Here is a 72089-nt window from a genome sequence, read left to right as displayed (position 1 = left end):
AGAGTTGAGTTAGGTGGTGGTGGTAGTGGTGGCATGAAATCTACGCTGGCGAAGTGACATGTATCCATGGGCGTGCCAAATTTTACAATTGTTTTTTGTGGACAAAGTTTCTCAACAATATTTTGGGCCAAAAAAAAGAAATGCTATCTTCAATTTGTTTTTGGTTGACTTGACAAAGGAAACAGAAACAAAAACAAAAAAAGAAAAGAAAGCACACAAGACTGGAAGAAGGAACCAGTCTGATTCTGCTCTAATGATCACATCAAGTTCCTCTCTTAGAGATAACCATTCAGTATAATCAAACGTCCTTCGAGCTCCTCGCTTAGCCATCCAATTCGCAATGCTATTAGCTTCACGATGTACCGGATCAAAGTAGACTTCCCAATTGTTAGAGATAAGTTCTTGAATTTTTATCACAAGGTCTCTCTCTCCTGTTTGAGCAGGATATTGATCGATTTGAAGGAGGTACACCTCTAAATAATCAATTTCACACACCACCTGCTTAATGCCATAATTTCATACCCTTCCAAAGAGCCAAAAGCTCACACGAGAATACTCCACTCCGGCACAGTCCTAAGGCAACCTTTAACCCAGTTTTCTTTAGAATCTCTAAAAACACAACCAAACCTTGCTATAGTCCAGCATGACCAACACTGGCGTCACTATTCAACTTGAAAAAAGTTTGACGGAGGAAGTGTCCAAATTCCAAATCTTCTTTTGCATCTCAGGAACAAAAAGCATTTTCTTTGTCACAATGCTTTAAAACTCACGCCGTTTTCTTATTCTTAGCAAGAAAAATCACCTTGTTAACCGCCCAAGCCTCATCTGGAACAAAAATATCATTGCATTGATCCCGTCAAATCTACCACAAACCAGAAACGTCAAGATAACAGTTCTCACTCATAGCCTTTCGAATCCAACCTCTAAGAAAACTTAATTAGCATTTCGCAGTAAGGAAGGATCAAGATTATTTCCACACCGCCTTAGCTTTGCCATAATATCTAATGCAATGAGCAACTAATTCCGCCCCTTCGTGACACCTGGGACAAATCTCATTAATTGCCAAGCCGCACTTATGACGAAAGCTTTGAGTCGGAAGAGCATCATGGAGACACAGCCAAATGAGGAATTTGGTCTTTTCTGAAATCTTAGATTTCCACACCAAATCCCAATTTAGATAATCTCTCCATTAAAAGTGCTACTTAGCTAGCCAAGAATAACCATCCTGAATACTATACACCCCGTTAATTGGAAAAAAAAAAATTGAGAAGATCTATTCCCATACATTATAGGGTAACTGCAGAAGGTAAGTTTGTTTAAGACAGCTAAATACTGAAAGGGTGCAAATTTGAGCTACCAGCGTCTCTATCTAACTCTATATAAGGAAGCAATTGCATTCTTTACAAATCAGAAAAGAGAACGCCTCTCCTGAGCTGCTTTAGTGTAGATTTAAGAATTTGCAAATATCTCCTTCCAATGATTCAAAATCTCCTTTCATTACTCTTAAACAAATGGACAAAACTTTTGCACTTTCAACACGCAGAAACAGTGTGGATTCCATACCTGAAATCTACGTAAAAGGAGTACTGTGTAACAAAATTCTTTTCTTTTCTTTTTTTTTTAACTGTTTACACCGGTATAATAGATTAGTGGCCAAGCACATTTATGATGGACTCTAAAATCAGATCATAGACCCAGAAAATGAGAGCTCGTCCATCGTTGGTGGTATACAGCTCTTACAGCATCTTCAATCGAGTCGCTCCATCTACATAAATATTCAAATCAGTGCAAATATACAATATCAAGCACTTAGTAGAGGATTCAAAATTTGGGCAAAAGAAGAAATGCATGGAAATTTGATTGGCTTTTCAATGTAACACCAAAAAGTTCTATTTGTTCAAATCAACATAAGAAAGAGAAATAAGAAAAGCGTTGTTTTTTATTGCGATGTCAAAGAACAAAGATATGAGAACTACATGAATTACTATGGAATATGACAGGAGGAAAACATGTATCATTCAATACCTTCCAAAGACCGTCATTGAGATAATGCAGGTTGTCAACCCCAATTCCCTTGTTGATTGCTTTTCTGAAACCATGAAAGTAATTTAACTTCGTGAGTGGAACAATAACCAGGGAAGGCTTGCAACTCCAATTCCCTGATTTTATACCAGACACGTCATAACATCACTTTGTTTCTGCATTGACTTCCTTTAGTAAGTTTTATTCCTTGATCAGAAGCAAAAATGCTGAGACATAGATGCAAGCAACATTGATATTATAAGCAATGAAGGTATAAACATAGTCTTCAGGTGAGCTAGTTCCAGTAACACACCATATACCAAGATCTAGGTTTTTCTTTCACGTCAATTTTTTCCCTGAATCATTTATGGCAGAGTTATTGACAACTAGAAATTCTAACAGATACCATGTTTATCAATTAAGTGGTGATTCATTCAGTCCATTCTTCACTAGTTAACATGCTAATGGTGTTTTCACCAACTTACATGAAGACATTATTAGCTAATACGAACAGGCTGAATACATAACTTTATATTAACTTAAAAGAAGGAACCTCTGGCAGAGTTTGAATAGTTGGGCCAAAAGAATAATTTATTTCAGTCAGCATGTCCCATGTAATAAGAGATAAGGCAAGCTTCTTACATGTCTTTTGCTGACATTTTTGTAAAGCCAATAGCAAGAGCATGCTGTTTCCCTTCAGCCATAACAGCCTGAGACCAGATAAATGCATGATATACCAATAGTATAAATACACCACGACCAAATGCAAACTTTGTGTATAACAATTAGTTAAGAAAAAGTTGTCAGTACCACAGGACTTTCTGCCTCCACTTCCTCATCCAAAGCACCACCAGGAGACGTAAGGCCAGGGCACATTATGTTTGCACCCGACAACACAAATCTTATTGCACCACGGTCAACTTGTAGTTTCTTCATTATATTTGGATCTGTAAAATCAAAAGCAATAATACAATTCATATGAAATATAAGTGATGAACACTTGCAAAACTTTATAGCAATTCAGAATTTCCGTTCATTACTCCTCTAACATTATATGCATAGAAGAAGCCAATAAACCATGTCATTGAATGTTTTCCTTTATTCTGCTGCTGTAATACAAATCAATCCCAACCACCAAATTTCCACTGCCATGCTTAAGAAACTGATGCAAAAGTTAAATCCGACTAATGTCTAATCACCATTTTTATTTGAGCTCTGTACCAATTTCTATACAAAGTTAAATCTATGTCACACAATCATTGGTAAGCTTCATAACTGTTTTGATTGGATACACACGCAATATATAACCATGGAAGATAACCAGTCAAATCACTCACTGGAATGCAATGAAAATTATTCATCAACTTGCACGTTTATTCAAGAAGAAAGAGTATAGACAAGTTAAAATTAGAGGAAACACATATATGAACTTACATTGATGGAGAAGTCGCAATGTGGGCATGTATGGTCCATCCCGGACACTGAAAAACAAAGGCACATTGTTCACTAGCACCAGATTCAGATGGTTCTGACTAGAGCAGGAGCAAGAAAAATCAAGCAGTTAGCACTTAACAACCATAAAATTTGTGAAACAACGAAACGCACAATCAAAAATAAATAAATAACAAACCATTTAGCAACTATAAGAGGGGACTTCTTAGGAAGTATATCATCCAATACTGGTTCCAAACCAGGATACTACAAAGGGGTAACTGAAGTCAGTGCCATAAATAACATAAGAGTGCAACGACAAGATAAATTCATACTTTGTTGGATTTGTTATGTCAAGGTTAAAATTTACAACAAAAAACTAAACCCAAAAAAGGAATTTCACCTCCTCTGCGATACTTTGTCGAATTTTTCGTTGAACAGAGGCCTTCACTTGATTCTGAGCAGACACATCCTCAAACGAAAATCTGAAAATGAACACAAAAAAAAAAGAGGTTCTTTATGATTTTTTTTTAAGCAGTTAAATCTGAATGTATATAGGCAGAGACACATAACAGCTTGAATTCAGGGAACGAAAAAGTGAGAATCTGATTCAGAGGGTTTCGTGTGGTTCCGATTAAGGCACCATGCAATTATTATTAACAAAACCCGAACAAATAATAGGAAAGGAAATTAGAAATTGAAAACCGAAATTAAAAAGAAAAAAAAAGGAGGAGGAGGAGGAACGGCATGAGAATCTAGATAGTAATATTGAGTAGATATCGGTGTAGGCAAGCATGTGTTTGGAGCGTACTTTTTGAACATCTTTGTTGAGGTTTTCAAGTGTGATGTGAAGAATGAAGCGAGTTTGATCGATGAGAATGCCACTCAGAAAGCTACACACTGACCACTGCAGACACTCGGGAAGAAGAGATGCAAACGCAACTCAATTGTCGATGGGCCTAACCCTACTTTTTACTCATATTTTGGGCCTCATCTGGCTCAAAAAAAAAATTGGATGCCTATTTTTTAAGAAGAAGAATGCTAGCCCAGTAAGTTTTGTAATTTATAACCATTCATTAGTTTTTATTGGTGTTTTTAATAATATGAGATTTCATCTAATTGTGTGAGATTATTCACTTTTCTTTTACTAATTAAGTGCTGGTTAGATTTTAATAAAAATGCTGACTCACTGAACTTTCTCTTTTAAGATATTGCATATTTACAACCATTTAAGTTTTTCCATAATTTTCATTCATGCATAAAGAGTATAGTATTACATAGGATGAAATGTTGCATAAATATTCAAGTATGAAAAGAATATGAATGATTAAGAAGGGTTCCCTAAAAATAAGAAGATTGTTTATCAAGTAGACCTAATTGAGCAAGGCCTTTAGCTGCAAGACTTTTCAAACGGCTGTCTTTGCTCTGAGTTATGTCCACCAAGGGCATTGTGGCCATAGCCTTATACTTATTTCTCACTTCATCAAGTTGAAAGATTTGGCCTAATGCTGTTAGAGTTTTTTCCTGCAACCTTGAAGCTGGAACACTCAAGAGCTTTATCATTGGTGCAACAGCGTTTGCATCCACCAGCACCTTACTTCCACTATGTTGTGTTTGGCCGTCAAGCAAAGTCATTAGAGCATCTAAAGATGCTTCGCATGTTCCAACGTCTTGTTCCGAGAGCATCCGCACAAGGGGCTCCAAGGCCTTGCCTTGTAACATGCAGAATGAAGACTCTATCGTACATGTACCTAGATGTGCTGGGCACCCTATTTCCTGTGCTGTGAAGCACCGTTTCAAAACGCTCGCCTTCTTTATCGGCTTGCTCAAGCAGTATGAACTTTCAGAAAGCTGCTTCATCGAAATAGCTGCCTTCTGTTTTGAAAGAGGTGTTCCAGAAGCCAGCAATTGCACCAACACCGGGATCATGCCTGCTTCAGCTACTCTCTTCTGCCACTCTGGATTTGCCGACACAGTAAATCGACCAAGGGCTTGGACAGAATTCTCTGTCACTTGCTTTCTGTGTGAGGCATGTTTATGCTGATCTTTGAGGCATGCTGAAATTGTTTGAAGTGCCCCAGAATCCAGAAGCCACTCGGTTATGTGTGTCTCCTGTGGTAGTCTAGAGATGATGCCGATAGCAGCAACCATCTCTTCAGCGTCATCAGAAGCTTGGATGATGTTCATCAAAACCTTAATGAACCTTTCAGTTATGTGTGATGAGATATTCCTGTGGTCACCATCTTCTGTCAAGCAATAACAAAGCTTCAAGGCATTCACCCGAACTGCGTGGGTGTTAAGCTCTACCAACTGGACCAATACTTTAGCAGCCGAGATCTGCATTGATTGGAACAATGCAACTCGTTATTAAACAATTAATGAATGAAAATTGTTTGACATATCAAAGTAGAGACCTGTCTCAACCACATTCTGATGGTGAAGCCGGAGAGAGACTGGCATAGTGCCTGAAAGGCTTTGAGAATCATGTTTTGTACATCAAGTTCTGTCAAAGAAACCAGAGAGAAGAATTTATATACTTGTTCCTCTGAATCAAGCAACAATACACGTTCCTCTTCAGCTTGTTGGTGGGTGGTTGATATGGCAAGATGCATTATTGTTGCAACGATCAGTTCCTGCAGAGCAGGTGACTGTAAACTATGAGAGTATAGCAACTCTAATAGCTGTTGAGTAACACCTTGCTTAATCATCACCATGCCATTCTCCAGCAAACTTGACAGCTTAAGTAAACACTTTACAACCACTTTCTTGATTTCCACATCATTTTCCAAGAGCAGTCCAAGAAGAGGTCTCACTGCCCCATCTTTAACTAAGGACAATTTATTCTGCTCAGTCAATTCGATTTCGGACACGGTTTCGGCCATGAGTATTCTCACATTCTTTGCTCCTACAAGTGATGGAGATTAGGAAAGCAAGACAAACAATAAACATAACAGAAATTCATGGAATACCTGTGGAAAGATTCAGTAGCAAAGGCTTAAGATAATTTGCCTTTGCCATCTCTATAACATTTTGGTCAAGGAAAGACAGGTTCTCCAGAAGCTCATGTGCAATTTTGGCTGCTTCGACGTCATCACTATTTAACATTGTCACTATTAGAAGTATGCCTCCTTGAACGTTTCCTATGAGTTGAAGCAAGGTGTTAGTTTTGGATAACTCCAAAAGCAACTTCAATGCTAGTTTGCTTTCCTCAATTTGACGCGCAAGCGAGTGAACAATCGATCGAAGTGCACCATCCACTTTTGCAATGCCTTGCTGCCATAAACAAGTGTTTGTTAGTTACTAGTTAGTCTCTTATACGCAAAACTCAAGATTGTGCTCTTTAGAGTTAACACTTAACACACCTTGTTGTCTGTGTCATCCTTTGCAAGCAAAGACAGTATGAGCAGAACACGCTTCCTTATTTCACGATTTCTAGAACCAAGAAGTCCAATAAGAAGAGCCATGTAATTCTCCATTTTCAACCACTCTAGGTGTATCTGTCTCTCTAAGCATAAATCCTGCAGCTTGTCTAAGGATTCAAGCACTTGCTCTTGTTCATTTGTTTCAAGCAGGGACTTGATGGTAGAAATGGTGATGATTGTATTCCTGTCCTTCCACTCTTGAATAGAGTGGCGAAGAGTCTTATTGGGCCTTAAGATTCGAGTGTCGAGGGGCAACATGGTCAATGGACAGAGAGTGTTCCCTTGGGAGAACCACCTTTGTATTGCACTTCTCTCGAATGTCTTGCGAGAGGAAGTTTCAACAGGGTCCAGCATAATATCTCCAGAGATTGGGCAGTAAAATGAATGCAGAGGCTCTAAAGGGGTCCTGCCCAAAGAATTTCGCTTTTCAAAGTACCTAATTTCTTTCTCTTGCACTGAGGTTATCAAATCAGCCCTTTCAAGCACTGCAATAAGCTTCTCCATGCGAAGAGCTTCTGCCACATCTTTCCTGGACCGTGCACTTTCCATTTCGCGTTTCAACTCTTGGAATTCTCTCTTCAACGCATCACTCTCCTTCGGGACACCCATGGCATCTGCAATACAACACAACAACTCATTCGCATACGTTCCATCCAAATTCCTCTCTTGTATCGCACCCTCAACTTTTTCCAAAACTTGTTCATCTTCATCTTCATACTCCACATCTAACATCTCGCTTATATCTTTGCTTGCAAGAGGAATCAGCCTCAGGGCTCGCCTTATTTCTTCTCCGCAACATTTCAAACGTGCAACCATCCTTCTCGAATTCATCAAAACATAAATCTTACTTCTACCGTGCCCATCAAAAACCAGCTGCTTAGCAACCGTAATAGCTTGGTTGAGAACATCCAAGGCATTTTTCAAGCTCTCAGGATTCTCTATATCCTCTATTGGTAAAGACTTCAAAATAGAAGAGATCTTCTCCAACTGACTCGAGAACTTGTTGAAATTTTCCTTCTGAATCACAACCTCATTCGCTACTTTGACAGTATCAAATATATTTAAGACCACCTGGGAAATCAATTCAGCCGCTATTGCATCACTCATTTTACTTCGGATAAAGATAAACTTCAGTTTTGATCAAAATTCAAAACTCATTTTCTTCCAATCAATCTAGCATGAAGAGATGTAGAAACCTGACAAAAATGTGAATACTTGATTAATTCTTTTTATCTGTAATTCTGTACCTCAGACAGTATATATAGGTTTTCATCCGATCAAAAGATTTAAGATATAAAGTTGAAGTTCAGTTATGACATATCTTCATTGACACAAATGAACGGAAAATCAAATAATATTGAACATAAACACACGAAACGAATTCAGGCTTCACTTCCAATTCCCATATGTAGTGCTTAGAATGAAGCTTGGATTCTCAGAAATTGTAAGGTAAGGAACATTAGTTAAAAAAAAAAAAAAATACACAGACACACACAAATGCACACCAAAAAGGTCATTCCCTAACTCTGTGGCATTGAAAACAAAATCAAAGATTGAAGACAATTGGAATATAGATACTATAATATATCCTCAGCCATCAAATCCAGCAACTTTAATCTATGTGATTATTATGCTACATGCTACAAAGTATAGCTTCAGAAACCAGAGAGATGCAGGAACATACCTGAGTCTTCCCAGAACTTTCCCGGAAAACAAAAAAGAGGTAAAATAAACAAAATCAAAGAAAAATGAAATTGTGATAGAAAAATCATCTGTCCCTACTTAGACCGAGAACTGAGGGGAAAAAATTGAAGACAGTTGATTATGGAGAAAACTAAGCCCTGAATTGAAGAAACCATCCTCTCCATGACTGTTGACTCAGTCGGTTTAGTTGACTCAGACTCCTAGTCGTTACTTCCAAGTTGCAACGACCAAAACTAATTACTTTTCTAATTAAAATTACAATTCAATTTTGATAAATGACAAATAAAATAGTTCTACACATTACTATATTAAAAAAAAAAAAAAACTATTTTTTACGTCTATCAGGTTAATATTTTTTTTAGACGTCGAAGTCCAAGGCTGCAGTGTGGAACACGCAAAAGTGGCGCCAAATGCAATAACGGTGATTGTGAAACCCAAAACCCCCTCCATTTCCTAATTACTACCTAGAATCATATGTTATCATGCATGCATTAATTTGGCGTTTCATGTTGTCCTCTTTCGTAAAAAGGAAATGGAAACGGTTAAGTTTAGCTTGATTTTGGATTTTATAAATGATGACAAATATTTTTTGGGTTAAAACTCAAATATGTTTAATGTGTACTAAGTAATGCAAGCCCAATCAAATGTTGCTTTAAGCCATTTTAGTAATGCTTGAGTAACTTAAAGTATGACAAGGTCCAACACTTAAGCTCATTATTTTCTATCACAGCTAAAAGAATGCAGTTCATTTGTTTCTTGGTGTTTCAAGAAAATAAACGAGCCCAAAGCTCCTTTTCATAGCACCGCTCAGCATATAAGAGGTAATGTATTTGCTAAATAAAATGTGAGGACAGCTAGACAAAGCAAGGACAAGTATTGCTCAAATAAAGTAAGAAGGACACAAGGACACTCCACTAACCCAAGGGCATCAGCAAAGTACTATTTGGATCATGGTTGAGCAAAACACAAATCTGCAAAGAATAGTAGCATCAAGAGAAATGGAGCAAAATGAAAAAGGAGTGCATGCCAAAGAAGAAAGCAAAAAAAAGACAACAGAGGTGGTGGACGGGCTCCTCAACCAGCAAAGTTAGTGGAGCATGATGAAGAAGGACCGCATGCCAGCTGAGACAGCTCCAACGGGCAGCTGGGACAAGGAAATAGAAGAGACAAAATTGAAGGCAAGTTGAAGATATATATAACCAACCTCATTCCAACATTTGGAGACAAGAAAAAGAGAGCAAAAACTCAGAGCATCATCTCAACTATTGAGCTGAAATCTTTTTCTTCTACTGAAGCTTAATTTCTGATTTTCATTGTTATGGCTGTCTTGTGTCATTTTCTGTATTGAGAAAAAGGCTAATCATGTGAGTTGTAAAGTCAAGAGAGAAAAGGCAAGAGTGATACAAAAAAGAGCCAATGAATTCTTGTGTAATTGGGTTGTAGAACTAGGATTAGTTCTCCTTGCCAAGTTGGGTTAGCACTTGGTGAGTTTGAATCTGTCAAGATTTTCCTTCCGAATTGGGAAAGCGCTTTGGGTGCTAAGCTTTGGTCAAGAAATCTTAGGGATAGATACTAGTTGAATTAGGTTATAATTCAATAGTATTGGTGATTGTAATCAGTGGATTATAGTGAAAATTCCACCATGGTTTGTGGTGGAGACTGGACATAGGATTCATGGCACTTGGAATCCGAACCAAGATATATGCTTGCCTCTTTCTCTTCTTCCCTTCTCTGTTTCTTTTCTGCACGAGACAAAACAAAAAAATCTCCTGCATTTCCAGCTTCAGTGAAAACAGAGTCTGAAACTTTAAGTTTTGAGCTAACTTGATTCAACCCCCCTTCTCAAGTTCAAGCAGAACCATCAATTGGTATCAGGAGCAAGGTCTCAAGGAATCAAGCTTCACAGCTTGGAGTAAAGATCCATTGCCAACAATATGGGTCCTAACATCATGGCCTTCACTCTCACTGAAGGGCAGTCGAATAATAGACCTCCCTACTTCAATGGCAGCAACTATTCCTACTGGAAAGAGAGAATGAGAATCTTTGTGCAGTCAATCGACTACAACATCTGGAAGATTATTCTCAACGGACCAGACGTTCCCACTAAGCAAAATGCTGATGGAAAAGTTGTGGCAAAAGAAGACAGCGAGTGGACAGAGGAAGAAAAAAAGAAGGTTGAACTCAATGCCAAGGCAATCAACCTGATGCACTGCGCAATCAGTCTTGAAGAATACAGAAAAGTGTCAAGGTGCAAGAAGGCTAAAAAAATTTGGGACAAGCTCAGACTCACCCATGAAGGCACTAAACAAGTGAGGGAGACCAAAATTGATATGTTGATGAAGAAGTATGAAATGTTCAGCATGAAGGAGGATGAGAGCATCGATCAAATGTTCGAAAGGTTCTCAATAATCATCAACAACCTAGATGCCATGGGAAGGAGCTATTCCAAAGAAACCTTAGTAAGGAAGATCCTGAGGAGTCTTACTAAGAAATGAGAAGTAAAAAGCACACCCATCTCTGAAAAGAATGATTTGATCGAAATTACCTATGATGAGCTAAGAGGTAAGCTGCTGGCCTACGAAACCATTCACATGTCTCAAGACAAAGATGACAAAAAGAAAAGTGTAGCACTGAAATCAAGAATGACAGCCAAAGAAGAAGAATCTGATGACAGTTTTTCAGAGAAAGAAATGGTGCTCTTTGCAAGAAAAATGAGAAAACTACTGAGATTCAAAAACAAAAGCAAAGGAATTTCTTCATCCAAAGACTTCAAGAAAGATCAAGCCAAGTTCACATGTCACCATTGCAAGGAACCAGGTCACTTCAAGTCAGATTGCCCTCAACTAAAGAAAGGTGAAAAATCGAAGAAGGACAAAAAGAAAGTAATGATGGCAACATGGGAAGACTTGGAGAATGACACCAGCTATGAGGAATCAGATCAAGAGGCTCAGCTATGCCTGATGGCTGATCACGATGATGAAGATGAGGTTTGCCTTATATCCAAGAAGAAATTAGACATGTGGTATCTTGATAGTGGATGTTCAAGGCATATGACCGAAAATGATACTTTCTTCATTAAACTCAACAAGTATGATGGAGGATTTGTCACTTTCGGAGATAATGGTAAAGGTAAAATAATTGCCATTGGTAAGGTTGGCAAAGATTTTTCTACTTGCATTGATAGTGTCTTCTTGGTAGATGGGTTAAAGCATAATCTATTGAGCATAGGTCAATTATGTGACCTTGGATATGCTATAACATTTAGAAAATTAGATTGTAGGGTCATTAATGAGAAAACAGTGGCTATTTTATTTGTTGCAAAAGGAAGGGACAATGTTTATGGTCTCACCCTAGATGATCTTAAAGTTCAAAATGTAACTTGTTTCTCTTCAATGGAATCTGAAAAATGGATGTGGCATAAGAGATTAGGACATGCTAGCATGTTCCAAATCTCCAAACTTGTTAAAAAGGGCTTAGTAAGAGGTCTTTTTAATATTAAATTTGATAAAGACATCACTTGTGATGCTTGTTAAATGGGTAAGCAAACTAAAACTCCTTTTAAACCAAAGGAAGATATCTCAACTAAGAAACCATTAGAGCTATTACATCTTGATTTATTTGGACCAACTAGGACTCAAAGTCTTGGAGAAAAAAGTTATGGAATGGTTATTGTGGATGACTATACTAGGTTTGGTTGGGTGTTCTTCTTAGCTCATAAACATGAAGCATATTTTGTTTTTGAAAAATTCAGCAAGAAGATTCAAAATGAAAAGGGTATAAAAATTGTTTTAATTAGAAGTGACCATGGCAAAGAGTTTGAAAATCAATACTTTGAATATTTTTGTGATGAACAAGGCATATCACACAACTTCTCTTGTCATAGAACACCACAACAAAATGGTGTTGTGAAAAGAAGAAATAGAAGTTTACAAGAAATGGCTAGAGCTATGTTGTGTGAATATGAAGTAGTTCCTAAATTCTTATAGGCTAAAGCTGTGAATACAGCTTGTTATGTTTTAAATCGAACTCTCATAAGAAAGTTTTTGAAGAAAACTCCATATGAACTTTGGAAAGGACATCCACCCAATCTTAGTTACTTTCATGTGTTTGGTTGCAAGTGTTTCATACTGAATATCAAAGAAAATTTAGGAAAAATTGACCCTAAAACACATGAAGGCATCTTTCTTGGTTATTCCACTTATAGCAAAGCATATAGAGTATATAACAAGAACTCCAAAACTGTTGAGGAAACCATGCATGTCACATTCTGTGAATCTAACTCTGTTCCTAGTGTTTGCATTGATGATAGTACAAGTTTTGAAGCTGAATTGCCCAAGAATATTGAGTCAGTGCCTCAAAATTCAAGTTCTCAAGAAACTGCACCTGTTAGTAGCGAAAATCTCAATTATGCAGGAGACAATTTGGAATTATCTCCTGTTGCAGTAGAAAATACTGATGCAGAGGCCATTGTTGATCAAGAGGAACCTGAATCCTCAACTCAAAATAGAAGGCCAAGGGAATGAAAGTTTTTGAAAAACTATCCTAAGAAGTTCGTAATAGGTGGTCCCTCCAAAGGCATGTCTACTCGTTCATCTTTGAAAAGAGCTGAATCCAACAATATTGCTCTTATATCAAAGATTGAACCTCAAAATATCCAAGAAGCTCTTGCTGACCCATCTTGGGTGTTAGCCATGGAGGAGGAATTGCAGCAGTTTGAGAAAAATCAGGTCTGGACCTTAGTGCCTCACTCAAATGGAAAGAAAGTCACTAGCACTAAATGGATTTTCAGAAACAAATTGGGTGAAGATGGAACCATTGTCCAAAACAAAGCAAGATTGGTTGCTCAAGGCTATGATCAAGAGGAAGGGATTGATTTCGATGAATCCTTTGCACCTGTAGCTCGAATGGAAGCCATCAAATTGCTCCTGGCATATGCAGCTCGTTGTGGCTTCAAGCTATTCCAAATGGATGTAAAGTGTGCATTCTTCAATGGTATAATAGATAGAGAGGTCTATGTGGCTCAACCTCCTGGATTTGAAAACAAAACCTTTCCTAATCATGTTTTCAAACTAGCTAAAGCGTTATATGGTTTAAGACAAGCTCCTAGAGCTTGGTATGAGAGACTTAGCTCATTTCTATTGAAAAACAATTTTCAAAGAGGAGCCACTGACACCACTCTATTTATTAAGAATTATAATGATTATTTTATTCTTGTGCAAGTTTATGTTGATGATATTATCTTTGGTTCGGCTAATGAGATTTGTGTGCAGATTTTGCTAAGCTTATGACCAATGAATTTGATATGAACATGACGGGAGAGCTCAATTTTTTTCTAGGCTTACAAATCAAGCAAACTGCAGAAGGCATATTCATTCATCAAGAGAAATTTGCTAAAGAACTTGTCAAGAAATTTGGGCTAGAATGTAGCAAGCCAATAGGAATCCCCATGCATCCTAATATCAAGCTGGATAAAGATGAATATGCTAGAGATGTTGATGAAACACGTTACAGGGGAATGATTGGCTCTTTGATGTATCTAACCTCATCAAGGCCTGACATCATACAAAGTGTTGGTGTGTGCTCAAGATTCCAATCCAAACTTAAGGAATCTCATCTCTCAGCTGTCAAAAGGATCATCTGATATGTGGTTGGTACCACTAATTATGGTTTATGATTTCCCAAAACTGATTCTTTTCAATTAGTGGATTTTTGTGATGCAGATTTCACTGGGACAGAATTGATAGAAGAAGCACAAGTGGTATGTGTTGCTTCTTTGGAAAATCACTCATTGTTTGGTCAAGCAAAAAGCAAGCAACAATGGCACTCTCTACTGCCGAAGCTAAGTACACTGTAGCCTCATCTTGCTGTTCTCAACTACTACTACAGAAAGTTTCTAACATTCCATTTTTTTGTAACAACATGAGTGCTATAAATATTTCCAACTGTTTTGCACTCTAGAACAAAGCACATAGAAGTTAGATTTCATTCTATAAGAGAACATGTGCAAAATAGAAATTTGGATATTCAGTTTGTTAAATTTGAAGATCAGCTGACTGATATTTTCACCAAACCATTGATAAAAGAGAGGTTCTGCAAATTACGGACTGAACTGGGCATTTTTGCTTCATCTATGTTTTCTTAATGATTCTGATATTGAGATTTTTGTGTTTTGTCTCATAGATCGAGCTGAGACATTTCTGGGCAGATGATGAGGGAGCTTCATTAACCCATTGTGAAGCTTACTGGATTCATAACAGGTCACTATGAGTGATGGACCTAAAGTGCTAGATCAGTTTTACGAAATTTGAGCCTCCCTTATTGAAACCATTGGGCCCATTCCATTCTTGCAGTCTCAATTTTTTTAATCATTTGTATTTCATTTTTTATTTTTATTTTGGGCCTCATTTCAATTGAATTTTTTTAATCAATTTTTTTTTATTTTTTTTCGTACGAAGGTTACAGCTGTAACTTTCAAAGTTTTCAAAGTTTTCATTTTTATCTTTTTCCAAGACGCAACATTTACACTCCTTTAAGCCTACATTAACTTCCCACTACATGCATCCTTTCACACTCCACTCTCTCCACTTCTTCATCTTCTGTAAATAACAGTGCTCTATAAATATGGCACGCAAGAAAAAAGCTATCCGCAGAGGCTCTCACAGTGGCACTCATACCTCCCGTTCTGATCATTCACACTCTTCCCCTTCACAATCTCCCACTCACTCTCCTCCTCTCTCTCCTCCCAACACTGTTCCTGACATGGCTCATACTAAGACCACTGCTCGCCGCCCTAGGGTGGCTCCTCGTCCTACTCCCACTCCTCCAAATGTCTCTCAGCCAAGCTCATCCAAACCCAGTTCTTCCCGAGGTAAGAGACCTCTTCATGAAGAAGACAAAGAGATTCTCTCCTCTCAGGCTTGCCATACCCGCGGTACAGTCATTGACTTTCCTCTTCGTCCCGTTTCTGAACCTAAACTGTCCAATCCCATTGCTTATAAGTCCTTTTATGCTGAGTTTCCTAAAGAGTCCTTTGATCGTCGTCATTTTCAATCTCTCATGAACTACCTGTTTTTCTGCAAAGACATATATAAGTGCACTCTCTGTCCCTCTAAGATTTTGAATCTAGACAAACTCCATAGAAAAGGTCTGAACTTTACACCTCTGTTTGCATGTCAAGGATGGATTCCCATTCTGTCCATTAAAGAGAAAATTTATCCTGATCTGGTGAAGCAGTTCTATAGCAACTTGTCCTACAAAGAAGGGAGAATCGCCTCATTTGTTAAAGGTAAGGTGATCATTCTTGACAAGTATCACCTAAACAAAGCCCTAGATTATCAGGACAGGGGGGTCGATGTTTATACATCGGGTAAGTGGGACGAAACTCTCAATGTGTCTTATTTTGAAGCCCTGAGTACTGTGTGCGTCAATATTCCTCTCCTAGAAGGTACCACTCCTACTCATAAGTCTCTTGGTCCAATCTGTGCCCAGTTGCATAAGATTGTAAACCATATCATTTTGCCTCAGTGCGGCTCTTTTTAACGCGTCTCCTTTTGTGACACACTGGTTCTGTTTGCTCTTGTTTCTAAAATTCCAATTTCTTTTGCTTACTTGCTTGTGCGGCATATGTATGCTTGTGTCAGTACAAAAAATGCTTTACCTTATGCCATGCTTCTTACAAAATTTTTTCAATATTATAATGTTGATTTTGGGGCTGAGATTTTAAAAGACTGTAACTCATACATCAAAGGGGGTGGTGCAGTAAAGAAAACAGCACCCAGACGCCGCAACACTGATGACGGCACTGATGTTCCATCCCATGATGAGGATCCTTTGATTTTCCCTTTAACCTCCATCACGGTCAAGGTCATGACATGCATCCTGAAAAATGTGCTTGAGGAGTTCATCAATCTCACAGACCTTTTTCTCACTCATGGAGCCGAGTGCAAGAGAAATCAGGTCATGGAAGAAAATGCGCTCAAGAAAACCAAAGGAAGGATTAGGATTCTGAGGGACTTTATGGAGGACATAGAGGTTGGACTCACCACTACTGACAATGAGGGGGATGATGATGGAACCTCTGATGAATCCAACTCTGATGCCTAGATGTTTTTATCTCATCTGTGACTATGACTCATTTTTTTAACTTGTTTTATTTTTGGATGACTGTACAAACTTTAAACTACTCTGCTACTTATACTTTTTGCATTAGCCGCTAACAAATTTTGTGCAGGTTTTTCCTTTCCTCTCTTGATGATAAAAGGGGGAGAAAAGAAAAGGAATGTTAGCATTGGCTTAGGGGTTAAGGAAGGACAATGATAGTTAAGGATAATGATGCTTGATGCTTATTATTATGTAATTTTAATTTGTCTTGTACTGTGTGTTATGATTAGTGTTAATTGCTCTGTGTTTAGAGTCACTATTACAGTGATATATTGCTAAAAAAAATTGGTTTTGGCTATTTTGTGTAATTTCTATTCACACAAGAAGCTGTAATTAAGGGGGAGCAATGCCAACACTGAGGGGGAGCATCATACAACATAACAACAGCCCAGATGGTCATCAAAGGGAAGTGCCCTGAACTCAATTTAATTAACTCTTTAAATTCAATTGTCCTATTTTATCATGTTTGTCATCAAGGGAGAGATTGTTAAGCTTAGCTTGATTTTGGGTTTTATAAATAATGACAAACATTTTTTGGGTTAAAGCCCAAATATGTTTAATGTGTATGCTAAGTGATGCAGGCCCACTCAAATGTTGCTTCATCCCATTCTAGTAATGCTTCAGCAACTTAAAGTGTGACAAGCTCCAACACTTAAGCCCATATTTCTATTACAGCTAAAAGAATGTAGCTCATTTGTTCCTTGGTGTTTCAAGAAAATAAACGAGCCCAAAGCTCCTCTTCATAGCACCACTCAGCATATAGAAGGTAATGTATTTGCTAAATAAAATGTGAAGACAGCTGGACAAAGTAAGGACAAGTGTTGCTCAAATAAAGCAAGAAAGACACAAGGATACCTCACTAACCCAAGGACATCAGCAAAGTACTGTTTGGATCATGGTTGAGCAAAACACAAACCTGCAAAGAGTAGTAGCAGCAAGGGAAATGGAACAAAATGAAAAAAGAGTGCATGACAAGGAAGAAAGCAAAACAAAGGACAACAGAGGTGGTGGACGGGCTCTTCAACCAGCAGAGTTTGTAAGGTCCCACATCGGTTGGGGAAGGGAACGAAGCATGCCTTATAAGGGTGTGGATACCTCTCCCTAGCATAACGCGTTTTGACGAGTGAGTGTGAGGGGTTTCGGCTATCATCCCTATCATCAAAGGTAAAATCGTGAGGCCTTGTGTGCCAAAGTGGACAATATCGTGTTAGTGGGTGGTTTGGAGTGTTATAGATGGTATCAGAGTTGGAGCTCGGATTGATGTGCCAGCAAGGGCGTTAGACTCCTGATGAGCGGATAATTTATACGCTTTTTGGCATTGTTTTTACATAGTTTTTAGTATGATTTGATTAGTTTTTAAATAAAAATTACATTTCTGGACTTTATTATGAGTTTGTGTGTTTTTCTATGATTTCAGGTAATTTCTAGCTGAAATTGAGGGACTTGAGCAAAAATCTGATTCAGAGGCTGAAGAAGGACTGCAGATGCTGTTGGATTCCGACCTCCCTGCACTAAAAGTGGATTTTCCGGAGCTACAGAAACCCAAATGGTGCGCTCTCAATTGCGTTGGAAAGTAGACATCCAGGCTTTCCAGAAATATATAATAGTCTATACTTTGCCCAAGTTTAGACGATGCAAACTGGCATTTAACGCCAGCTTTCTACCCTATTCTGGTGTTAAATGCCAGAAACAAGTTGCAAAGCAGAGTTAAACGCCAGAAACAAGTTACAAACTGGCGTTCAACTCCAAAAAGAGTCTCTACATATGAAAGCTCAATGCTCAGCCCAAGAACACACCAAGTGGGCCCGGAAGTGGATTTCTACATCATTTACTTATCTTATGTAACCCTAGCTACTAGTTTAGTATAAAAACTACTTTTAGTGATTTATTTTATAATCTTTGGACGTTTAGTCCCTAGACCTTGGAGGCTGGCCATTCGGCCATGTCTGGACCTTGTTCTTATGTATTTTTAACGGTAGAGTTTCTACACACCATAGATTAAGGTGTGGAGCTCTGTTGTTCCTCATGAATTAATGCAAAGTACTATTGTTTTTCTATTCAACTCAAGCCTATTTCTTCTCTAAGATATTCATTCGCACACAAGAACATGATGAATGTGATGATTATGTGACGCTCATCATCATTCTCACTTATGAACGCGTGCCTAACAAACACTTCCGTTCTACATGAAAGCAAGCTTGAATGCATATCTCTCAGCCTCCTGATCTACGATCAGAGTCTTCGTGGTATAGGCTAGAATTATTGGTGGCCATTCTTGAGATCCGGAAAGTCTAAACCTTATCTGTGGTATTCCGAGTAGGATCTGGGAAGGGATGGCTGTGACGAGCTTCAAACTCGCGAGTGATGGGCGTAGTGACAGACGCAAAAGGATTATTGAATCTTATTCTAGCATGATCGAGAACCGACAGATGATTAGCCGTGCGGTGACAATGCATTTGGACCATTTTCACTGAGAGGACGGGAAGTAGCCATTGACAACGGTGATGCCCAACATATAGCTTGCCATGGAAAGGAGTATGAAGGATTGGATGAAGGCAGTAGGAAAGCAGAGATTCAGAAGGAACAAAGCATCTCCATATGCTTATCTGAAATTCTCACCAATGAATTACATAAGTATTTCTATCCTATTTTATATTTTAATTATATTTTAATTATTAAAACTCTATAACCAATTGAATCTGCCTGACTGAGATTTACAAGGTGACCATAGCTTGCTTCAAGCCGACAATCTCCGTGGGATCGACCCTTACTCACGTAAGGTTTATTACTTGGACGACCCAATGCACTTGCTGGTTAGTTGTGCGAAGTTGTGAAAAAGAACTAGAATATGAACGTGCGTATTAAGTTTTTGGCGCCGTTACCAAGGAATGAATAATCACGATTTCGTGCACCAACTCCCTTAGGGGGTGGATTGTAAGGTCCCACATCGGTTGGGAAGGGGAACGAAGCATGCCTTATAAGGGTGTGGATACCTCTCCCTAGCATGACGCGTTTTGACGAGTGAGTGTGGGGGGCTTCGGCTATCATCCCTATCGTCAAAGGCAAAACCGTGAGGCCTTGTGCGCCAAAGCAGACAATATCGTGCTAGCGGGTGGTATGGGCTGTTACAGAGTTAGTGGAGCATAATGAAGAAGGACTGCATGCCAGCTGAGACAGCTCCAATGGGCAGCTGGGATAAGGAAATAGAAGAGGCAAAATTGAAGGCAAGCTGAAGATATATATATAACCAACCTCATTCCAACATTTGGAGACAAGAAAAAGAGAGCAAAAACTCAGAGCATCATCTCAACTATTGAGCTGAAACCTTTTTCTTCTACTGAAGCTTATATCTGATTTTCATTGTTATGGCTGTCTTGTATCATTTTTTGTATTGAGAAAAAAGCTAATCATGTGAGTTGTAAAATCCAAGAAAGAAAAGGCAAGAGTGATGCAAAAAAGAGCCACTAAATTCTTGTGTAATTGGGTTGTAGAACTAGGATTAGTTTCCCTTGCCAAGTTGGGTTAGCACTTGGTGAGTTTGAATCTGTCAAGATTCTCCTTCCAAGTTGGGAAAGCACTTTGGTTGCTAAGCTTTGGTCAAGAAAGCTTAGGGATAGATACTTGTTGAATTAGGTTATAATTCAATAGTATTGGTGATTGTAATCAATGGATTATAGTGAAAATTTCACCATAGTTTGTGGTGAAGACTGGACGTAGGATTCATGGCACTTGGAATCCAAACCAGGATATATGCTGGCCTCTTTCTCTTCTTCCCTTCTCTGTTTCTTTTCTGCACATGAGATAAAACGAAAAAATCTCCTGCATTTCTAGCTTCAGTGAAAATAGAGTCTGAAACTTTAAGTTTTGAGCTAACTTGATTCAACCCCCTTCTCAAATTCAAGCAAAACCATCAGAAACTAAACTTTTTTTCACAAACAACAATTTTATGAGAACTTTTCAATTACAAAAATAAACAATTTTATGAGAACTATAATATTATACCATATTATCTAAGAACACCATGGAATAGTCAGCTGAAAATAAAGTTGATTGATATATATTCTTTTTATGAAAAAAATATGCGTACTATTTTTTTTATATACTTTTTTATGATATGAAACATATATTTATCTTATTTTTATCAATTATTTTTAATATAAAATTATAAAAAAATATGGACACAAAAATAATAAATATAATAGCGCCACATTATTGGCAAGATGGATCTTTAGCCACGGCCGCCATGTAAGCCCTTTTCTTTTTTCTCAATATCTATCTGGTAGTTTGGGGAGTTCATTAGATTCATTTTAATGTACTATTATTCTAAAAATAGGTGACAATGGATTGGATGTAAAATTTTAATTTTATTCGCTAATGAGTGTATAGTTTTTTTAAAATTTTATTTTATTCTATTTATGGGTGTAAAATTTTTCGGCTAATTTTTTTTATTGTAAAATCTTTCACATAATACGAAAATATTATACAAATTTAGTGTAATGCATCGATATGGGATTGGATGGATTTAGAATAAATCATGAGTGACGATTTGAATAAGCGACAAAACAATATATAAAATGAGACTATCGATTTATAGAAAATAATAAAATTTTTCTCTAAAAAAAAATAAGAGCCACGATTTACTTGAAATATCTGACAAATGAAATTGGTGATGCCGATTTTTTTTCACAATTTAAAATATTTTTTAATTTGTAAATAGTAATAACAATTTGTACATTTTCTCTATATATAAAGAGTGTTCGTGAATGTCATCTCTTTCAAGTGTCCATATTTTTACTTATATTGCTTCTACTCTTCTATCTCTCTTCTTGCTTCTCTTTTTTTGGTTCTCTGTGTGTAGTTTCCATCTTCGGTAAGTGTCTATTTTTTCCTTCTATTGCTTCTACTCTTCTATCCGTCTACTTATTTCTCTTTTTTGGTTCTTTGTGTGTGATTATTTTTTTTCTTGTGCTATTCATTTGAGTTGAATATTTTATTTTTTTCTATTATTATAATATTTATGTTTTATTTATTAAAAAATAATTTTAATTTTTTTAATCCAAAAATAAATAGTAATTTTAATTTAAAAATTTATTATAATAGTCAAATTTTATGAGAAATACCTGAAAGGTGTGATATTTATATATAATAATTCATATATATGTGTTCTTTCTTTTATAGTTTTCTTCGAGAAGTTTAAGAGTTATATTTGTCAAAATATAGATCTTCATATGCTAAAAAGAGTGACAAATATTTTATATAGACGACCTATATTAGTATTCGGTAGGTTCAATTCATCCAATTTCAAGTGATGTGCATCATGGATGATGCAAGTTTACAAGAGATATTCTCAATCTACCATGTATTTTGTCAATTTTTAGCAAATCGATAGTGGTTCGATATCTAATGGTTTGGAAGTGAAACCTACTCCTCATAGTGAGTACCAATTTTATTTTGCATCAAAATTCATGCCTTTGACAGTGACAAAGTAGAAGGAACCAAGCTATGCAGAAATTCAAAGTAAACAATAAAATTTAAATGTCTTGAATAAAAGAAAAATAAAATTGAATAAAGGAAAAGTGTTTGAAAAAATAAAGGACAAATTGAAAGGTAAAGACGGAAAAGGATAAAAGTTGCTGAATTTAAAGGAATCGAAATGACATTGCAAAGAAGATAAATTGCATGAAAAGGAAAGTTGCAGGAAATTTAAATGAGAAGTAAAGACATTGAAGGAACTCTTCAAAGAAAAAGACTCTTGACTGACTCAGAAAGTCGCTGGGATGTGAGTGAGTGTGAGTGTTTTCTACGAAAAGATTCCAACCTTTGTTCCTTTGATCTTTCACGTATTTATAGAAGTCTTCAATCAAATTCAGATATAACTTCCACGTGCGTTAATCCTTAAATAACTGTTCCCGCTCTCCTTGAGTGCCGTCTGTAACTGCCACTAACCATCTTCACTTATTAACTTTTTCACTTCTTCGATTGCTTCACTCTTTCTTGATGAGTCTTAGTCGATCAAAATCCTCTCCTTCATCGATTGACCATCCTCGATGAATCCTATGTAGTTAATCTTCACTTCTTTTTTCAACTAACAAATTACTTTAGAGATTGAAACTTTTGCATTTGATTCGATTTTCTGTCTACCATCTTCGATACCAGTAACCTCTTCTTCGATCAGCTGACCTCCATCGAGTCTGCCTCTTCGATTTCCATATTTGCATCAATCGATTAATAGAGAGTACCTAACAGAGTACCTCATTGGCTCCAATCCAAACTTAATTCTAACATATATTTGGAGGTTGATCTAAATATTTTGGCACTTGGCAATGATCGAAGTCTAACTTGTCGAACATTAGCTGTTCAAAAAATTCAATAACATCTTGATCAAAAATATTATTTTTTGATACAACAAATGCCTCCTAATTTCAACTAGAAAGAAGAAAATATAAATACTTACTATTATTCAATATTTTCGATGGCGGTAACAGTCATTTCTTCATCTTCTTCCTCAAAATTTTCCTTGACATAGTTAATCCATTTTTAGGAATGGAGTTTCAACTGCTTTACCTCGATCGGTCAAAGTAGAAGGAACATGATGCAAATGTCGACCACTTTGGTTATCACCAAACTCTTGCCAATTCTTGATCCATCCAACCTCAATAGTCAGGATCGACAAAACTAAGATGAATAATTGTCATGTGGACTTTGAGAGGATGGAGCCTCTGGACGTCTTGCCTCTTTGTCTAACTTGCTCTTCTTTGTCGAAATCGGTTTTCGATGGCTTGATCAATTTGAAACTGACCCCAAATAATTATTTGATCAATTTCATATATTGTACAAATTTTTACAAATATTTTCTCGTAGTGCATGACAAAATATTAGTGAAGCATCATGCTATTTTTGAAGAGCCAAGGATAATAAATTTTTTTTTTCAATTTATCGAAGAAAAATTATCTTCAATATAAGAAATGCCCCCCAAGTATTTGTTTTCAACATCTTGAAGCAGAGTGGCTGTTTGTCGAACTATTGGATTTTCGACATTTTGTTGAATATTTTCAGTCATATTCATTTTCGATACCTCATCGAATTTTTTTATGACAACATATTACCCAAATCATGGTAATTTTTCTTTTCCTTCTCGAATCATTGTGGTCAAAAAGTTGTCATATTTGATGATTCGAAAATATCATAATAATTTTTTTTTTAAAATTTCCAGCTTCACAATTTCCAAAGTGAACAGAGAATCTTTTTTCCATCTGAAATTTGATCAACTTTATAGAGTTTCAAAGTTGAATAAAATTTTTTTTTCTCTTTTCTACAGTTATATCTAACAACTGCGAATAACCGCTTCTCAAAAAGTTCTTTTCACAGACATACTTGTACATACATTAACAGAGTATGCAACTCCTTCCAAAGTATTCCAATATGCACCTGTAACTTGATAAAGTTCGAATTTGTCAAACATTGGCTTGTCGAAGAATTCAACAATATCTTGTCGAAAATATTATTTTTGATGATGATTTTTTTAGATGGACAAAAGCAAAAATACTTATCATCATTGAATATTATTTTCGACAAACTCATATTCAACCATTTCTCTTTCTTTCTTCTTTTCTTCTTTTATTTTTTCAACTTGTCGAACTCTCTCAGCCAAATAGGCTAAATCAGGAATATGCATATTGAGTAATTTTCGACGCATATACAAGCCAAGACCTTTGATGGCTATTTTGACGATCTCGCTTTCAGGGACCGACACATAACATCGATTGCAAGCATTTTTGAATCGAATTATATAGTCATCTATCGATTCTCCAACATCTCGTTCTATTACAAGCAAATCTATCAACAAGACATTCAATTCTGCTCTATAAAATTGAGCAGAAAAGCATTTTTCAATTGTGCCCACGTTAAAATCGAACTAAATCTCAGATTTGAAAACCAAGTGAAAGTATTTTTTGTTAATGAAGCAGGAAAAAACTTCATTCTCAGGTTTTCATAATCTACCAAATTTCCTAATTCGACCATATAGCGAGCTATATGGTCGAAAGTTGACTCTCCAGCCTCTCCTACAAATTTTGTAATTATTTTGGGATTTTTTACACCCATTGGCACTTCTGTCATTTGCACTACAGAAGGAAAACTAGAAACAAAATATGATCGATGATGCATGAGACCCACGTTGATACCCATTCCATTGAGGACATCCTCGACAATCCTTGTCACATGGTAATGATATCCACGCCTTGTGTGAAGTCTATTTAAAACTTCATCAGCATTTTGATCTCGTCAAACGAGATAAGGGATTTCTTTCCCTTTCAGGATTGTTAAATACATTCTCCTCATTATATCCTAAGTTCTCCTGGTCTACTACCAAATCTTGGGGAATAGGCTGCCCCTCATCGTAATCGACAATTCGATCAATTCTCTCGACTTGTTTAACTAGTTGATCATATTTTAACTCATTGTCAGCCAGGATAGGATTCAGAATAGTAGTCATCTGGTGAGTCAACAGGTTGACTAAATCATGATGGCTTTTGTCAATATATTGTCGAAACTCAGCCATCGATACTGAATTATTCGACGAGGAGCCCACCTGGTAATCTTGATTAACGTCGGGATATGAGAAAGAAGGTTGGTTAGAAACTGGCACATTTCCAAATCTAACTGAAAATGTGTAACTTCCCATAGGAGGCGTATAGCCGGGAGGAAGGCCAAATAGAAGCCAACCTGCGGTTACTTGCGGTTGATTCTGCACTGAGGTGATCCTAGGGCGTGAATTTCGCCTACTACTACCAACACTTGCATCAATAACTGCAATATTCTCCCCAGAATTATACTTTGCATGTGGAATCAAATTTGCAGAAATTTGTGTAGCAGTTATTGGGACATTATTACTTGTTTCTACATTGCCATTTGAAACTTCGTCAGACATGGTAACAATTCTATCACTTCTTAATTGCATGCACCAAATATCAACACTGCATGCACAATGCAACAGTTGAAAGCAACAAATTTTGACACAATTAAATTTTAAAACTATCCCACTGGGCGTGTCAATTTGTTTTGTCGATTTTTAACAAATCGATGGTGGTTCGATATCTAATGGTCTGGGAGCGAAACCTACTCCTCTTTGTGAGTGTCAATTTTATTTTGCATCAAAATTCATGCCTTTGACAGTGACGAAGTAGAAGGAACCAAACTTTGCAGAAATTCAAAGTGAACAATAAAATTTAAATGTCTTGAATAAAAGGAAAATCAAATTGAATAAAGGAAAATTGTTTGAAAAAATAAAGGACAAATTGAAAGGTAAAGACGGAAAAGGATAAAAGTTGCTGAATTTAAAAGAATCGAAATGACATTGCAAAGAAGATAAATTGCATGAAAAGGAAAGTTACAGGGAATTTAAATGAGAAGTAAAGACATGGAAGGAACTCTTCAAAGAAAAAGACTCTTGACTGACTTAGAAAGTCGCTGGGATGTGAGTGAGTGTGAGTGTTTTCTCTGAAAAGATTCCAACCTTTGTTCCTTTGATCTTTCACGTATTTATAGAAGTCTTCAATCAAATTCAGATATAATTTCCACGTGCGTTAATCCTTGAATAACTATTTCCGCTCTCCTTGAGTGCCGTCTGTAACTGCCACTAACCATCTTCACTTATTAACTTTTTCACTTCTTCGATTGCTTCACTCTTTCTTGATGAGTCTTAGTCGATCAAAATCCTCTCCTTCATCGATTGACCATCCTCGATGAATCCTATGTAGTTAATCTTCACTTCTTTTTTCAACTAACAAATTGATTTAAAGATTGAAACTTTTGCCTTCGATTCGATTTTCTGTCTACCATCTTCGATACCAGTAACCTCTTCTTCGGTCAGCTGACCTCCATCGAGTCTGCCTCTTCGATTTCCATATTTGCGTCAATCGATTAATAGAGAGTACCTAACGGAGCACCTCATTGGCTCCAATCCAAACTTAATTCTAACATATATTTGGAGGTTGATCCAAATATTTTGGCACTTGGAAAAGATCGAAGCTCATTGCCTTTAATTTAATCTTTCGATCAGCCTGAACATTAGAATTTTTCAGATATTCTGCAATTGGTTTTCTCCAATCATCATCATCCCACTCATTTATGACCAAAACCTACCTTTCTTCGATAGGCATAAGAATTTGTTGGACTTTTGCTAATTTTTCTAAGGTCTCAGGAAGAACCTTGTATTTCGATGCAATTTGAGGCAACTCATTAGCAATTTTATTTCAAATTCTTGGAATATGAACCAATGATACTTTTCAAAATGACATTACTAACTCCCATGCTATTGATAAATACTTTTGTAACTTTTCATTATTACACTTAAATTCTTTCGACAACTATTTTAAAATCAATTGAGAATCCTCAAAAATTTGGACATCTAATACCTCTTTGTCAATCAAAATTTCTAATCCCAAAATTAAAGCTTCATATTCAGCTATATTGTTCGAGCATGTGTATTTTAATTCTAACAAAAATTTCAATGGGATACCTTCGAGAGATACAATCAAAATGGCAACACCAACACCATCCTTGTGTTTCGATCCATCAAAGTATAACTTCCAAAGTTTGGAATTGACCTCAATAATATTTACCCCCTGGTCATTGAGATTATTTGGTCAATCAACTAGAAAATCTGCAATGACCTGACCTTTAATTGGCCGGGACATATTGCAAATTACACTCTGTTAAGGTGAGCATCCATTTGCCTAGTCGACCTCTTAACACTGGATAAGATAACATATATTTATCAAATCCGTCTGAGCAATTACTTTTGTAGTTTTTGCAACCATATAACATTTCAGCTTTGTACAAGCATAATATTGGGATAGACACAATTTCTCAATAGGAGAATATCTTATCTCGATATCAGATAATACACGACTTAAATAATAAATTGCTCTTTCTTGTCCTTCCTCATCATCTTGAGCCAACATACACACAATTGTATTTGTCAAAGTTGCAAAATATAATTTTAAAGTCTGAAAAGTATGCATTGTTGCCATCATTGGTGCTCTTGACAAATAATCCTTAATTGAATCAAATGTTTTTTGATGTTCACATGTCCATACATATTCGAACTCATTTTTAAGTTTGACCGAGGTCGAAAAGACACGTGTTCAACTAGATAAATTAGAAATAAATCGACCGAAGAAAATTCTTTCCTAAAAAATGATTGAACCTCTTTTTTCGATTTAGAAGGTGGCAATTTTAGAATTGCTTTTGCTTTGTTTTGATCAATAAAAATTCCTTTCTTTTGTACCACGAATCCTAAAAATTTTTTTTGCAAATACTCCAAATGCACATTTTAGAGGATTCATCTTTAAACCCTTCAGTCGCATCGTTTTAAGTGCTTGACATAAGTAATCGAGATTTGATCCATCAAATTTGACTTTACCATCACATCATCGATATACACCTCCATAAATTTCCCTATAAATTTATGGAAAATTGTATTCATGGCACGTTGGTACGTTGTCCTAATATTTTTCAAACCAAAAGGCATCATTATCCATTTACAAGTTTCCAAAATCTCAAGACATCGAAAGGCAGTTTTTGATATATCATCCTCATCTATGAAGATTTGATTATAACCAGAATAACCATCCATGAAACTTAGAATTTCATTACCTGCTGCTAAATTGGTTAACATGTCTGCCACAGGCATGAAATACTCGTCTTTGGGAGTAGCATTATTTAGATCCTGAAAACCAATACAAACACATAACTTTCCATTCTTTTTCATAACTAGCACAATATTTGATACCCAGTCAACATAATGAGCAGTTCGAATTAATTTTGCCTTAATCAATCTTTCAATCTCTTCTTTAATCTTAAGATTAATCTCAGGAGCAAAATGTCGAGGCGCTTGTTTAACTGGTCAAGAGAATGGTTTCAACGCCATGTTCTACCAGCAATCGGTCAAGTCCGGGAATCCCATCATAATCACAAGCAAAACAATCTTTGTATTTAGTCAAAACATTGATCAAATTTGCTCGAAATTGCACGTCAGTATTTTTGCAAATATAAGTGGGTCTGATATTGTCATCAAACCCCAAGTTAATTTTCTCAAGAGAGACTTGAGACTCAAAGCCTCTTTCACCATGATCATCATTTACTGTAGATTTTTCAAAATCCAAAGGTTCCAAATCATAAATACAGTCGAAAGAAAGATCTATTGAATTATATGAGAAAAAACAAACTTTATTATCAATCGAATAAGCAATTGATTCTCTTACAAAGCTAGGATTTCAAAATACATTGATGCAAGACTGGTCAATAACAAATCCCTAGGAATTGAAATACACACAGAATCGAAACTATTACTAGATTCGATTTTAGGAATCGAAGCTGCACTAGGAATTAAAAAAACGGAATTGAAATTCCTATTCGACTAAACTTCATTAGAAGAATCATTTCTAGAATATGAAACATTTTTTGCAGAATGAAAACTACTTAGATAATCTCTTAAAGATCCTAAATAGTGCGATACATCTTGTCCATTAGCCATGACAAAATGAAATCAAACTCTCACACTGAACAGAATCACCCCCAGCCAGTAGGAGTATAATCAAGTACTAAGTGTCGAAGCTTACACTAAGTCATTCTAAAGTTAAAAAGCAACATTCACAATTATAATAATTGAGAATCTTATCAACATCAAGAGATTTCAGTTTATCATTATACACCTTGAAATCAACATGCCTTTGCTCAACATAAAGACTTGAATATGCCTTTATTACTTCAGGCTTTTCTTCATCATTCCAAAGAAGGATATTTTGATGCACAGTCGAAGGTACAACTCCAACACCATGAATCCAATATCGACCAAGTAAGGCATTATAACTTGCCTTTGAAGAAACTACTACAAAAACTGTGGTCCAAGATGACGATCCCACCGGTACTTCAAGAGTCACCAGGCCTTTTGCAGGTGTTGATACTCCACTACAACCAGTCACTGAGATATTTGTGAGTATCAGGTCATCGAAATATTTTTTCACTTTGATTAGTATCCTCTCCGGCAACAAGTTAATTGCTGCGCCGCCGTCAATCAATACTTTATTAACATAAATACCACTCATACAAGCGGTAATGTGTAAAGATCGAAGATGTGACATCTGCTTCTCTGTTGGCTTATGGAAGTGTCCCAGTTCTTCATTTTCATGAATAAAAGCAAAAGATTTTTCATCTTCCACATCATAATCGTCATTTGGATTCTCTTCATATTCTCCCAAATATTCTGTAGGGATAATGGAGATGGTACTCACCATTTTCTCATCTCCCTCATCGAAATACTCCTCATCAAGATTAGCATCTTTCTCATTAGTTTTAATCGGATAACTTTGATGGCCATCCCTTTCTCATTTTTAGTGAAAGTAATTCCTTTCAGATGATTTTTTCCATCAATATAGAAAACTATTCGAGAATGAACGGAAGGAATTGCCCCTGTGCCTTTCGAGGTCGATGGCTTTTCTGACACCAATTGACATACAAATCTTCCACCTAGATTACCTCTTGTCGTTCCTCGGGGGTATGGATTTCGATCTCGACTGAAGCTCCTATAACCCCTTTGGAATTGGCGTTGTCGATATTGGGTGTTTCACGATCCCGAAACTCTCGACAATTCTTGATCCATTGGACTCCTAAAGCTTGTGAACAATTAAGTAGAGGAACAAAATTTTCTTGAGAACTTCAAGAACTCTGTCCATTTTGTCGTCGAGTGGGATGCCTCTGACGAATCTGTTCCTGAGCTAACTCCATTTTTATTCTTTCCTTTTCAAATATTTCCGCAACCTCAACATCAAATACAACATTACATCGAGGGCACAAGAAGACATTTCGATCCTTTAATTTTTGCTGCATCAGAAACTCCAACAGTCCCTCACCAACACCAGGATACACTGATCGAACATTAGTTTGAAAGTCTCCCAAAGCAGTGTGAAATTCATAAGTGAAGCCAACCATGTTGATCTCTAAGAGAATAGGCTTAGCAAAATTTACTCCAGCATCAAAAGGATCAGTATCAACTTTCATATCCTTTTTGCTATCTTCGAACTTCAATCTCCCTTCCATAATTACTTCTTGGATCAAGTCCTTAAAACAGACACAATTATTAGTCGAATGGCTAGTTGCTTGATGAAATTTACAATAAGGTTTTTCTTTTAAATCTTTTATCGAAAGTAATGTCTTGCCCTCAGGCATAGTCAATTGTTTATCTCTAAGCAACACATTAAATATTTCATATCATTAGCTTTATCCATACTTGTGATTTTCTGTAGAAAAGAGCAAACATAAGGTGGACCTTTTTTCAACTTAGCCAAATCGACTTTAGGAAATTCAACATCAAATTCCTCACTCGAGGACTCCATTTTAACATACGAAACCTTTTCCTTTCGAGCAAAGATTTTATTTTTTAACTTTTTCTCACTTTTAAACTTTTCTTTTCCTTTTCGAAGAATTTCTACCTTACGAACTATTTTCGCTAAATGAGCTAAATCAGGTATATCCACACAACTTTCGACGCATATAAAAACCTAACCCCATAGTTGCTATTTTCACTACTTCACTTTCAAGAAGTGACACATAACATCGACTTCGAGCATTCTTAAAATGAATCATGAAGTCCTCAATCGACTCTCCATCATCGTGCTTTAAAGCCACTAAATCAATGATTGTTACATTCGATTCCCCTCTATAAAATTGGGAATGAAAAGCACTCTCCAATTGTGCCCAAGTTACAATCGAATTGGGCCTGAGATTTGAAAACCAAGTAAAAGCATTCTTCGTTAAAGAAGAAGGAAAAGTTTTCATTTTTGAATTTTCATCATTGACGAAATTGCCTAATTTGACCATATATCAAGCGATATGCTCAGTAGTCGATTCACCAACCTCTCCTGCAATCTTTGTTATTATCTTAGGATTTTTTACACCCCTAGGGACTTCTGTCATTTGCAGGACAGAAGAAAATGCAGATACAAAATATGGTTGATTCATAAAACTCACATTGAATCTGACCCTGCTAAGAACATCTTCAACAATTCTCGTAACTTGATAATGTTCACCATGTTAATTAACTCACATTCGAGCCAATACTTCATTTGCATTCTAATCACGTCGAGCTACTCGAGGGATATCTCCACCCAAACGTATATCAACATCCCTATTTCTAGGCATGTTCTCCAAATCCTTTAGAATTACTTCAATATTTTGTCGATCCCTTTTGTCATAATAAAAAATTCAAGCAATCTGCTCGACTTGTATGTCTAGCAAGACGTTCAAACTTTGTCTCATGATCAGCTATCATGGGATTCAAAATAGTAGTTATACTTTGACCAAATCATGATGACTTTTATCGACATGTTGTCAAAACGCCGCTATCGAACCAATGCCATTTGATGTTGAACCCATCTGATAATCATGGACAAACCAAGGATGCTGCAAAGGTGCTTGATTATTAACTGCCCTTGATGCATTTCTAAATCAAATTGGAGGCCTATAACCACCCATGGGTGGAGTATAACCCGGAGGAGGGTCGAAAGGAGGCCAACCTGCAGTTACTGGCGGTCATGCTTGTGTTGGAGCGATTCGTGGGCGTGGGTTACTCCCACTATTCCCAATAGGAGGATTGCTAACCGTCGTATTTTCTCCCAACATACTACCTTCCACATACGATGTTAACTCTACAGAAGTTTCTGCAACTATATGAACACTGTCATTTATCAATGACCCACCATTGGTATTAGAAATTTCGTTCGCCATATGTATAATTCTTCCACTTCTAAGTTGCATAAACTAAATCATTACAAAAAATCTTTTGACACGCTTTTTAAAAACGGTCCCATCGGACGTGCCAATTTGTTATACAGATTTTTAGCAAATCTAGGTTGGTTCAATATCTAGTAATCTGGGAGCGAAACCTACTCTTCTTTAAGGATTCCAATTTTTAATTACGCATTAAAGACTCTTTTTAGACTAGTGATGAAAATAAAGAACGTATAAATGAAAGATAAAAGCTACAAAGCCTGAATGGAAAAGGTGTAAGAGAAGCAAAGTAAAAGACTAAATTTAAAGAAAACAATAAATCGCCTTTGATGTGATCAAATGACTTTAAAATTCGAATACATTGAAATCAAAGAAAGAAAAGAAAAGGACTTTTCAGAAAAATAAATTGCTAGAAAAGAAATTTGCAATGAGAATTAAAATGAAAGTAAAGACTATGGAAGGAACCCTACAGAAAATTAAACTCTGAACAAAATCAGAAAGTCTCTGCGGATGTGATCTTGCAAGAGCTTTTTCTAAAAGTCAATTCCAACCCTTATTTCTCTCAATTTATGTCTATTTAAAGTCTTTTTCAATCAATCAAAATTCCTTCACGTGCTCCACATACAAGAAAATCAAATATAAATGTTTCCGCTACAACAATAATGTGATAACCGTCTTCAACTGCCTCAATTACTGGCCTCTCCGTTGCTTTGATCACGGATCCTCATTTTTGATATGCATCTTCGATTAACCTAGTTTGCTCATCGATGATTTCTTTCGATCACCTTAACTCCTTAAGCACCTTCTCAACATAGTCCAGACAAATATTTTCGATTTATTCAACATCAAATTTGTTATTTTTAGCCAACATCATGATTCTCAAAATTCTATGGTTAATATATATTCATCAAGATATCTTATCTAAAATAATTGAATTCATGCATATGCATATATACTTAACAACACTTATGTTTAGTCCTTAAAAAATTGAGAATTTTATTAATAAAAGATTTAATTACTCTATTGGTTCCTATAGTTTTATCAAATTTTTTAATTATGTTTTTAAACTTTTTCTTTAAATTGGGTCCCTATACTGCTTTTAATTTTGTAATTACTTGCTTTTCATGTTAAAAATATTAAAATTAACATAATATTTTTATCAAAGTATATACGGTCAAAGATTTAATTAAATTTTTTATTATAAATACCTTTAATTTACGAAGAAATATTCAGTAAACTCTAACATTTTTTACACTAGGAAAGACTTAATTACAAAATTAAAGTAATGTAGGGACCAATTGAAAGGAAAAAAAAGTATATATAGAGACCTAATTAAAAATTTGGTGAAATTATAGGGACCAACAGAATAATTAAACCTTAATAGAATAATTATATAACAAATATTTATTTTTCAAGTATTTTTATGCTAAGTCTTAATTTAGATTAGATCGCAAGCCAATTTTTAACCATCTCAAGCAAGACTTAGATTGGATATTCAACAAATCTAAAAACTTTAGATGTTTTTTTTTCAAACATTCTCAAGATTAAGCAGTGACTCTGATAGACTCCTTACCAACCTAAGAACTTTAAATATCATTTCCTGAAGCTTTATCAAGTTAAGTCTCGATTAAAATTGGATCGCAACCCAACTTAACAACCACCTTATATATTTTTTGACCTTCTCAAGCAAAATTTTAATTAGATACCTTGTCAATTTAAGAATTTTATATATCATTTCTTTAAGTTTTAAGATTAGAAATCACTGTTAGATCAGTTTATAAGATATTCATGAAGTTTAAAGAATCGGAACTTTTCACAAGTTGTTGAGAAGTTTGAGAACTTAAAAATTTTAGTTCAAAAACTCATATTTCTAATATCTAATTCTAAGATATTTTCTAGTGAAAAGTAAACTATTTTCAGAGTTACAAGAACATAAATTCAAACTAAAATATGAAATGAAATGATCTAGATTACAATTTTTTAAATATCTTTTAAGATATAAGAGTTACAAAAGAGAATGAGAAAGAACGAGAAGAAAACCTGAAAATTTTCCAGTACTTCATTTCTTGCGTAGTTTATTTTCTTTTCTTTTAGAATTTGAGATCTTATATATAGTAAGAGAGTATTAAAAATCTATTGAAAATCTCTCTTTTATCTCTATGTCTTGGTTACTTAGAATGAGTATAAAAAACAAGTGTTTTATATTTGTGTCAGCCTCGTTTCCTTTTAAAGTAGCTTCAAACTATAGGAAGATGTTCATGTATGGCGCTGTGGCAGTGCGGAACGTGATATTCCACGCTATTCAGCCGTGTATAATTAAAAAAAAAGTGGAATGGTGAGGATTGGGGACATGCGGTCTTTCGTGAAGGAGAGTGTGTAGTACGCATGGTAGGGCCTCAACGGATTTGAAAAGTTATGCGTTGAGCAAGAAAGCGGTTCGCATGTTTGCCCATAGTGAATTGATGCTTGGAAGCTGTGGGGGAGAGATTTGACGAAGCCGAACGGAGCCGATTTGGTTTTGGGCCAGTTGCCTTTTTGGTTGCTTCTCTTCTATGATTGGGCCATGTTCCATGGTTTGGGCCAGTTCAGTTCCATGAAACGAAAATGCTATGTTGGACAGTGGTGAATGAGTGTATGTGTTCTAGAAAAAAGTATTGAGTGGGTAAAATGTTAGGTTACCCGATAACCTGTTTTAATTTTATTCTAATGCTATTTCATGAGTTAGAGTTATTTGTGGATTTATTTGTTATGTTTAAAAAATTTAAATAGATAAAATTAGTTTTATGTTTGGGAAAATATGTTTAGAAAATTTAAAATATTAAAAGCATCCGATGTTTTTGTTTTTTTTTTTTAAATAAAGTATGGTTTGCTTGTAGAGAAATTTGTGAAAGTGATTTTGTTTTATGAAAATATTTTTGTAAAAACAAATTCATCAAAGTTAAAAGTTAGGCATTATTTAGTAAAATTTTGACATTTCTAAAATTTTGAGTTAAGTTAATATATGTTGTTACCAATTTAAATGTCTATTTTTTGTTTTAAATATTTAATTTTAATTGTAAAAAATTATTTGATTTGAAATATGTTATTTATTGTGGTATAATCTTTTAATTTAAAGTTATTTTTTTCAAAGTATAATTCTTCTCGTTATTGTTGTCATTATCCTTTGTTTTGTTCTGTGATGTTCGCTATCAATTAATTACAATGACTACTATAAGCACCACAAGTATAATTTTTGATTTTATGTAAAAAAATCATAATAACACCACACAGCGGATGCAGTTTTTAATCTAAGATAAATTTTATCAGGTATATTTGAAATGGAAAAATGTGACTAAATTAAGTCTAAGCAAGTCTTAGTTTTGATTGATTTGTCCGTGCATGAAAATGTTTTAAAAAAAATTATTGATTTTTCCTGAAAGTGAATTATATGGTATTTGCAAAAATAGGACGAGGAAAAAGATGCTTTTGTTGTTGGAATTTTTTTTTAATATTTATGTAAATTTAGAATATTTTTGTTTATTAAAATTTGTAGTTGATAGGTAATGAATATTTTTTTTAAAGAAATTTCAGATAAGTGGTATTCATGAAATACAATTAAAATAAAATTAAAAGAGGTAAAGAAGTAAATTAAAATGTTACTCAGTCATTATTTATTGAATGGGCGATGTGGTGGGAGAATTGGCTCCAGGCAAAATGAGGGAGTGCTTCCAAAAAAGGATTTAGGTAGTTATTTTGTTGTGATTAAATTTTACTATATTGTAATTAGCACTTAAGTAAGGAGGAATCGTTAGAGTATAGAGTGATTAGTACAACCTTAAGGTGTTATTTCGTCGACTTACCACCAAATTTTGAAAGAGATGAATGGTAAGAATGAAATATGATAAAAAGCATAAACCCATGCCAAAACGCATGACAATGAGAAAAGATTGTTACAGCATGATTAGCATTGCATGACAATAAAAGCATTGGTAAAAAGTTGCAGAAGTTTGAAGACAGAAAGTGACATGAGGGAAGTAGTGAAGGTAACCATATGGAAAGGACGATGGGACTGGAAGAACGACATGTGACATAGAAGATAGACGACTTAAGGTATGGGAACTTATAGTTAGAGCCGGGTGGAGATGCAGTTGGAGCAGGATGTGCCCAGAAAGATTAGTCCGATTCGGGTGGGATGGCGGAGCTGGATGCACCCATCCTGCGATTGGTGATGGCATCAAGGTCAAAAACCTTTTCTGGTGGTTCTTCAGTGTCGTCGTCTGAGTGTGCTACGTTCATCTTTCCCTTTCGCCCAATGTTGCGAAAGTGATCGGCGAGGTTGGCATATTTGTCCGTCAAAGCCTGGACAATATCGTAGTTGTAGTCGTCGATGACGACTTCTAGGCTGGCACAGAGTGCACGTAGTGTCAATCTCGCGGCGTCTTCTATGCTGGTATCGACATCGAACGCAATCCGACCAGACTCGGCCAAAGGCGGTTGACAGGGGGAGGGACCAGTGAGTTGAGGTGGCGATAACATGTGCGACCATCACGGAAGGTTTTTGTGATGACTCGGTACAGGGGTTCAGGAATTTCAAGCCTGTCACATGCATCACTAAGCAGTTTTCTGATGCTGAAGGTGAGAAGATGAGTGTTGGCGGCAAGGTCATCGGCTACGAAAACAAAGGAGGAGTATTAGGTGCTGCTAGCAAGGAAATGTGATTAGAGTATGCATGTAAAGCAGTTTAGGTGTGACAGGAACTTACCTCACAGGTAGTGAGGAAGGGGGATCTGGTCCTCGCGGTGAAACCGTTCATGCAGGGCTCACAATGCAACACGCTATTTTTCACGATAATGGTCCAGGGTAACTGGCTCTGGCGCCAAGCCATTGTTAATGCGGCTTAGACCACGATCGTAGTCCCGTCGCCGAAGAAGAGGACCCATGCTTTGTCGGCATTATCAAGAGATGCAAACTTACACCAAAATGGACCATGGAAATCATTGATATGTTCTTGAACCTCTTTAAATGAAGTGTAGATCCCAGGTACCCAACCGGCAAAGACGCAATAATAGTCTGGTGTTGGTTCCATGTGGTCCGTTTGGGTAAATTCTTTTTTGTTTGTGGTTTGTGTGTGGCCTTCATGGCAATGGCGTCAAAGTGGCAGTTATATAGGAGTAACTAGAATGAGTAATAAGAATGTCTAGCGTATGTGAGGGTGCAAGGATAAAATTTTTAGATTTCTAAATGGGTATATGATGTAGATGGCATTGGTAGAGAATCAAAATTTAATCTACTCTTCCTGACAAAGCATGGACAGTTTGACTAAGACCGGACATTGTTTTGGGGGAAATATAGTTGGCGTTTTTGGCAGTAGAAATTGATGTTGAGTAACATGCAAATTTAAGTGCAATGGGGAAGCTTCTAACTTGAGGAAAGTATTTTAAGGTCCTTAATGAACCAGGATAAATATAAAAAATGTAAAAAATATTGGGTCACTTTAAAATATGATAAACAAGTAATTAATCTTCACATGAATACCACACTCGTGTAACCATCACGTGTGTTCAAAGAGAATTCAAAACCCATATTTCTAAAGATCTATACCACTCATCATACGTGTCAACATCACTAATAAAAGAAACACGATAAATTTAAATCACTTGCTCATTGATTAAAACAATTTTATTAAAAGATGTAAAACATTTTTGTTAAAAAATGTGCTAGTCAGAAGAAGTAACAATAGTACAATACAGTAATAATAATTATTATAATATTAGCAATTAATGTACGTCATTAATAGGAATAGTAATAAAGTGTATTATAATTATAACCAAAAATTTTGTCTCCTTAAAATTAAAGTTTAGAAAATTTTTTATTCTCTTAAAATGAATTTTAGGTAAATTTTAGTCTTTTTATAATAAAATTTAAATATTAATTTCTAATACAATTAAGTATCTTGAAATCTAAAAGATATTTTAGTATTTTTTAAAATTAATACAAAAAATTTATTTTTATTTTAGTTTTAAAACGGTACATTAGTCATTTAAAATGAGTATTTTAGTCTTGTTAAAATCAAATTCGAATTTTTCGGTTCAAATACCATCAAACAATATGAATTTAATCTATAATGGTATTTTAATTTTTTTTAGATAAACCTTAAAATGTTATTTTCTTATTTTAAAAATTAATTATATGAATATTTTAATTGTGTCGAATGTTAAATTTACAATTTCTAATACAACTAAGTAAATTTTATTCTGAAATGGTATTTTAGTTTTTAAGGTAAATGCTTAAAACAAGTTGTTTTGGTATTTTAAAATTTAACTATAGAATGTTTTAACCTTTTTTTAAGATATAGATTATGATACTATATAAGAATAAAATCAGACACGCTAGATTCTTGAATACTATTAAGAATAACGTTATTGAAAGTACTAGAATAAGAGTACAACATTAAGAAGAACATTTTTTTAGAATAATCAAATTTTTTCTTGTTGAAAGCTAAAAAAATGACAACTTTTAAATGTTACTGTTATTTTAGTAAACAAATATTAAATATTTCTGGTATGTTATGCTACTGGACGTTAAGCATCGAAAATATATGCACTGGATGTCAACCGGTCTCCGGAGAGTATTGTGCAAAGGGAGTCCAACATGACTAAGATTGTGAGCTATACTTTGTCTACTATTTTTTTCGGTAACCACAGTTTTCATTCCTTTCGGAGGCCATTCATGGGTTCACTTGTTTCTTTCTATTTTGTATAGTGTCATGCTTTGGGAAAAATGTTCGTCCACAGTAGGAACCTCCTAACTTCCGCCACACAAACCCTGACCCCTCCAATTGGGGACACTTCATCTACCCAGAGGGTCTACCAAAAGACCTGGACAGGTTACTCACACTCACTGCCTCAAAAAGGACTTTTTCAATTCTTCCTGGTGTAAACAATTTCATAAACCTTTTAATTCTAACCAAACTTTATGTAGCGCGGAATCCGCAATGTGGTGTTTATCTTGGCTACAACATAATGGGGCTTTTCTACTAAATTATTCCGCCACATGGTACGTCAACCAACCTCTTGACCTTAGTTCTTTTGTTAGCCGTTGCTGGTAGCCAACTGCCTTGTTAACATAATTGCAAAGAGATTTAAGGCAACATGCAAACCCTGCTTTAGTATTAGTAAGCCACCCTTTGGTTGGAATTGTTTCAGGGGAACAGCGAGCACATGCGCATGAGGGTTGCCTTAAACATTGTTCAGTCGGATGTCAACCAGTACTGTGGGTTCATTAACAACAAGACTAAATTTGTTTGGCGAGTTATCACATCCTGCAATGACAAGGATTCCGTGAGCAAGGGCAGCATATAATACATTCAGTTTGCTGCATTCGAATCACTTTAGATGCTCCACTTTTTTGATTCAGTGACTTGTCACTATGTATAATGTTCGAACAAGTTACTGTTGCATTTTAGTAAATATGTAGTACGATGTAAGAATGGCCAACTTGCATTTGGTGTAGTGCATTTTAAGTTGGTCTATAAAACTAAATTAAGGATTTTTTGTTGCAACTAAAACATGGCCATACATGTGTGTAGTGGGTGGCCAAATTTTAGTTGCCTTACTTAGGGAACCCATGTAATTCATCCCAGCTGTGGACGAATTATCAACATTTTGTGTGAGACTACATCTAATTATCGATTCGAGTTATAATAGCGAGACTCTTTTTGGCGCAAACTCCTTTTTTTATTTATTTGGTTTGTTTGGTTACCTGACATCAGAAATTGTGCTAGTTTCAACAACACTACCCAATACACTGTGTATCTTTTGACTTGTTTTATCTAACTAGTGAAATCTTTGATGGATATCAAATTTACATAAGTATTTTATGATTAGCCTTGTCGATGGGTTAATGTTCCCTGGTTAGAAACGGAAATTTATTCTAACTAAATAAAAAGTTAGTGATGTCAATTCTTCCTTTATTTACCTAAAGCTATTCGGAGCTTCAATTTAGTAAGAAAGTTTCATGGTTTCAGTATTCTTTCACCTATATATCAACTCTCTAGTTGTAAACTACACATATCAGCAACAATATAATGCATTAAGCAACTAACAATAAGGACGTAACGCATAATGAGAATGTCAATTTTATATTGCGGGTATTCATGGAAGCTGTTTTGGCAAACAAACAAGTTCTGGTCATTTGTTTTGCTCGATGTTGATAACATCATAGTAAGAATGAATACATACAAAAGTTTTTCATTAGCTATTCTATCGCATTCAAGCACATAACATACCGCAACCACAAACATATGGATCAATACACAAGTGAAATTAGCTAATTACTAGACAAACATTCCACTACGGTGTAGTTGCCAACAACATGAACTCCTCCTTTTGGACTTTAGTTTTTGGTCAACGGGGTTGGAACGACACGCACGATCTTGCTACCTCTCTGGTTTTGGTCTTCATCGCGGCCACCTACGAACCACACGGAAATTAGGATCAAATTCCTCACTTTATGTCAATGTTAGTGCATGCATATGAAATGGATCATTATCATTTACTTAATTAATGGACCCACCAATCAATCCATTAATAAAGAGGGATCTGCCAATTCAAACCAATACTCATACTGCAGATTTGCGTATGCCACACAGTGAGTCCCACAAGGTTATTTAATCATTCAATAAACTCTACTTAGTATATTGAACTGGTTTGGCCAGAAAAATATTTGACCTCCATAAAGCACATCATCAACACAAACTTTTCCAACTAGAAAGATTCGTGACTCGTACGTACCACGGCATGGCTCTGTGATTCACTGTGGGGTACAATATCTTTTGTCGGGTCTTGGCTACATGTTGGCTGACTTGGTGGACCACTCGGGCAACGAGTTCAGCGATGACCAACTACACCATAGGTGCTGCACTTGTGCCTCTTTCTTCCCCGACACCCAAAAGGCTATTGAGCACACCTAGTTCCCTTAGTCCGAACCGCAACGGGATCGCACACTCCTTCCTCGGCACCATCAACGCTGCACCTGCCGGCAGTCCCAACACCATTCTTCATTTCCAAGAAAGCGATTTCTTCAACTATCTTCTCCAAATAACTCTTGAAATCATTCTCTCACATACATACAACTCTTGCCAACCGCTTACAATTCTGCAGGAAAGCACCCACTCGGACCTTGTATACTGCATTCACATTCCCCTCTTCGTTCATGGGGGAAGACCCTCCAACTCAACTTTGGCAGTCTTCGACCAGCGTTCCAACACTATGCTTTCCCAAAGACAACCTATGTCCAACTGCACCAACACCGCAAGTATGTGCACATAAGGTAGTTCGAACGACTCAAACCTCAGGCAACTACAAAAAAAGGAATCCTCTCAAAAATGGTGGGCAACAGTCCACCGGAATTCTGGCCTACGATACTTCTGTGTCACATAAATTGTCCGATCGTCCAAGTTTTTGCACTCTACAATAGTAATCCGCACGCTTCTCTTCAACGCATCTCTTAAACGCATAAATATTTCCTTCGTGTAGTTCAGTGCACCTGACTTCTCTAGCTCTGGAAACTGAGTTTGGAGCACGGGGCTCCCATACAACGACCTAAAGTCAAGCTCCTCCTCATTATCCCTTAGGAAATCAACACACCGTTGGAAGTTCATCACAAACTATAAGATTACGTATCGCCTCTCCACAAACCTCCCTATTTTTTCATGCAGTGACTCACATCGAAATGTTGTCCTCAGCCCAGCATAAAAGCATCCGCGTATGTATGCCGTTGCCCATGACATCTTCTTAGCATATAAATCCTTTACCCACTCTACTTCCCACACCCCACATTCATCCATCATTGCTTCCCATTGCCTCTCAAACTCCTCAACCTCAACATCGGCAAGCATGCAATTTCTAAGCAGAGTTGTGAAGCGAGGCTTACACACATTCACGGTTGCATTTTTCAGTAGGTGCCATGCACAAAACCTGTGATGAGCTTCTGGAAACACTTCCTGAATGGTAAGCCGCATTGCTCTATCCCCATCAGTGATAATTGCCTTAGGCACTTTCTCTCCCATGCACTCCAAAAACCTTCCCAACACCCACACATATGTCATTTGTGTTTCAGAAGACACCATGGCTGCGCCGAAGACACATGTTTGGTTGTGGTGGTTCACTCCGAAAAACACAATCACCAGCAGATTGTACTTGTTTCGCGCACACGTCGCATCAAATGCCAAAACATCACCAAATATTTTGTAATCAATGTTGACTACACCCATCACTCCAAAACAGATCACACATTTGTTGTTCATCCCCAACCTGGTATCACCAATACATGTTCTCATCTGCCCTTGCATAAGAATTGAAATACCGTAAGGCGGCATTCACATCGCCGTAGTGCATTGCACGTTGCCGCCTAACCACATTATACATATCTCTCTTTGTGAACGGTACTAGGTTAACCCCCCCCCCCGGCCGCCTGGGCAGCAATAGACTCATAAATTTTTGGAATTGAGAACCCAACTTGCCTCAAATTTTTTATGTGGGCTATATCAACATCTGATATTTTCCTGTAAGCTGGCAGGTATGACACAAACTTTGCTGGAAGAAGGTCGTGGTTATGCTTATCCACAAAACGACACACATACCAACTAGTGCTATTGGCTTTTCGCTTTATCCTCATCTCATCCTGACACCCGCAGCGGGTTACAACCTTATGCTCCCTCTTCCGATCTTGCATTTGAAGCCATTTTCTATGTCTAAATCCTTCTCTGTTGCACAGGTACGTGTAGTGAACAATTTCACCCTTCCTATTCTTCATTTTCTTCCCTTGTCGCATGGCAAAACCTTTTGCTCGACTGTATTGCTCATGGAAACGACACGCCTCATCCGGGTTAGCGAACTCCATCTCTAATATCTGTGCACGACTAAGCATTACATGTTCAGCACTGCCATTTTGCTCACCATGTCGTTCATTCGGTGATTCTTCCTCCAACTCCTCTACCTCTGCTTCCATCCCTGTATCCACTGGCGTCTCCTGCACAGAGACAAGCTGACTAGTTATGGTTACCACTAGCGATCCTAAATTACAATTACTATACAACCTAGTAAATTATACACCAAAGCCACTCATACCGTTGCATCACAATTTTCGCTATCCTCGGAGACGTTAAAATTCTCTTCATCTTCTGCATCCAATTCGTGGATTGTTCTGCTATAAGAAGACATTAAAAAAATATTTCGCCCTGCCTCTGCTGCCCCAACTTCCTCCGAGACTCTGTATCTCGCAAAACCATTCAACAATACTATAGCAAATCGAGTAAACAGAATGTTAGTTACGTCCGGAAAGAAGAACACGGACAGACCATGAACATGACGCCACCACCAACACTCCAAATTAAAACATTCTATACTTACACTAATAATCATCTTCCTAAAAAATCATATCACAAAGTACCTTACTTAACTAACTCCTAAAATAACTCGGTATTCCATATCAATAAACTCTCCATAATCTAAGCACCCTTAGGCTACACAATAAAATTACTATACAAATTTATATTCTTCCATTATCGGTTAGACACATCTACACCATCAAACCCACACCATCATCTACGTTTCTAAGCAAAAACTTAATGCATCGACATACACTGTTCCAAACCGATGCGCCCCTCCCCCCATAATACCCACTGAGCATATGCAAAATCTTACCAAAATCTAAATCACATTAAACATCATGTAGGCAAGAGTTTACTGACCTTATCCTTCATCGGCATCCCACTTTGATCTTCACTGAAATACGTCATTTCTCCTTCAACACAAAATGAACGCACTCCTTCAAAGCTGAAAAATCCAACACTGGACCGCCGCATCCACTCTCTCACTCCATTTTACCTTCGATCTGACTTCACTCTTGCAAAACAATTTCTTACAACAATCATATGGGTTTTCTCTAAACCGGCTCTGGCCCAAAGCTTCGAGGCTCATGTTAGCTATGTTGTTTAACAAGCTCCACTCCATCTTTACTTTTACAGTCGGTTCTTAATGTAACTTTAATAGAATGCTTGAGGTTATTTTGGACTATTTACCCTTCATTAATGAACAAATTTAAAACAATCTAATTGGTGGTACAATAAATATTATATTCCGCACATTTACGTCGGTATACGGGATAACTTTCCCATACTATATTTGTAGCTAATAAATGATAAGACAGCTGCTTTGAAAATATTTAACTTGTTGAATGCACTTATTTTCAAATGTCGGTATCAAAATACATGTACTTTGACGTATTAATTTCTGAGGTGAACACTTCATGTCTTTTTTCCGCACAAGAGATGGTAACATTACTTCCGAGATATGCTGTCGTTTAAAAACTACTTTATGACGATGTGATCTGTTTGCTAATTTACTCATATTCACCTTCGAAAGTTATATTTCATTTTCTCAAGTTCAAACACCACTTAATTTGCTTATATTACTTAAAAGAAAAATCTTTAGCTTTCCATATTACGCACACTAAATAAATGTTAGATGTAATAACTAATGAAATTAATTTAAATTTATTAATTATAAAAATTCAATTTAAGATATACGTACAGAGCTAATATATATTAAATTTAATTAATTTAGAGATTCTTATATTTTTGTTAAATTTATAAGCGGTATATTTTAAAAGTATATAATTGATGAGCCCTTATATTTTATAAAAGTTTGCACTTCAGTTATTGCCGTTATAAAATGTTAAAAGAAATGAAACATTCCTAAATATATTTTTGTAGGGATTTAATTGTAAAAATTAGAAATAATAAGGATTTAAATATAAATAAATATAAGCTAGATTTTACATAAAAATATTTTCTTTTATCTCTTTCATATTATTAAATGAATAACATAATCTTATAAAATACTTTAAATTGAATACATCAATTTTATTTAGTTCATTGATATATTTAAAACAAAATTAAAATTTTTAAACTATCTTACTAATTTTTAAATAAAAAGTTTTAAATTTTTATTTTTATATTTTCAATATATATATATAAGAATTATAAGCATAATTAGAACAATGCATTAGGATGTTTAATCAGTATTTTATATTTAAATTCATATAAATAATTATAAAACTTTAATTTCAAACATTTTGTTTAAAAAAAATAATTGTCTTCCATTACGCTTTGTATACAATCGGAGTCTTCTTTAATTAAACAAATAAAAAGAAACTTTGATATATGACAATATATTTTCATTTTCAATTAAGTTTTTTATCATTTACAAAGTTTAAAAAAAATAGAACATTCTTAGATATATACTTGTAAAGACTTTTGAAAACTTTTTCATAATGACAAAGACCTAATTAAAATTTTTTATAGAATATGACGATTTAATTATAAATTTTTAAAATGTAAGATCTTATTTATAAATTTGATAAAATTTTACATAAATTTTTTAGTTCTGTTACATATACAAGTAATTTTGACATACAAATTTATACAAGTTAATTATAACCCAACAAAATTCACTTATATAATGTGCGCGTAAAATTATGCCATTTTTTCTCCAATATTTGTATCCTATGTTCTTTCTCCTCCTCCTCCTCTTTCTTCTTCCTCTCCTTCTTCTTTGCGTTTATCCTCATTTTTCTTTGCGTTTATCCTCCTTTTTCTTTGCATGTTTCATCCTCGTCGTTGTTCTTTTTATTATTGTTGTTGTTGCTGCAATTTTTTTCTTTCTCCTGTAACACCCTAACTTTTAGCACGTCATGATCGTACTAAAGATAAGGTATTACTAATCTACTTTCTTTGTTTACTATTTAATATTGAGCCTTTAGTTCAATATCGTGTTTCAATTTTTAGGAAAAAGCCGAAAAGTTTTGTTTCTATTAATTAAAATCATATATCAAAGATCTCCAAGCAATACTAGTCACGTAGTTATTAATAATAATAAACATAATTCAAAGAATTCAAATGTAACTCAGATACAACTCCTGTTCCTCTGTATAAAATGAAATCTTAACTAACAAAGGCGAGGGAATTCTAGAAAAGTGACTCAACACATAAACTTAACTCAAATAAGGCTAATAATCGCCCGCAACTTCAAACTGAGTCCTCGAACCTGTGTCACTGAAAGGGTGAAAGATTTTGAGGTGAGAACAAACCATGCGTTCTTAGTAGGGAATGGGAATGCCGTAAGAGTAATGAAATAAAATGCAAATAATTAACTTTATTCAATAAAACTATATTTTTATCAAACCTTTTGAAAATGTTTTTTACTATTACTTTATATAATTAATCACCTTCTTCAAGTTTTCCAAACTTAAAGACAAATCTCAATCACAACCTCAGTTCTCAGTCACCTTAATACACAAACTAATAGTACAGGAAACAGATAAACACTCAAACAAATAGCAATAAGACAAACAACACAATCATAGAGAGGCAAGAGAAGCAAACACAATCAAGTGCAAATATGCAAACAATGATGATGCATGTCTAGTCCTAATGTCCTATCGCAGGTAATGAGCTCATTTGTCGATTTCGACCCGCACCCAACGCAATCCGACTCGCAAGTCAGATAAGGCATTCTAGCGGCATAACCTCTGCAAGTTTCTACTTCTTGCAGGCGATGATTCTCCAGCTGAAGTATGTCAAACATGACCTCTGCAAGTACTTGCAGACGCTGATTCTCCAGCTGAAACATGTGCCACTTTCTCCTGGAAGCCATTCCATACATACGGGCATTTCCGCACAATCATTCACACATAAAGCCCATGACTTAACATTCTCACATCGGCACCCTAATTAGTTACTTTCCGTCACCCTCTCGTGACCTTTTATTCATTTCATAATCACACGTGCCATGTTTTCTTTCCTCTTTCCTTCTTTCTCTTAACAAATCGAACTCAAATAATAACTTGAAACAAAATCTATTCTCAAAGAACTGAATGTAAAACCTTATACTTTCTTAATAAATCAAGCTGAAAATAAAACTTTCTGTAATAAATCAAAATCAAATAGTTTTCAGTAATTAAAACGTTTTCTTTGAAGTTGAGCCACTTTCTATTTTAATAAAATTCAGACCTTTCAAATCTTATGTTATTGAGTCAAACCAATAATTATTAATAAATCAAATCAATAATTTCTCAAAATAAGCTTATAAATCAGATTTTAAAAATCAAATTACTTTTTGTATATTTTTACAAAAATTGGACAGTATCTCTCTTTAAAATTGGACTTCACCACTCTTTTCGGGTCCCAACCGAACCATTCTCAACTTTTTTTCAATAATTTCCAATAACTCAAACTAATTCCAATATCAGAATCATTTTCAAATCTCAATTCAATACCAACAAATCAAATCAAAATCAATCTTACCAGTTAATCACTCACAACAACAAAACTAGTCATAATGACAGCAACAATTTAACTAATTTCATTACATTCAATTATATCCACAATCACCAACAATATCAATTTCATCAATTTTTATCAGTTAATCAAACGAGACATTTATGAATTATTTGCAGTTATTCACTAAACTTCAATGGCATTCGTAAATTAAAACAGTTAATTTTGAAATAAATTCTCTATCTTCGTATGAAATCAGAATCAACGAAAATTTTGGAAAAACTTTTTAGCCGAACTACTAAAGAAGAAAACGTCACTAATTGCCTGTATTTCCTAGAACTCCAATTAGCTGAACTCAAAAAAAAGAGGAGTTACATCACCGTTAGCTTCCATCAAATAAAAATAATGTCAATGTGTAGAGAAAGAGAATACGAACACTTTTATCGAATTAAATTTTTTATTGGAGTTAAAAATCGCAAGAAATCAAAGCCGAAAGATCAAGGAAGCTACGGTTCTCTCCCTTTCTCTCTCGGTCACTTCTCTTCTTTTTTTTTTTTCCTTCTTTCTCACCGTGCATGCAATGAAGTCAAATGAAACTAGATGATGATGATTAGCATAATAGCAAATGAGTAGGTGTCTTGCTTCAGTGGGTTCCACCGTTATTTCTCCTGTTCCTTCCTCAATAGTTCGGTGGTATTAAATGAGTAATAATAATTCAAGGCTGATGGTGAGGAATGATTATTTGTGGGGTTTAAAGTTTATTAGTTATATATATATTTAAAACAAGTCATGAAAGAAATCCTTATCATATATATACATATGCATATAATTCATTTTTCATTTCTTTCTTTTCTTAAATGGCTTCGGCTACTTTCTTTCTTTTTCTTTTTTTTGAACGGTAATAATAATAATAATAATAATAATAATAATAATAATAATAATAATAATAATAATAATTTAATTTTTGTTTATCAAAATAATTTTTAATAAATAATTCAAACTAATAGAAAAAGTCATAATTAAATTAAATTTAATAATTATAAAATTTTATTTAATTAATTTTGGTAAAAAATATTTTTTTTTAAAAATAAAATCTGAATAAATATAATGACGCGTAAATAGTTAATTATTTAATTTTCAAAAATCTGGGGTGTTACACCTCTTCGCTCTTTCCATTGATTTTACAATATTATGTATTTTTTTTTTGTTTGATTTTTTCCTCCTAAGAAGAATTATAAAAATATGAAATAAAAAGATGAAGAAGGAGTTGCAGAAGATGAGGAGGAGGAAGAGGAAGAATTTTGAATTATGCAGAACTTATTAGAATGAAAATACACTGAAATGTTTTCAAAATACAGCGAAACGAAGAATGAAACAGATTCATCACAATAACAATTTAGCTTCAAAACTCCTATATATATAGAAATTTTGCTACAAATGCACAAAAATATTTTCTTTAATTTTAAATTAGGCAACGTCATCAATATGGTAAAAATTTTACGATAACGATAACAACGATACGTATAAGAAGAAGAAGACGACGATAATTATAACGATGATGATTATGATGATGGAGGAGAAGGAGAAAAAAGAAGGAGAAGAAGAAATTCTATTGGGAAAAAAAAGGAGGAAGAGGAAGAAGATGAGGATGGGATGTTGGTAACGACGATAATGAAAGAGAAGAATAATGAAGAAGAAGAATAATAATAATGAAAAAGAAGAAGAAGAAGAATGTGCACACGTGAATATAAATAACTTATAAGAACTTATATGAAAAAATGATTTTTGTACGGCGAATCATTGTAATTTTTTTAATATTTATAAGATACTCATATTCCAATAATTTTAATTATTGATTTTAATATATTATATATTTTTTATAATTAAAATTAACGACTAAAACTATTAGAATATCGATATTCTAAATATATTTAAAATTCGTCTAATTATATACTTCTAAATCAATTAAATATATGTACTATTACATTGTAGAAGGGCACACCTCTTGTTGGTCAAAGTAATTAAATTCAAAGAAGGAAGTATGGGTGTGTATAGCCTGGTCTGGCTCGAAAATTCAGCCAGGTCTCGAACATTTTAGAGGCTAATTTGGTGTGATTTTACTGGATTTAGAGTCGGGTAAAAGTTTTAAAACTAGACCCGACCATTATTTCAGATCGGGTCCGGGTCATAACTCGAGTCATTCGAACCCGATCCGTAACCCGGTCATCATACATAATTAATATTTTGTGTTATTATTAGTGATGGATGATGACTATTATGTGGAATTTAAATATTGTAAACCTTAATATTTTGTATTATTAGTCATTATAAGACTATAAGTTAATGTTTTATATTTAAAATGCATAAGACTTTAGACTAATACATAATATTGTGTTATTTGTATTGATTTAAATATTTAGTGTTATTAGACAATATTAGTATTGATTGTGGTTATGATTTAATTTTAGAGAAGGGTTGGTTCTTGTTATATTTTTCTAAGTGAATTTTACCATGACAAATAACGGTTGGAGTCTTTGAAATTTGGATATTTTCACATGCTAGCTCACAAGAAGCTATCAAGGTAATTTAATGTTAACGGCCCGATTTTCACCCGGTTTTTATCCGGTATAATTGTAGCCCAAAAATGTATAGGTTTCATCAGGTTTAAGACCGGATTCGGGTTTAACAAATAGTCCTGATATATATTGTGGGTCGGGTCTGTGTCACATCAAATTCGGTTTCACCCGACCCATGAACACCCCTAGAAGAAAGTTATTCAAAGTTTAATGAGTGAGCTTTCGGAAGAAAGTTGATATCAAAGAAGTTTTGTGTTAAGGGACATTGAATAAAAGTCCGATTAATCTAGCAAGTCAAAAATTTATTCGAAAAAGTGGATCAAAGGTCTTGAGATTTGAAGGTTGTTTTTCAGCCGTTACATGGTCAAATAAAAAAATAGGAACAGTTACTCACGTTTTCACACACGTAGAAGTTACATTTTAATTCAATCGGTCAAGAAATGACTATAAATAGAAGAATGTTTGAAGTTACAGGGGTTGGAACTTCGTTTTAGAAATTATTTACGCACACTCACATCTCAATGACTTTTTGAATCAGATTCGAGTCAAATTTATGTAGAGTTCCTTCCACTTGTTTTTATTTTCCATTTACATTTTCTGCAAACTTTACTTTTTTTGCAAATTTACCTTTCAAACAATATTTAATTTCTTTGTTCAAATTTACATTCTCACATTGTTATTTTCGAATTTAAAGTCATTTAATCTAATCGAAAGCATTTTATTGTTTTATTTAAACTTACTGCAAACCATTTCAAAATCAATCAAATTTATTTTCAAAATTTTTATGTTTTTAGTCTTTTTCTTAAATTTTGTCTAATTTAAAAAATTTTGATACATTCTTAAAAAATTAGTACTAACAAAAAACAAATAAATTTCACTCCAGATTATTAAATATCAAACCACCGTTGATTTATTAAAAATTGACAAAGCACCTATAAAAACAGTTTTCTTGTCAGATTTAAAAAAAAAGTTTTTCTTTTTATGATTGAACTTGATTTAATCCATGTACTTCTGTCATTATTTGCAACTAGTTAATTTGACCAAGGAGACAGTGACTCATGCATTTCCACAAACTGATTAGTGTTTTACTATATGTGATATTAATTTAGTATACCTACTTTCCTAATCATAGTCATATGCAGTTCCTGTTACCCTTATTTCATGAAAATATCGGGTAGAATTCACTGAATCTGCAGTAATAAGCTAAGTTGTCTACATTAATTTAGATTGTGATCATTATAATATTGCTGGTTAGTTGGGTATAAAGTGGCTCCTTTCGGGGTCACATTCGGTTGATAATTAATTACTCCCCCAAAAAAAATTCTATGGATGATTAGACACTAACAGCTTCAGCAAATTAAATGGCAGATGCCGCGTAAAATAAAAACTAACTCTAAGGTTGCGTTTGAAATCAGATCCTAAAAGTAAATAAAATATGAATAATCCTAAGAAGCCTTACGATGTATGAACATTTGATAATATGATACGATATGGGATATGTGAATATACAAATTTAAAATTTTTATAAGATACAGTAACATGATATATATAAAAAATATAAAATATTTTTTAGATAAATTATAATAATATTTTGATTTATAATATTAAAATATAAAATAAATTTTTTATTATTTTTAATAGTTTTTTAATTATATAAAATATTTAAAATATTTTTTATTTTAATAATTAATAATATATTCTATTTTTAAATTCATTTCAAAAATATATGTTAAGAATAAGGCTGGACACGCTGATACATGATGGTATTTAAGTGTGTCCAAATGTGTCTGAAGAAATTTTTTTTATTTTTTATTAAGACACAGTTAGGTACAAAAGACAAGTGTATGGGACGAGTGTCAATGAGTGTAGTATCCGAAATATGTCCGACATACAAATACAACAACTCAATAAAATGTCCATGCTTCATAACTAGGAACTAACATGTTTTCAGCTAATATTAATTAATTTTCTAAAACTATTTTATGATTTTAAATAATTTTAAATTTTAAATCATCAATCATTAAAGTTGTATTATAAATTATACCATTAAACCTTAAATTAATTAGCATTAGCTAATTAAAATTTTGTTTTTTATATTATTTTATAAAATATATATTAAAATATAAAATATATATTAAAAATAAATTAAATCATATATATTTATATATAATTATATAATAATTAAATTAGTAATTATTTTTTTATGTATACGTGATATTTTTAAATAACATAAAAAAAGTTTAAAAAATCAGTATTTTTATTAAAATTTAATCAATATTTAATTAATAAAAAAATAAATAATTATATACTATTAAATATAATTTTATACTATTAAAAATATTAATAATAACTAATTAATAATTATAAATTATAAAATCTGCCGATGCCTAACATTTCTCTAACATAAAATCGAACTCCTTTCAAACGATAGAATAAATAATTCATTTGATATCAATTTGATTATAAGCAGTATAGCATTCTATGATCAATTTATCAATACCTACAAATGATGAATAACGTAGTGAGTAATTAAAATTTTGAACTGCTGTAGCATTTTTCTTCAATTATTTAATCTGAATATATAAGCATGTGAAATATCTTATTCAAACTTGAAGACGAATTGGATTCCGATTTGAAAATTGTTCTGCAATCAATGAAATTTGCGAAGCATCTTATTCACCATTACGGGTTACTGTATATTGATTATTGACTTATTGTTGCTTCACTCTCTATTCGGTAGGCCATCTTTTAATCGGGCCCTCTCTCCTCTCTCTCTATATATAGTAGGCATGACCTCTTAAATTATAATAAATATAATTATTAGCTATTAATTTGTTTAAGAATAAAGTTTTATGTTTAAGTAAAATATTTAATTAAGTTTAACCAAATTATTATAATTATTTTTTAAATTATGTATTTTTTTTATCTTTTTCTTTCATTTTTTTCTTATTTTTTCACTATTTTTTTTTTCTGTTTTCTTCTCTTTCTCCTCCTCTTCATCTTTTTCTTTTTCTAAATAACAACTCAGTTGTTATTTTTTTCTTTTTTTTTTGTTATCGTCGTCACCACCACGATCACTACCTTCTCTGCCTCATCTTCCCTCTCTTCATTTGATTTCTTGTTTTCATTCATTTTCTTCTTTCTTCTTCTCCATATCATCATCATCGTTATTATTATGTCGTCATTGTCATCTTCTTTATCGTTATTATTATCATTATCGTTGAATTTTTATCATATTAATGACGTTATCTGATCCAAAATTAATTAATTCAGATGTATTTTTGTTCATGATCCAGTCTTGTTTATGTACTTATTTTTTAATTGAGTTTGCATGTCGTAATCATTAAGTAATTTTTGTGTAAAAACTAAGAAATTTATGTGTATTTGTTAAAAAATTTCGGTGTATTTTTATTCTGATAAGTTCTATATAATTCAAAATCCAGCACAACGATGAGGGGTTCAACCCTTCTTTCTTCAAGGTGAGGGAGAATATTATCTAAAACCCGACCAAAAAGCACACAATTTATCCGATTATTCCTTCACATTAACTTGCTAATGAAATGTCACAATAATAAAGTGTTAATCATTTCATAACTACTTGCGTTAAGCCATGATAAATTACTCTAGGTCTTACAATTGCTTCTTTTTCTTCTTTTTCATCATCATCATCTTTTTTTTCTTATTCATCTTTTTCTTCTTGTTTTACTTTCTCAAGTTTTTTTTTTGTTTTACTCTCTTAACAGGAATAAAAACAATGAACCTATATTCATTCAACTAAAAAAATAAATAAATAAATAAATAAATAAATAAAATATTGTAACATTAAAGAAGATATTTTTGTACTTTTGTAGCAAAGTTTCAGTGTAAAAACTAAGAAATTTATATGTATTTGTTAAAAAGTTTCTGTGTATTTTTATTCTGATAAGTTTTGCATAATTCAAAATTCTTCTTCTTGTTTTACCTTCTCAAGTTTTTTCTTGTTTTACTCTCTTAATAAGAATAAAAACAAAAAAAAATCAAACAAAGAAGAAGAAAAAACACATCATGCTTCAAAATTACTAGGAAGATGATGAACCTACGTACATTCATTCAACTAAAAGAAATAAATAAATAAATAAAAGGAAAAAATGCAGCATTAAAAAAGATATTTTTGTGCTTTTGTAGCAAAGTTTCGATGTAAAAATTAAGAAATTTATGTGTATTCGTTAAGAAATTTCAGAGTAGTTTTATTTCGATAAGTTCTACATAATTCAAAATTCTTCCTTTTCCTCCTCCTCATATTCTGCTACTTCTTCTTCATCTTCTTCTTATAATTTTATTTTCTCATAATTCTTCTTGTTTCACGCTCTTAAGAGGAATAAAAAAAATTAATGTTGCAAAATTACTAGGAAGAAAAGGAGGAAAAGAAAAAATACAGCAACGATAGCAGCAATAAAAGAACGATGATAGAAAAAAAACACGTGAAGAAGAAGAAGAAGAAAGAGAAGGAGGAAAAGGCGGAGGAGGAATGCGAAGACGAAGAGAAACGCGTGTGTGTACACATTGCGTGTAATAAAAATAATTTTTGTTGAATTTGATTCAACTTGATTGGACTTGGTTGCCAAAAAAAAATTATATGTATAACAGAACTGTTAATTTAATTATTTGTGATATAACCTAATTATTTATAGATCACCAAAGTGTAAAATTTTGGATATTCGTCAAAAATTAATAAATAAAATATTATTTTTAACTCCATTAAAATTCGAATTTTAATGAGTAAAAATTTGACCATAAAATGTATTATATAAAATAGAGTTGTAAAAATTGGACTGATTAATAAACCGTTAAGACGATTGGTTTATTGGTTTAATGATCCAATCAGAATTTAATTAAAATTTAACTGATTTAATTAAATATTAAATAAAATTATTAAAATTTAATATATAATTTTAAATATTTAAATTTAATAATTTTTAATCTAATAAAATTTAAACTCTTATAATTTTACATAATAAATTGTTCATAATTTATCAACAAAAATTCATAAATAACTTCAAGCATCAAATTACAAACCTAAAGTAGATAAACACAACAAAGTGTGTGATGCTACAAGAAAAATTACTAGTTACTACTGTTTTTTCTTGAGGACGAAGTTTTCTTCGGTTGCTTTTTCCAAAAATAATTTGCAGTCTCTATCCATCGCGGATGAACCAAAAGCTTCTTCTCTTTCACTGCCCACAGGCCTTCTTAGCTCCGGCATTAGTAGCAAGTACATGTGTCACGGAGGGGTCAAGTTCCATTAAACAAGTGGTTCCCAACTGCTCAGCCATTTTCTGGACTGGTGGTAATGCTCCATGGAAGATACGGCTAAAAACAACTACGCACCCATTCAAAACTTTCCTTCAAACTGATTTCAAAACCTGGAAAAAATGAATTGATTGTAAAATAGAACTAATGTTCACTCTTTTATCTTTTTCTTTGTGCTTGAACAACAATCAAATCTCTATAACATTAATAATTCCAGAGAAACAAACCATACTCTAAATAAATAATATTAAAACTTAATTAGCACCCTTTTCTACTTTTCGAACTGTGGTCTAAGAGGCAACGTCGGTGATTGCAAGGCCTCTGAAAGGGAGGAGTCGATAGCAAGGTAACAGCGACGACAACGCCTACAAAGTGGCTGGAAGGCAACAATTGCGACGGCAACGAAGGTGAGCAAGAAAAGCGAAAACGGACGAGAGGAATGCGGCGGCTAGGTAGGAGAATAGCAAAGCTGGGAGACGGCTGGGAGAGAGAGAATGATTTCAGAAGGAAGAGGGGTTATACGTGCGTTTAAGATTGGATTTGGGAATTAGGATTGAGTCGGTAGGTTTTCTTTTTCTTTTTCTTTTTTAGCGTCAAAATGACGCAATTTTTTAGGTAAATTACAAAATTTAACTCTAAAAAAAATTAGCCAGTTCGTCCAATTTTTTAATTAACCACCAATTTAGCGAATTTTTTAACCGATTTTTTACATAACAATTCTGAACGATCTAATTTTCAAAATCTTGATATATACACCACTTTAAAAATCTACGTGATCTATCATATGAATATATATAAAACGCTACCATTTTCATATACATAGCTTGTAACTTTTATATATATATACAAAATAAATTTTATTCTACAAGTACATGCAAATTTTCATTGCATTTAATAATTATTTTTTAAAGTATCTCCTAATAAAATTAGTTTTTTGCTTCTTAAGTTCTTCTATAAACGCATACATGGTATACACTACCAAAAAAAAAAAAAAAAAGTCCGGTCGTCACTCCTATTTTTTAGCCACACATAAAAAATGTGACCTAAATTATTTACCACCACATTTTTTGATGACAACGGCAATTATTTTAAAATTTTGCCACACTTTTGGTGTTATGTTTGGAAAACGTAACGATAAAATATTATACACATTTTTAAAGCATAACCAATTTTTATGTTTAAATTATTACGCTTTATAAGTGTGGCTATTTTCTTTAACGATATAGAAATTTTTAAAAATCGTGGCAAAAAGTGAGTAATTGCAAAATTTTAAAAATATCCTTAAACCTAATACTACTACTACACTCAGTAAACCCAATTCTAAATACACTTTCTCATACATTTCTTAGCCGCTACATACTTCCGCACTCACACAGAGAAGAGAAATAATAAAAAGAATGAGGGATTGCAAAAAGAAGGAAGAGGAATAAAAGGGGATGGCTAATAAAGAAAATAGGGATGAAATTAAAAAGACTAGAAAAGACACAACGAAAACACAAAAATATAGATAAAGATTTTTCTACTAGACTTTTAAAAAATATGTTTTTAGCAACCTAGGTCACTGAAAGAGCTTTTATACTAGACCTTCAAAGAACCTATCATTGACATCCTAGATCAGAATGTTAAAAAATTAAAAGAACTAACACTAAGAATTACCTAAGATTGGATCCTTCAATTTTTTTATGCAACAAGCAAAGAAAATCACTCACCTCACTTGATCATACATAAAAAAACGTACATAAAGCAACTAAAGAATTTTTATTCATCAAAAGTTTATTAGAATGAGTCACAATGAATATTTAAATAGACTCCTAACAAATCAGCTTAAAAGATAAAATAACTTAATTTAAATCTCCTAAAGATAAGATAACTCAGATATGATCTTATTGAATTAGATTAGATCGATTTAAATTTAACATCCTAAAGATATGATAACCAATTTAAATCATACGTGATCTTATTAAATTAGATCAAATTTGATTTAAATTTAAAATTTGTCCTCTGATTAGCCTAAGCTCTGATACCAATTGAAGGTTCTAAGTGAGTTGAGAAGAGGGTTGAATCAAGGAACCACTTTTAGACTTGAATAAACAAGTTATGCAGAAATCTGGTTTTAGGAGATTATTTCTGATTTTGTCTCGTAAGTGCAAAACAAAATTAAAACAGTGAAAAAAAAAGAAAGAAGGAAAAGAGTGATGCCTTGATATATCCTGGGTCGGCCACGATGACCTACATCCAATCTCTACCATAACAATAGTGAAATTTTTACTATAATCAAGATAGATTACAGTTACCAATTCTAAGAGACTCACACTCTTATAAACCACTTAAGCTATTCCAAACTTAGTAAATCACCTAAGTGCTAACCCAACCTAGTTAAGTGAAACCAAGTGTACTCTAACCAGCATACTTTTAAATACAAACACTCAAACAATGATTGAATTTTGGCTCTTGTATGAACTCCTCTCTTTGTCTTTTTTATCTTCAAATTGATCTTAATTCTAGCCACAAGAGAACAAGGATACACTCAATATGACAAATAAAGGAATAGGCATGTGTATCAAATCGGATTTTACTTCGATGGTTACCTTATTTCTTGTCTTCATTCTTCTTAGAGATTGATAGACTCTTCTTTAAGATTGATATAATTTTCTTTTTCACAAAACTAGTCATTGCACCAATTATACTTATGACTGTTGGCATTAAGGAGAAGATCTTTCCTTCTTTGTTCCTGAAGTTTGAATGCAACAACTCTTTATGAATATGATCTGATTTTGAAATGCATTTTTTGTTGTCTTAATAGTGCATATTTTTTCCTAACTTGGCTTGATATCATCTTTGATTGATTCTTATAATGTTTATCATAATGGTTAGTTATAATAGAAAATAGTTAATTATATTTGTCATCATAAGGTACCAAATAAATTCTTGACTCAACAAAAATGTTCTCTTATTTGATTTTGACTTATCAAAATTCAATAAGTGAGAAAAAAGGAACTATGTAAAGAAATTTTTAATTAATTTTAGGAGATTTGAAACTTGAGGTTCAATCTTTAAAGTTGGTGTTGTTAATTGAGATTCTAGTGCTACTGCATTATTAGGTCTTAAGATCTTAGGTTTTGTTCCTATAAATTTGATTTTGAATTTATTTTTTTTAGGTTATATGCCATTTTTCTTGTATATTTTTTGAATTTGTGCACAATAAGCAATCAACAAGGATTAGAAGTAACACTAGAAGATTTGGCATATTCAATTCCTATGTTATTTTTGTTTTGATTACCACAACTACTTACAAAGTTTGAACTTAATTTTCAATCATTTTCACTAGCTAGTTATTGGGATGCAAAGTGAAGAAGATTTATGAATTCATTACTATTATTTGCTTACAAGTAATATATATATATATATATATATATATATATATATATATATAGGAGTATGGCAGTAGCTATATCTAATTAACTAATATCTCTAATTAGCTTAAATAAATCATATGAGGTGTTATCCCCTCCCCCTTTCTCAAGTTGGCAGATAAATATTTATCATGTCAAACTTGGAAATGAAATTATTGAACTGAGCTAGAGTTACAGACTTAGTAAACACATCAGCTAATTGGTGTTTTGTCCGAACATGAATGAGATTTAGGAATCCTGCCACCACTCGCTCTGAAACAAAGTGAAAATTGATCTCGATATGCTTCGTTCTCTCATGAAATGTGGGGTTCATGGCAATGTGGATGGCTGACTGTGAGTCGCAAAAGAGCATAGAAAATGGAATGTTAACCTGAAAGTCAGAGAGAAGGCTTCTCAACTAGGTTAATTCAGCTGCCACTGCTACCATGGCCCGGTATTAAAATTCAGCAAAAGACCTTGAGACAGTGTGTTGCTTCTTTGATCTCCAAGAGATAAGGGAATCACCAATGAAAACGCAGTAACGAGTGACACTTCTTCTAGTGTCCGGGCAACCTGCCCAATCAGCGTTAGCGTATGCCATAAGTCGTAGTTTTGACTTGGCAGAGAAGAGAAGGCCTTGTCTCGCAGTTCTTTTTAAGTACCTCAGTAAGTGATGGAGAGCAGTAAGGTGAGTGGTGGTTGGTTTGGATAGAAATTGACTTAATGTGAAGACAGCGTATGTGATATCAGGACGTGATATTGTAAGGTACATTAGCCTTCCAATTATACGCCTATAAGTGGAAGGATCATGCAATGGGTCCCCATCAGAGACGCTCATCCTCAGATTTGTCTCCACAGGTAAGGAACTCAGCTTAGCATCAACAAAGTTGGTGCTTTTCAATATGCTCAAGGTGTACTTTCTTTGACTAAGGACAATGCTTTTAGGTGATCTTGCAAGTTCCAGCCCCAGTAAGTATTTTAAATCACGTAAAACCTTGAGTTTGAACATAAATTTTAATAAGTGTTGCACCTTGCACATCATTTTCTTGGAGGAGCTTGCCAAGATAATGTCGTCCACATATACAAGTAAGTAGACTATGATGTCACCTGTGCCAAAGGTGAAAAGGGAGTAGTCTCTCTTAGATTGTTTGAAATTGTGGCTCAATAATGTTGAGAAGAATTTAAAGAACAATTGTCTGGATGCTTGCTTCAGGCCATAGATGAACTTATTCAATTTACACACAAGATTCGACTCATTGGTCTTGTATCCCAGAGGCAAATCCACATATACTTCCTCAAAGAGGACACCATTAAGGAACGTATTATTCACGTCTATTTGCAACAAAAGCTAATTATTGATGGTTGCTAGTCATAGAAGAACCCAAATAGTCTACTGGAGAAAAGGTATCTTTGTAATATGTCCCAGCTTGTTGCATATATCTCTTTGCAACTAACCTCGTCTTGTATCTCTCCACTGATCCATCAGCATTACACTTTACCTTGTATACCCATCTGCAACCTATGGTGTGTTTCCCTTGCGGTAGAGGTGCCAAGGTCCATGTGTTTCTTCCATCGCCCAAAGCTCTTCATTCATGGCTTGTCGCCATTCTGGGTATTTCCCAGCTTGGTGGTAGAAAGCAGGTTCAGGTATGGTATTTACATTGGCTACAAAATTCATGTATGATTTGGTCAAATGTTTGGAATTGGTTATGGTGACAACATTGTGGCATTGATAATCATGAAGATATTGTGGAGGTTTAGTTAGTCTAGTAGATCTTCTAAGGATAGGTTGAGATGGTTGAGGTTCAGGGATAATATCATGATTGTAATTAGGTGTTAAAGATATTGCTGGGTAATGAAGGTCAAAAGTATTGGCTAAGGATTGCTGAATTGGTGCTGAGCCATAAAGAAAAGTGTCTTGAAGCACTATAGGCATCACCACATCTGGGAAATTATCCACGAAAGGGAACTAATCAGCTAGTAGCTCACTGAAGGAAAATACACTTTCATTGAATGTGACATCTCTGGATATGAAGAAATTCTTTACCTTTAAATCATATAATTTGTATCCTTTATACCCTGAAAGATATTCAACAAAAATTGCTTTTACAACCTTTGTAGAGAATTTGTTCCTCTGAGATAATAACATAGATGCATGAACCAGACACCCGAAAACTTGTAGTGCATGATAATCTTGTTGCTTGAGGAATAATTTCTCATATGGTGAAGTGTGCTGCAGGGCTGGACTAGGCAACTTATTCACCAAAAAGGTAGCAGTAAGAATACGTTCTCCCCAAAATTCGATGGGTGCCTTGAACTGAAAAAAGAGGGCTCTTGCAACATTAAGCAAGTGTTGATGCTTTCTTTCTACAATCGAATTCTGCTTGGGTCTCTCTACACATGAAAATTGGTGAATTATACCCTTCGACTGGAGAAAATCAGTGAGTAATAGTTTGTTGGTATTGTCAGATCGAATCTGTTTTACTTTAACACTAAATTGAGTTTCAACCATGTTAACAAAATTCATAATAATATTAGTAGCATCGGATTTTTGTTTCAAAGGATAAGTCCAAGTAAATCTTGAATGATTATCCACAATTGTGAGGAAATATCTCATATTATTGTATGTGGAAGCACGATAAAGGCCCTAAATATCACAATGAATCAATTCAAAGACATTACTACAGAAATTATTTTGTGACCGGAAAGAAAGACCTTAAGTTTTGCTAAAGGACAAACATGACAATTTGAATGATTGTATTTGATGGGTTTTAATGACAAAACATGACTCAATTTATTCAAAATCTTTTCAAATGTGTGACCCAAACAAGCATGTCAAACATCACTACTAACAAAGGACACTTGATGACAAGAACCAATGATGTGTGTGGAAGGTGCTATGGAAGATGATTGCAGACAAACAAATCATCTAACTCATCACCTTTGCCAATCACCTTCTTGGAGATCTTGTCCTGTATAATGAAAGAGAGGTAAAAAAGGTAACCATGCAAGAAGACGATTTTAGTAAAGAACTTACAAGAATAAAATTCACTCGAAAAAAAAAGGAATAAAAATGACATTGTAGAGAGTTAGATAGAGGCTAAGAATGACATTGCCCGTGGCTAAGGCCTTAATTCTAGTTTGATCTGGTAAGGCTATAAAATGATTTAGTAATGGTTGTGGGTTGTTTAGAGCAGTAAAAGTGTTGGTTATGTGTGTGGTTGCCTCTGAATCAATGATCCAGGAGCTAGACACTGCCTACATGAAGAAAATATTTCACCTGCATAGATTTCAAGTTCTATGGCTTACATTGCTTGCTGAGTCTGAAGCAATGCCATTAATTGATTGTATTATGATGCTGTAAGTGAGAATTCATTGCTTGGCAGGGAGTCTTGATTTTTCTTGGGTTGGCTCGATCTTGTCGACATGATTTACCTGAGCGACTTGGCGAGTATTCCTGCTTTGTAAGTAGCCGGGTAGGTAGCCATGCAATTTGTAGTACTTTTCTTCTGTGTGGCCAACATAGGCACAGTGTGGACATTAAGGACAATTTTTCTTGCCTTTCATCTTAGATCCAGAATTTGTCATGAGTCTTGGAGCTTGCTTCACAGCAAAAGCCATGTGTTGATGTGGTTGAAATGAAGTGAGTGTTTGTTGTTTCTCCTCTTACAGCACTAGCGAGAAAATTTTTTCAATTGGAGGTAGGGGATCTGAGAGCAGAATTTGGCTCTTCACATTTGGCAAGTTGTCATTCAAGCCCATGAGGAACAACATGATGTACTCTTGATCGAGATACGCTTGGATGACCTTCACTCCACCGCAAGAACAGGCAATAAGAGGTTTAAAGGTGTTGAGTTCTTTCCAAAGAATCTTCAGCTTTGTGAAGTATTGTGAGACAGTGAGAGATCTTTGAGTCAGCATCATCAGTAATTTCTTTAACTTAAAGATTTGAGGCGCGTTGCTCTGGGAGAATCTAGCTTCCAGATCTTGCCATAAAAGTGCAGCTGAGCCAACGTAAATCACACTTGTTGTGATATCTTTTGAAATCGAATTTAACAACCAAGTAATGATGATATCGTTGGTGTATTGCCATGTGTTCTGCAAGCACTGGATCAAGAATGGGGTCTGGTTTTGGTAGAGAGACATCAATGAACCCGATTTTGTGATTTCCATTGAGTGCAAGATGCATCGATCGGCACCAATAAGCATAGTTGTCTTCTTGAAGTGGTTGAGACACCAGTATGAGCCCTGGGTGATCACTTAAAGGAAGTGTATAATGTAAGAACCGGAAGTTTTTACGTAAAACTATTTTGATAAAATAATAAGTTTTTAGTGTTCGGAATAGATTCAAAATTTAGAAGTTTTAATTTGAAAATAAAAAGGTGAAATTTGATTTCAATGAATTTTTCTGAGTTGGAAAATGGACCTTCTTCGAAAAGTTTTTGTAAAAGTGCGTACTGGCGCTTAAGCTGGCAGTACTGACTTTAGTCTGTCCAGTACCGCATATTTTGGAAAATAAAATTTTGAAAATTGATTTATTATTTTGAAAGAATAAATATAATTTAGAATTGAAAACCGGGCGCTAATCTTAAAGGTTTTGACCCAAAGTGAGCCAAACGGACCTAAAAATACTAATGAGTTGGACCGGGCCAAAACTGGGCCCAAGACCCAACATATATATATACATGTTTAATGAGCTTTCAGCTCATTTCCACCCCAAAATAAGAAAGGGGGTGCAACACAGAGAAGAGAGGAGAAGAGGGTGATGTTACTATTCATCACCACCTTCCGGGAGCCATAACTTGAGCTACGGAACTCTGATTGACGAGCCGATTATGGCCACACGAAGCTATTAACGAGCTCTTCCTTTTTATCTAAGAAAATCTGATAATATCTTGAAACTCACTTCCCAGTTTTCTGCCCTAACTTCTACGTTTTGGGGGGGTTGGTTTTTGAGTGGATTTTGTGATTTTGCTTATTTAGGTGATCTCTAGTAGCGGATAATTATTGGATTTTACTCTTAATCTCGTTTGATAAGGTAAGATTTTACTAAATCCTTGTGTTTAGTTGTTTTTGTAAACCATAGGTTTGATGTTTGTATGTTATGTGATGTTAGATTGAGTTTTGGTGTTTGTTGGAGTTGGTTGAGGCTTTGGATCAAGTTTGGTGGCTTCGTTTTGGTGTTTGGTGCGTTTGGGAATCGGCTAAGGTATGGTTTCGATTTTCTTTATATAATATGTAATGTTTCTGAACACTTAGGCTAGTTGACCTTAAGATAGGATTGAATTAAATAAATGGTGGATTGAATTATGTATGTGGCATGTGAGTTGTGATGAAGATTTTTATGAGTTGTATGTGTTAGAGTTTGATTATGATGTTGATGAGAAATTTGATGATTGGTGTTGTTGATGTGGATTGTTTGATGTTGTAGTGGTGTTGTGTGGAGGGAATTGGAATAATAATGATAATGATTATATGATTTGATGACGATTGTTGGTATTTTAATGATTATGAAGATTGATGATGAATGTGAGATTTATTGTTGTTGATGAGAGTTGTTGGTATTGTTGATGATAAATTAAAGATGATTAATGAGAATGTTATTGGTGAATGAGTAGAGTTATGAGTCTTTATGATGATTGAGGAATGTGTTGATGGAGGATTGTTTATAATGTTATATATATTTGATGATTGAGGTTGAGAATATAGAAATGTGAAGGAAACTCTGGTATGAATGCTGGAATGTGACAAAAAGGGTAAGTTATATAATTTGGAGTTTGGAATGGTTTGTTTTGGTTTTGGTTATATATTGCAAGGAATTGAGCCATTGGTGGATTTTGGTAAAAACTGATTTTTAGTGAAATTTGAAGGGTCATAACTTGTGCATCAGTTTTCAAAACTTAATGAAACTTATTTAGAATTAAAGTTCATTGAAAGGTCTTCAAATTGATATAAAGTTTGAAAAATTTGGATTTTTTTAGAGGAAGTTATGATCATTCAAAATTTGGTGTCAAAATCTAAAATTCTGCAATGTTGCAGAATTTTGTGATTTCTGGTATGTGCGCACGCACAGCCTTGTGCGCACGCACACCCATGTGATTTTTCGATACCTGTGCGCATGCACAGCCTTGTGCGTACGCACACACAGGGGAAGGCTTGCTGTTGGCAGCGCTAGCACAGCATGTGCGCACACACAACCAATGATGATTTACAACATGTGCGCATGCACATTCCTGTGTGCACGCACACGTTGGGGAAGGCAATCTGTTGGGGGCGCTAGCACTGCTTGTGCAAGCGAACAGAATTGTAACATTTGGTACTTGTGCGTATGCACACCCCTATGCGTATGCACACATTTGAAAAATCCTCTTGGCCTGTGCTCACGCACACGCCCTGTTTTACAACTTAAACCTTGTTTTTAAACTGTTTCACCTTCCCAACAAGTTGTATACATCTGTGACACCTATTTAAGATTCTTTGGCTTATTTTCGAGTATCAAAGCATGGGAAAGGCCCTAGGAGATTTAATTTAGGTTTTACTTTGAAAAGTTAGCAAACGGAGGCTTAGGTTCTGGTGTATTGAGGATGAGTTTGGTTGAGAGAGAAGGATGAGTAGTGAACTTGGTGATTACTAACAACGAATTGAGAAAACTGATGAACTAATGAGTTCAGAATGGAAAATTATGAATTGATGATGGTTGTGATAAGTTGATAACTTGGAAAAGAATGATGAAATTATTGAATTATGTGGAGAGTGTGTCAGGCACTATATCATTGGAGTGATAGTGTTTGAAGGAGAGTGTGCCAAGCACTATATCCTTGGAATGTTGAGAATTGATAATTGAAATTGGATTGAGATGAGAAATGGTGATGATTGGTAATGCTTTGAGGTCGATGGACTTGTTGGATGTGGAAAGTGTGCCAAGCACTATATCCTTGGAATGATTTATGATGAAATAGATGTTGTTGTTGTTTTCCTTCTCTGCCGCAAGAGTGTGACAGGCACTATATCCTCGGAATGAGTATGCAAGTGTGCCAGGCACTATATCCTCGAAACAAAAGCGTGCCAGGCGCTATATCCTCGGACGTGGCAGAAAGGCGACATCCGAAAGGATGTGTCGGGTTGGCATTTATAGACCGACAAGTGATATCACGAGCCAAATAGGATAGTCATCATATGCATCTTCTATGTGCTTGCTTGCTTTGATTACTTGAGTTTGCCTAATTGTATACTATGTCTACTTGCTTCTTGAATTAATTGTGATATATGATTATTACTTGTGTATTACTTGTTTGCGTTAATTGTGATTGTCTGGTGCTGAGGAGGTTAGGTAGGTGGTGGCGATGGGATCGCACAGAGGTTTAGTTGGTGAAGGCTGTGGGATACAGCGGTGTGATTAGTATTAGTTAGAATTTCCCTAAGTTTAGATAACCTTGTTTATGGTTTAAGTTCTTTATTTATTTATTTATTTATTTTATTCTAAGATTGAATATTCGTATTCGATGTGAAGTTCTAGGATTGCCTTCGGCGTCCCGGAGCCTTATATATTACATATTGGGCACTGTTATCATACTGAGAACCTCCGGTTCTCATTCCATACTTTGTTGTTATTTTTTAGATGCAGGTCGTAATTCACCTCGGTGAAATTGCGGACATGGTGGCAGAGCGGAGTATGGTTTCTTCCTGGTTTATTTCTGTTTTATTTTGTTATTGTACTTCCTCTCACCCTTTTGTTTTAGACTTTATGGCCTTAGAGACTTACTTGAGAGCTAAGTTGTATAAGCTGTTTTAACTCTAAAATTCTGTATTTTTCTGGTCTTAACTAGTCGGCTTAAACTCCGCAAGCTGTGTCTAGTTTCCTATGATTATTATACTCTTATATCTATATGTGTTTTATTCTTTTGCATCTATACCCTGTATCTTATGCGTTAGTTTTGTGTGAACGTTTCGCGCTTTTGTAATTCTATTTTTGAGCTTAATCCTTCATTGGGATTCTAGAATATATTATTTCTTTCTATATAAATATGTATAAGCCTTAGAATTGTCGTAACCTTTGATTAACCTTTACTTTACGGCTAGAGGTAAGGTTTAGGGTAATTAGGGTGTTACATATAAGCGTCAGAAATTGACGAGCGTAGCATCGAAGCCGAAAAAACCGCTTGTGACGGAACCTCATTTAAAGGGGTCGACATCGTTCCTTAGAAATTAGTCAAAAAGAGATCGAAGAATTAGAAGAAGTATTAGTAGGAGCGAAAGAATAAAAAGAATCGAAAGAATCGATTGAGGAAAAAAGAGAAATCTAAATGATTATAATGTTCATAAGGAGAACGAGAGAGGATAGTGATGAGAAAATTAAGAAAAATTTTCTCAAAAAAGATTACCAAAGAGAAAAAAAAAGGACAAAAACGTAAAAAATTCTCATCTGATACCATATTAAGATGCAAAATAAAAAAAAATTGTGAATTTATTATTAATATTTGCTTAAAAGTAAAGTATATATATGTACAGAAGTATAACAATAACTATACTAATTGTCTGTATCAGTCTAACTAACTAATATCTCTAATTAATTTAAATAAATTATATGAAATGTAATACTAGCAAATAATGATTATTTTGAAATGGTCAAAGGCTTATTCTTACTACTACTATTTTTTTTTCATGATAAAATTTAACTCTATCAAAACTAAGTTTTTATCGAAAATAAAAGCTTAGCATTCTAAATTATGAATAAAAACAATTTCTCATATTAAATTTAATTTTAACTTTTGACCTTGTAATGATACACACTCATCAATCCAATATATTCCTATTTTTTGTGTGATAAAACTATACTTGTATTAAAATTTTAAATTATTATATAAAAATATGTAAATAATTATTTCTCTAATACATAACAAACAATAGTATTGTGCAATAAGTCAAATATCACTTAGTTAAAAATTTAGAGTTAAAATTACGATTTAATTTTTATATTTTGTTGAAAAAAAAGTATAGAAAGACAATGAGAATACTAAATAGTGTGAACAATAAATATCTCGGATATTCAATTCAATAGGTATGTAGATGATTATATTAATTATTTTTAATTGGATAGCTATTTCTTTTTATTCGATTTACTTATGTGCAGTTAACAATTGTTAGATATTAAATTTATTAGATGTACGGATAATTATCTTAATATTAAAATTTAAAAAATAATTTAAAAATAAAATATTTTTTTAATTTTATTAGGTCAATTCTAAAGTCCATTATTTATGTTGTTTATAAAAGTTAGTGTATATCTAGCAAAATCATTTGTTGAATTATGTCGCTATGTACAGCTGTTACTAAATGAGGTTCTTTCTTACAAGCAATTACATAGAATCTTCATTTGATTTTATAAAGCTTGATTTTGTGATTTGGTTGGTTGCAGCTAGATGATGCCAAATTTTCGTTTCCCGCGTTAGCACTTGTATGCACAGTAACAACATCAAGTGGCAATAATATTATTTTAATTAATTAAAGAAAAAATCATTAATATTTGTATTTATTTTATATTTAAATTAATATTAATTAATTTTTTTAGTTTTTCATTTAAAATATTAGTCCTTCATGTTTTGTATTAATTAATACGTTTGTTAACATAGAACGTTATTTAAAATTAGACCAAACCAACTTATTCAACTGATGAACTGAATTACTTAAATCAAGTTAAGTTGGTTTAGTAGTTAATTTAGTAATCTGCTTAAGTATCAAAGATTCAAATTTCGTCTGTATATACAACAACTCATTGATTAATGATAAATTTTTAAATGAAACTCAGTACCACAGCAAATTAATTTTTAATTTATCGGACTAAAATATATCATAAAAAAACAAAAAAAAATGAATTACTTAAAAATTAGTCGCTTCAATAGTTCGGTCTAAAAAAATTGATTAAAAAATCAGTTAAAAAATTAATAAAATCAATAAAAGTCTAACAAATCAGTTATACTAGTCCGGTGTATGTTTTATTGGAAAAACAATTAAAAGGTTATTTTTTAAAAATGATTCATTTCTAAAATATATATATATATATATATATATATATATATATATATATATATATATTGTTTTATCATATTAAACTCAACCTGATTGAGTTTCATAATTTCATTTAAAATTTTAAACAATTAAATTTTTTATTTTGTCATGACCGAAGTTTGAGAAGGTCTATTATTGCAGCCATTTTATATTAATCTTTCGGGAAAAAGAAATATTCAGCAAACTTTCATGTGGAACAGTCATTCAAGATTATGATTTGCAAAAAGTTTGCTATCATTTATTGATAATTTCGGAATCCTATGTTCCTCATAATTAAGTTTGACTTCTAAAAGAAGGAGCCTTGTTTTTTGGTTATAAAAAAAAGGAGCCTATGTGGAATACCTTCTTAAAAGGGTCAATCAGTTGTGTGTTCGAACCGTTCCATCGTTACATTCTCTATTGAGTATTGATTCATTAACTTTTATATACATGATTGTAAAAATAATGACAATTAAAATAAAATTTGTAACACCAATCATTCTTATATGCATAAAACATTCTCTTAATTTAAAAAGCGGATGAAGTTGTTAACTTGTTATTGTATTTTCCTATCTGGCCACTAGTCAAGTCCAAAATTTTAAGGTTATTATATTAAAATATTTTTTTCCTCAATTGATATTATTAAGTGTAATTTTTTTACATAATATTTTTTCACATGTTTTTCATTAATCTCATTTAAAGAGTATATAATAAAAAAATCAAACTTTACAATATTACTTAAAAAAAGTTTGAGAGAATTCATTATAATTATATTATTCATTTGCTTTCACTTTTAAAAATACTATTATTATGTCCCTATCTAAAGTTCTAATAAACCATGAAAGAAAATTTGAATATAAATATAATAAATATGGGATAATTTATCCTAATAAAATGAATAAAAATTAAAATTATATAGATATTTTAAATCAGAATTAATTATGCTATTTACAAGTAAATTAAATTAAGTTTATTTAATTTATTAGGTATATATTATATTAGTAATAAATCGAATCAAATTATAAAATTAAACATAAAAATCAAAACGTAAGTTTTACTTTGTATCAGTAGTAAATTGAATTAGACTTATTCGATTTACTTTGTATATGTTGTAAATTGATTTGATTTACTATTAGTACAACATATATATGATAAGTCAAATCAACTTGATTTAATTTACACGTAAATAGCATAAATCGAATCAAGTTTATTCAATTTATATAAAAATATACAGTACATGGCGTATAATCAATTCTGGTGTAGGATATTTGCGTAATTTTAATCTCCATTCATTTTATTAATGTAGATGAACTATTCTCCACATTCGAGGAATTTTAACATCCAAGTTCATCCAAACAATTTTAGATCACGCGCTTCTTTTTTCCGTTTTCTTCTCTCCTCGTGCTGCTTTCTTCTTTTAAATTCACACATGCGTTCTTCTTCTTCTTCGTTATACATATCGTCGTTATCATTATCATCGTTATTGTTATTGTTGAATTTTCGCCATGTTGATGACGTTGTCTAATCTAAAATTGATTTTAGATGTGTTTCTGTTCACTATTCAGTCTTATTTGTGTGCTTATTTTTTAATTGAGTTTATGTGTCGCAATCATTATGTAATTTCGGTTCATTTCTAAGTTAATTGTGTCGCAATTGTTATGTAATTTCGGTTCATTTCTGAGTTAATTGTGTTGTAGTCCATTATGTAATTTCGGTTCATTTCTGAGTTAATTGTGTCGCATTCATTATATAATTTCGGTTCATTTCTAAGTGAATTAAGGTGCATTTGGACTCGTTGTCCTGCACAATTCAAAACTCTTTCACCTCTTTCTCGCATTTGAACTCGTTGTCCTGCACAATTCAAAACTCTTTCTCCTCTTTCTCCTCATCTTCTATTGCTTCTTCTTCTTCCTTTTTATCTTTTTCTTCTTCATCTTCACCTTCTTATTTTAATTTTTTAAAATTCTTTTTTATTTACTCTCTTGAAAGGAATAAAACTAAGAAAAAGAGAAGAAAATATCAAACAAAAAAAAAGAAGAAACATATTATTGATGTTATCTAATCCAAAACTGATTTTGGATGTATTTTTGTTCATGATTCAATCTTTTTTGTGTGCTTATTTTCGAACTGAGTTTATGTATGTGTTGTAGTTATTATGGTAAATTTCGGTTCAATTCTAAGTTAATTGTGTCACAATTGTTATGTAATTTCGGTTCATTTTTGAGTTAATTGTGTCGCAATCTATTATGTAATTTTGGTTCATTTCTGAGTGAACTAAGATACATTATTTGGACTCATTCTCCTGCACAAGTCAAAATTCTTTCTTCTCTTCCTCCTTCACTTTCTACTGCAATACAACAGTAACAAAAGAATGACAGATAAGAAAAAGACACACGAAGAAGAAGAAGGAGAAGGATAAGGAGAAGGAGGAGGAGGAGAAGGAAAATGAGCCGAAGGAGAAGAAGGAGGAGAAGGAACAAGGGAAACGCGAAGAAGAAGAAGACAACGACAATAATAATGTAAGTGATGTGTGCGCGTGTAATCACGCTCTTTTAATAAGAATGTTTTTTTTTTTTTATATTAGGTTTATTTAGTTGGACTTGGATGATAATATTGTTTGGATGTGTAACAGACTGTAAATTGTAATACACCAAAAAAAATCTTTTACTATTAATGAAAAAATTTAAATTCAATAAATATATATGTCAAAACCGATAATTGATTACTTTATTTGAAAAAAATGTTTGAAGTCATATATATTGATTAATTTGGTAGTTTGATTTTTAATTTATTAGATCAATGACTATCTCGCTCTATATCTAGCTCTTGATTCATATATAATAAGAGATTTCAATCCTAGATTCCAAGTTACATATGCACAAAACAATTTTAATATATTCATTGTATATAATATAGATTATGTAAGGTACATACTATATTT

General features: G+C 33.9%; 5 protein-coding genes and 1 long non-coding RNA gene across 9 annotated transcripts; all 6 read right to left on the bottom strand.

The window, feature by feature from the left end:
- Nucleotides 1-1477: 1477 nt before the first annotated feature.
- On the bottom strand, nucleotides 1478-4448 carry LOC112764027 (uncharacterized). 4 transcript variants are annotated; one of them, XR_003182981.3, is made up of 8 exons: nucleotides 4265-4408; nucleotides 3857-3938; nucleotides 3653-3720; nucleotides 3457-3554; nucleotides 2833-2969; nucleotides 2665-2732; nucleotides 2026-2249; nucleotides 1478-1765 (listed from the first exon to the last, which is right to left on the bottom strand). XR_003182981.3 is itself a non-coding variant. In XM_025809543.3 (8 exons), exons 1-8 carry the CDS (start codon nucleotides 4273-4275, stop codon nucleotides 1748-1750), a joined length of 546 nt encoding a protein of 181 aa, XP_025665328.1. In that variant the 5' UTR covers nucleotides 4276-4448; the 3' UTR covers nucleotides 1478-1747. The 4 variants fall into 4 exon arrangements, 2 of the variants coding, with proteins under 2 accessions (XP_025665328.1, XP_025665329.1); XR_011875619.1 differs by having other exon boundaries at nucleotides 3457-3503; nucleotides 4265-4405; XM_025809543.3 differs by having other exon boundaries at nucleotides 2026-2089; nucleotides 4265-4448.
- Nucleotides 4449-4671: 223 nt separating this feature from the next.
- On the bottom strand, nucleotides 4672-9008 carry LOC112766496 (U-box domain-containing protein 24). Its single transcript, XM_025812393.3, has 5 exons — nucleotides 8560-9008; nucleotides 6816-8071; nucleotides 6423-6726; nucleotides 5868-6358; nucleotides 4672-5790 (listed from the first exon to the last, which is right to left on the bottom strand). Exons 2-5 carry the CDS (start codon nucleotides 7980-7982, stop codon nucleotides 4795-4797), a joined length of 2958 nt encoding a protein of 985 aa, XP_025668178.1. The 5' UTR covers nucleotides 7983-8071; nucleotides 8560-9008; the 3' UTR covers nucleotides 4672-4794.
- Nucleotides 9009-42174: 33166 nt separating this feature from the next.
- On the bottom strand, nucleotides 42175-42885 carry LOC140180715 (protein FAR1-RELATED SEQUENCE 5-like). The gene has a single exon (XM_072221998.1). The coding sequence runs from the start codon at nucleotides 42883-42885 to the stop codon at nucleotides 42175-42177; it is 711 nt and encodes a 236-aa protein (XP_072078099.1).
- A 12546-nt stretch (nucleotides 42886-55431) lies between these two features.
- LOC112766959 (uncharacterized) lies at nucleotides 55432-56272 on the bottom strand. The gene is made up of 2 exons (XR_003184639.3): nucleotides 55978-56272; nucleotides 55432-55825 (listed from the first exon to the last, which is right to left on the bottom strand). It is a non-coding gene; the product is annotated as an uncharacterized lncRNA (long non-coding RNA).
- A 3289-nt stretch (nucleotides 56273-59561) lies between these two features.
- LOC112763754 (uncharacterized mitochondrial protein AtMg00810-like) lies at nucleotides 59562-60664 on the bottom strand. Its single transcript, XM_025809346.1, has 2 exons — nucleotides 60604-60664; nucleotides 59562-60436 (listed from the first exon to the last, which is right to left on the bottom strand). Exons 1-2 carry the CDS (start codon nucleotides 60662-60664, stop codon nucleotides 59562-59564), a joined length of 936 nt encoding a protein of 311 aa, XP_025665131.1.
- Nucleotides 60665-62770: 2106 nt separating this feature from the next.
- On the bottom strand, nucleotides 62771-63313 carry LOC140180714 (uncharacterized). The gene has a single exon (XM_072221997.1). The coding sequence runs from the start codon at nucleotides 63311-63313 to the stop codon at nucleotides 62771-62773; it is 543 nt and encodes a 180-aa protein (XP_072078098.1).
- Nucleotides 63314-72089: the final 8776 nt, after the last annotated feature.

The sequence above is a fragment of the Arachis hypogaea genome, chromosome 17 (genome assembly GCF_003086295.3).
Source record: "Arachis hypogaea cultivar Tifrunner chromosome 17, arahy.Tifrunner.gnm2.J5K5, whole genome shotgun sequence".
Lineage (NCBI taxonomy): Eukaryota > Viridiplantae > Streptophyta > Magnoliopsida > Fabales > Fabaceae > Arachis > Arachis hypogaea.
This window is presented reverse-complemented; position numbering and strand designations above follow the sequence as displayed.

Bases quoted from the DNA above. Each gene is read 5' to 3' on its own strand.
- LOC112764027 (XM_025809543.3), bottom strand. The intron at 3,555-3,652 runs GTTTGTTATTTA...CTCCTGCTCTAG, and splicing joins CCTCTTATAGTTGCTAAATG to TCAGAACCATCTGAATCTGG. The intron at 2,733-2,832 runs GTACTGACAACT...ATCTGGTCTCAG, and splicing joins TGGAGGCAGAAAGTCCTGTG to GCTGTTATGGCTGAAGGGAA.
- LOC140180714 (XM_072221997.1), bottom strand. From the start codon at position 63,313: ATGCTTATTGGTGCCGATCGATGCATCTTGCACTCAATGGAAATCACA.
- LOC112763754 (XM_025809346.1), bottom strand. From the start codon at position 60,664: ATGGACCTTGGCACCTCTACCGCAAGGGAAACACACCATAGGTTGCAG. The intron at 60,437-60,603 runs GTAAAGTGTAAT...TGTTGCAAATAG, and splicing joins GTTGCAGATGGGTATACAAG to ACGTGAATAATACGTTCCTT.
- LOC140180715 (XM_072221998.1), bottom strand. From the start codon at position 42,885: ATGCCGCCTTACGGTATTTCAATTCTTATGCAAGGGCAGATGAGAACA.
- LOC112766496 (XM_025812393.3), bottom strand. From the start codon at position 7,982: ATGAGTGATGCAATAGCGGCTGAATTGATTTCCCAGGTGGTCTTAAAT. The intron at 6,727-6,815 runs GTGTGTTAAGTG...TGTTTATGGCAG, and splicing joins AGGATGACACAGACAACAAG to CAAGGCATTGCAAAAGTGGA. The intron at 5,791-5,867 runs GTCTCTACTTTG...CAATCAATGCAG, and splicing joins TCAGAATGTGGTTGAGACAG to ATCTCGGCTGCTAAAGTATT.